Source organism: Selaginella moellendorffii, unplaced genomic scaffold, assembly GCF_000143415.4.
Source record: "Selaginella moellendorffii unplaced genomic scaffold, v1.0 SELMOscaffold_14, whole genome shotgun sequence".
NCBI classification, from domain to species: Eukaryota; Viridiplantae; Streptophyta; class Lycopodiopsida; order Selaginellales; family Selaginellaceae; genus Selaginella; species Selaginella moellendorffii.
Genome location: NW_003314275.1, coordinates 2453894 through 2525982, shown reverse-complemented (window position 1 = coordinate 2525982; position 72089 = coordinate 2453894). Strand labels below are relative to the sequence as shown.

The 72089-nt window shown below is 41.4% G+C and overlaps 6 long non-coding RNA genes across 9 annotated transcripts in view; 5 read left to right on the top strand and 1 right to left on the bottom strand.

Annotated features, from left to right (window-relative positions):
- Positions 1 to 554, top strand: part of LOC112346438 — a 1786-nt gene extending 1232 nt beyond the window's left edge. The window contains exon 2 of the long non-coding RNA XR_002992431.1: positions 1 to 554. This exon is cut by the window's left edge and continues 943 nt beyond it. This is a non-coding gene — a long non-coding RNA (uncharacterized LOC112346438).
- A 17678-nt stretch (positions 555 to 18232) lies between these two features.
- On the bottom strand, positions 18233 to 19860 carry LOC112346437. 2 transcript variants are annotated; one of them, XR_002992429.1, is made up of 2 exons: positions 19766 to 19860; positions 18233 to 19709 (listed from the first exon to the last, which is right to left on the bottom strand). It is a non-coding gene; the product is annotated as an uncharacterized LOC112346437 (long non-coding RNA). The 2 variants fall into 2 exon arrangements; XR_002992430.1 differs by having other exon boundaries at positions 19774 to 19860.
- A 32075-nt stretch (positions 19861 to 51935) lies between these two features.
- LOC9632687 lies at positions 51936 to 52154 on the top strand. The gene is made up of 3 exons (XR_002992425.1): positions 51936 to 51954; positions 52003 to 52052; positions 52112 to 52154. It is a non-coding gene; the product is annotated as an uncharacterized LOC9632687 (long non-coding RNA).
- Positions 52155 to 52859: 705 nt separating this feature from the next.
- On the top strand, positions 52860 to 69970 carry LOC112346431. 3 transcript variants are annotated; one of them, XR_002992420.1, is made up of 3 exons: positions 52861 to 52943; positions 53000 to 54385; positions 69797 to 69970. It is a non-coding gene; the product is annotated as an uncharacterized LOC112346431 (long non-coding RNA). The 3 variants fall into 3 exon arrangements; XR_002992419.1 differs by lacking the exon at positions 69797 to 69970 and having other exon boundaries at positions 52860 to 52935; positions 53000 to 54502; XR_002992418.1 differs by lacking the exon at positions 69797 to 69970 and having other exon boundaries at positions 52860 to 52943; positions 53000 to 54502.
- On the top strand, positions 67755 to 67973 carry LOC112346434. Its single transcript, XR_002992424.1, has 3 exons — positions 67755 to 67773; positions 67822 to 67871; positions 67931 to 67973. It is a non-coding gene; the product is annotated as an uncharacterized LOC112346434 (long non-coding RNA).
- On the top strand, positions 68685 to 69168 carry LOC112346435. Its single transcript, XR_002992426.1, has 2 exons — positions 68685 to 68772; positions 68826 to 69168. It is a non-coding gene; the product is annotated as an uncharacterized LOC112346435 (long non-coding RNA).
- Positions 69971 to 72089: the final 2119 nt, after the last annotated feature.

Genomic DNA, 72089 nt, shown 5'->3' with positions numbered 1-72089 from the left:
GTTGACAGTTGGCCAAGTCGCTTGGTCCTTTCGGCTTGTCAATCGACTGCCTATGACGGGCTGCTTCAAGGATGGATGAGACACGGGAAAATTTGTGTGATGCCTTTCTGTGCTTATTGTCTTTCTTTCATACCATTGCCTCGGAGCTTGAACATCGATGCTACCTCAGAATCTTTGACTTTGGACCTCCAATCACTTGGGATTGAGACTCATTCGCCCCTTGAGAGTTGCACACCATCAACACTGAATCTCTTAGTATCTGCGCACTTGGGACGTGCTTTCCCCAGTGAGTTGCCAAACTGGTGCAATCCGAAAACGTACGGGAGAGTGTTATAAGAGAGAGTTTAGGGTAGACATTCTTTGGATGATGTTAGTGCAGAGGTCATGAAGGGAACTGCCATGGAGATGTGCTCCAGGTCGAGATAGCTTCGTGTTGGCTGGATATGCAGTGGAAGTCGAGATAGCTTTGTGTTGGCTGGATATGCAGTGGAATGACTCTAGCAGTTGAAGCCTGGAGAATCTTTTTGTGGTTGAAGAACTATATTTGTAATGAAGAGCAAGAGCATCATTTACGACAAAAAATCAATTATAATAGAACAAGCAAAATGGTGAGAGGGCTGAAAGAAAATCGAAACTACTACAATGCTACTATATGTAAGTAGACTAGCATATCATCAACCACTTTAGGGCTGATCATTATTTAACCAAAAAAGTTTGTAAATATATTACTCACAATCACTAAGTTATAAATTAAAAATTGATGAACAATTAACCTAGGACAATATATTATTTTTGTATTAAATTTTTCCATTTGTATCAACTTCTAAACTCAAGTTGAATAAACTATAACTTAAAAATAGTTATAAGTTTCCCACCTAATTTCATTTAACTCTAAAATTCATTGAGTTAAATTAAATTTTAGCATTATTGTTTATCTTCTATATTTTATAAAATACATTTAAAATTCAGTAAGTGGTGTAAAATACAGTTTAATATGTAAACACATATTAGGCAATTGCTACAAGGCACAAAACAAAAATCCTCAGTTTATATTAACCAAATAAATAAGTAATATTTAAGTTAACATATAACTTAATAAACTAATAAATAAAAAAATTCTAGTTTTTTAATTAGATATTTGTAAGTTTTAAAACTAAATCTGATCTACATTCCATTCAAATATATCATATCAATAAATATTTTTCTAACACTATTTTGTATTGTTTCAAGTTGAATGAATCTATATTTGTAGACACAAATATTAATCTTTTTGCACCTGATTATTTAGATATTTCATTGAATATCCAAATACTAATTCAAACACTTTTAAAAGGAGCTTTAGGTCACCAAGGGTAGTAATATGCTTTTTGCAAGCTAGGAATAATAAAAATTGTTACCGTCACACTCGAGATCATGAAATGCAAAGATCCTATTTGGAAAAGGATGTCTTTTGAATTCAATAACATGCTTATTAGCCATCCTGAGACTTGATAGCTTGCAAGGATAATATTCTAAATTATTGACAGTAACCGTAATTATGTAGCTTCTTTTGGATGTCAATAGACATGTCTTAGCCTGCCAAAAGATCAATATATAAGTTTGTTAAAATTTTGCTTTCAACTCCACTTTCACTTGCTTTGTCATGTTTGAATGTAGACTTAGATAATTTTTTGTCCAAAAGTAGAACTTTGTTCATGACATCAAAGAACTATAGTTTTTGGTAAAGTTGAGTGAGGATGATATCTGACAATATTATTGTGATGATCTTGCAATACTTATAAACTCAAAATGATGGTATGATCTGGTTCAACAACCCAATCAATTTTATGTTTATGATGTGCTATAAGGTATGTCTTTCCTTCACTTTATAAGGGATTATTTATATTTTTTTTGTTTCTATCCTTTAGTAAAGGTCAAGCAAGATGTATATGAACTTGTGTATATGGAGAAGGGTTGAAAAGAGCTCTTGGCTGAGTTTTTACAAATTGAGTATAAAATTCAATATGTAAAGTCTTTAAAGTTGAAGACACTAGTATGCATTACAAACAATCATAGGCCAAAGGAGCAACTAAAGAGTATAACTAAACTTTATACTCACAAATATAAATTTCTTATTGTGTGCTTCATTTTTCTCAATTACACATATTGCTTTTGTAGTGAACAAAACTTTAAATGATATGATTTACAATATCACAAAATTGATTTCCATATAAATAACAGATAGAGACTCTAAAGTTCCCCAATGTCTACTTGATGAACAAAGAAAAAAGACTGTTAAAAGTATTTGAGAACATGATAAGCAGGGTTATCTATATCATGCAAACTGTGAGCAAGGTCTTGGGATATTTAGTATCAAAGAGTGGGGCTCTTAGGGAGAGTTGCAGTTCTCAACTTCTCACAAAGGTGTGAATTTACAAAGAAGTGTGGTGGATTGTAAGTAATTAAAGAGAATGACTTGAGAGATAATCTATAAAGGTTCAAATATAAAGGGAAAAAACCCATGAATAAAAGTGCACTCTTTTTTCCAATTGATTAAAGGTCTTAGGTTATTTGGAGTTAAATGTCTTTAGGTTTGAATAGTACTGGGCTAAGTGACCTCATGGGAAGTTTAAATTCAATGACGATGCAAGTGACAATGGAGATGAGGATAAGGAAGTTCTAAATCAAACTTATATTCCACCACCTGATAACCAGGATCAAGTTCTAATTTCACTACCAAATGATTATATGATAGTAAGATTTCTTATTCATATAACTCTTCTATAGCCGATAACATATCGAGGCATTGTGGGTGTCTTTATTGGCTCCTACAGTAAATTGTTGATATCTTTCACAAAAGACGACATGAATATGGAAATACAACACCAGTTTGACCATTAGTGCTAAAAGATATAAAAGCCCTTGCAAACTTTATTCTCTTCAACTTTCCAAATAGTTTTCAAATATTGATGGGAAAGTTGAGGACTAGAAACTTTCTCACATCTAACCACTTGTGTGATATATTCTTCTTGTCATAAACATTTCTATACGAAGTTGGCTATATCATTTTTATCTTATTAAATGACCCCAACTGAATGTATGAGCTTATGATATGTGTAGCAGAAGTTTATTTCAAGTCATTCTCCTCTGAATGCATCATGGATCCTATTAACATCAATATTAGGGGCATTCAAAGTAAGTCTGAAAAGGTGAGTAGATATTTCATATTTTTATTTAATTTCTAAACTTTCTCATTTTCCAAGTTATGATGTGAACTGTTGCAAATGTGACTTTAGGTATCGAAAGTTACCTGTTAGTTAATCCTTGTGGATATTCTTTCCTTACTACCATAATAGCAAGAGGTCAATATTGTTGGACCCTTTTTTTCAATCTCCGCCTAAGCTAGTTAAGAAATTAGTCTTTGCGTATGCACTTGACTAAATGAGCATCAAGACAGAATTCCTAAGTGCTATTAGTAAAATATATTTGACTTAGTTAAAGAAACTCATTCATTGACTTGCACTTACTAGTGTTGGGAAACCCCTATGATATTAAGCTTGGTCCCTCAATATTTGTCAGATGATAACTTACCGTGTTTGCCAAACACCCTTGCTATCATACACTTTCTGTTAATACCATTCAATGAAACATGTATGTACATTCCCCAATGTCCCGTAAGGATTAATACAAAAACCAGGCATGCTACCCAAAGGTCACACTATCTAGTGGAGATCTCCCTCATCTAAAGTGAGACTAAGCCTACAGTACAAGCGGCTGCTATTGCCTTCATCGTATCGCATCCAGATCTAAGTCCCCCCTTTGTGCTGACTACAAGATTGACTCCAAGGGGCGCCATTTCCAATGAACCTTATTGTGGTCTCCTTCACCGAAACATGGTAGCCATGCTTTCTGCCACTCCTCGAGCCTCTCAAGCTTCCTCCTGTCTTGGAGGATAGCATGGTGAAGTTGTACTGCCCCCAGTGTAAGTCTCCACCATTCTGCCAGTACCTGTGATACTTTGACCTATGTCCCGTCGAAGTGCGCCCGGTTACATGCTTCCCAAAGGGCTTGGACTCTCATTGCACGCCATACCACCCATCAAGCATGGCCAAGTGCCTCCTACACAGGGACTCCTATCTCCACTCTAGTCACATCTTAGTGGACCTGAATCCCCCAACCATGTCGTCCTTTGCACCTGATGTGTCGCAGGGCTGGGCCCTAAGCAGGACCCCTCGCTCCCTCGAACCAGTGGAGCACATCCCCACTGTGGGCCTCAAAATCCTGTGTAACTGTCGCGAATGTGACTTCGGGTATCGAAAGTTACCTGTCGACTAGTCCTTGCGGACACTCTTACCTTACTGCCACGATGGCAGGAGGTCGGTATTGCTAGACCCTTTATTAGTCCCTCTTGTACTAGTGGAGTTAACTGGGAATTTTGAGTGTACTTAGACCGGATGAGCATAAGGATGGAATTCCTATGTGTTATTAGCTAAGCATACTTAGCCCGGTAAGGAGTTCCCGTCTCGTTTTCTTTTGCACTTGCTAGTGATAAGAACCCTCGCGTATTGAGATTAGTCCCTCAATATCGCTACATGATAGTTTACCATGTCTGCCAAACACCCTTGCTATCTGCACTATTTCGGCATACCAATGGCTTAACGCGAGGATATGGGTACTCCACCAGCTAGCATGGAATGGAACTTGGGCTTAGACCCAAGTCAGACACAGAACAAGGACAAGCACGCAAGTAGGAGCTAAACTATGCCTCAGGTTAGTCGGCCATGCCCAACCCACCCACTATCCCTACTATACATTTGGAACCCCCCCCCGCCCTTGAGGAACACATGCTTTGGGCTTTCACCCCAAGCCTCCCTTAGTATCAAGAGTTAGTTTCTAGGACAAGCTCGAAACTTACTAAATATGGAATGTCCCTAGATTGCGAATTTGGACATGGGATGAATACCATTGTATTTAGGACAATCTCTACATTCTGTAGATATGCCAAATGAGCAAATCTGGACACTTTCCATAAATAGCATTTGGGACCGAAATGAGATTAACACAAAGGGTCTCTCTCAGGGGTTTTGTCTTGCCTCGATCTATGCTGTAGAGTTTCAACTCTTTGCCTTGGACACTCAGTGGGATGAGCGGGCCCTGATTGATCAATTTCGTTTCAGCCTTAACAATGGTGTCAAGGATTTTTTGCTCACCATGGAGGATCCCACGGACCTATCAAATGCCATCAACAAAGCTGTTCAATGTGACAATCGTCTCTTTGAACATCATTAGGAAAGTCGCCGCACCGCCGTTTTTCCGTCCCAGACTTAGGAATCCCAGCTTGAGTCTTCGGGGCATACTCCCAAACTTACTACTCCGGTCCCGATGGATATTTCTAGTACTCCCCGACTCATCAGAGGGAAGTTGAGTCCTACTAAGAAGCAACGTCGAATATCTCATAATCTTTGCCTCTACTATGTTGATCCTAATCACAAAGCAGCTGTGTGTCCCAAGAAGCCTCCCCGACTGCTCGAGTTCACTCTACCTCAAGGTCCACCTCTGTTGTAGTCGGGAAACGACCCTGTCCAAACAGAATAGGAGCTGTCTATTTGGACTCCCCGAATAAAAATCACTTTTCTTCTTTATCAAGCTCCTCACCACCTTTCATCAAAGCCACCACCAATTCCCACAACTTCCTCATTCTATGTCTCGTTTCTTTCACCGGACAATCAAGACTCAAGGCTCTGGTGCTATTGGACTCGGGTGCAACTTCCTACTTCATGGACACAGACTTTGTTGCCCGATATCATGTTCCTCTTTCTCCTACCATACGGGATTTAAGGGTTGAAGGCATCGGCGGACATTTTGTGTCTCCATCTTCTGGCCTTAGGAAACGTTGCCTATTCGAGTACACATTAGGTCCACCGTCACCGATATCACCTTCAACATCATCAATAGCAAGTCCTCCTTTGTGGTGCTCGGCCTTCCTTGGTTCCAACTACACCAGCCTCACATATGTTGGAAGGAATTACAGCACATCTCTCCCACGTCACCATCTCCCATAGCTTCCCCTACTGTTCATCGAGTCCAACTCAAGAAAAGTTCCCTCAACTCAAATTGGGGTTTTGTTCTTGACTCTACGAAGTTTTCACCCTCTTCTTTTCCCTCTCTTCCATCTTACACTGGACAATATCCTCGTCTCATCATTCCATTTAGTCGTGCCTCCTCCTATCTCCACACAATCACTATGAAAGAACTTCTTCATGAAGAACCTATTTTCCTTTTTGCTTTGCATGTTTCTCTTGTCAGTCTTCCTGAGAAGTATCATGATTTTGGGGATGTGTTTGACAAGAAAAAAAGCTAATGCACTACTTGTTCATTAGCCTTATGATTGTCTTATTGATTTACAGGAAAGAGCGTCACTTCCGTGGGGGCTTATCTAAGGGTTATCTCCGTCCAAGCTTAAGGCCCTCAAAGGGTATGTGGATGAGAATCTTGCCTCAGGGTACATTCAGCATTCACAATCCCCGACTGGAGCGCTTGTCTTCTTTGTCAAGAAGAAGGATGGGAGTTTGCAGCTAGTCATCAACTCCTGAGGTTTGAACATGCTGACTATTTGGAACCGTTATCTGCTGCCCCTGATCTTGGACCTATTGGAACGCCTCGGTGGTGCCCACTTCTTCACCAAGATCGACCTTCGTGGAGCATACAACCTGATCCGGATCCGGCCTGGTGACGAATGGAAGACTACGTTTCGAACCCGCTATGGCCACTTCAAGTACACTATCATGCCATTTAGCTTGACAAATGCTCCAGCAGTTTTTCAACACATGGCGAACGACATCTTTCAGGAGTTTCTTGATCAAATGGTGATCGTCTACCTCGACGACATCCTCATCTACTCAAAAACTCAAGAGGAGCACGACAAGTATGTGCGCAAGGTGCTGGTGAAGCTGTGGGAACATGGCCTATACGCGAAACTTAAGAAATGTTCCTTCGATTAGGAGTCTGTGGAGTTCCTTGGGTACATTGTCACTTCTAAGGGCATCATGATGGATCTTACCAAAGTCAAGACTATTCTTGAATAGGAGCCTCCACAATCAATGTCGGACGTTCAGGTTTTCCTTGGCTTCGCCAACTTCTACCGCAAATTCATTGATCACAACTCTAACATTGTCCTTCCTCTCATGCATCTCACTTGCAAGGATGTTCCCTTCTCTTGGTCTGCTGCTGCCTAGCAAGCCTTCGACACACTCAAGGCAGCCTTTAATTCTGCTCCCATCTTGATCCACGCTGATCCCTCACAACCTTTCTTCATCGAGGCTGACACCTCCAATTTTGCCATCAGTGCTGTGTTGTCTCAATTCAGAGCGGATCAGTAATTTCATCCGGTCGCTTTCTATTCTCATAAATTCTAGCCTGCGGAGATCAATTACGAAATCCACAACAAGGAGCTCCTTGCCATCGTGGATTCCTTTGGAGAGTGGCATCATTTCTTGGAGGGGGCAAGCCATCAAACAACGGTCTGGACGGATCACAAAAATCTCGAATGCTTTGCCACTTCCCGAGTTTTGAGCCATCGTCAGGCAAGGTGGGCACAATTCCTGAGTCAATTTGACTTTGTTATCAAGTACAGACCTGGAAAGCTTCAAGGCTTTCCTGATGCTCTTTTAAGGTGCTCCTATCTCAGTCTCAGGCCTTGTAATCCTGCCTTCGATCAACAGGATCAGGTTATCCTTGGTCCTGATCGGCTTCAAGTTATGGCAATTTCCCTGGTCCCTCAGGACTCCTCCTTGATGGATGCGATCAGAAACGATCTTCAATCCGACGACCTTGCCAGCGACATTTTCCCCCATCTTCAAGCTAGACACCTAGTGACTCCCGACTACCAGCGATTTGATGAGTTCGAGTTCTTAGATGGCTTGTTGTACCATGGGGAGCAACTTTACGTTCCTAAAGGTGATGCTCGAAGGTTGGCCCTGATGGCGTGCCACAATAGCCTGACTGCTGGTCACTTCGGCATTGTGAAAACCTATGAGCTGGTTGCACAAGACTTTTGGTGGCCTCACATGGATGACTACATCAAAGCTTTTGTTACCTCCTATGACACTTGCGCCCGGAATAAAGTACCTCGCCACTTTCCTTCAGGTTTGCTTCGTTCCCTCCTGGTCCCTTCAGGTCCTTGGGAATCCATCTCCATGGATTTCTTGAGTGATCTTCCGAGTTTTGGAGGCTTCAAAGGCATTTTAGTCATAGTCGATCTCTTCACAAAGATGGCACACTTCTTGCCATGTACCAAGGAGTTTTCGGGCAAGGACATGGCAAAACTGGTATTCAGGGAAATTTTCCGACTTCATGGGATTCCTGTAGATGTGGTTTCGGATCGGGGACATCAATTCATCTTTCATTTCTGGCAACGGTTCTTGTAGCTGCTTGGAGTGAAGGCCAACCTCTCTTTGGCGTATCATCCTCAAACTGATGGACAGTCCAAGCGAATGATTCAGATGTTGAAACAATTCCTGAGATGCTTTATCAACTATCATCAGGATGATTGGTTCAATATCCTTCCCCTTGTTGAGTTCTCCTATAACAATTCTGTTCACTCCTCCCTTCGAGTTTCCCCCTTCTTTGCGAACTCTGGCCGAAATCCCCGATTCAATCTCTCACTTCCTTCTTCATCCGAATCCTCTCGTTTAAATCCCCGCTCTGAGGCATTTGTCTCCAACCTCCAGGAAATCCACAACTCCATCTCCTTCCACCTCCATCATGCTTAGGAATCTCACAAAACATTTGCCAATGTCCATCGTCAGGATTGTCCCCCTTATAATATCGGGGATAAAGTTTGGCTCTTCAGGCAAAATATCTCCACCACCAGGCCATGTCCCAAACTTAATTTCAAATGCCTCGGTCCTTTCCCTATCACTGCCATCATTAATCCTGTCACTTATCGCCTTGCACTTCCTTCCTCATATCAAATTCACCCCGTTTTTTGCACCTCTCTCCTTGAGCCTTATATTCCCAGTCCTATTCCAAATTGGGTCATTTCTCCGCCTCCACCAATGCAGCTCGAGGATGGGTGTGAGTACGAGGTTCAGGACATCCTTGATTCCAAGATCTCACAGTCTAAACTCTACTATCTGGTAGATTGGAAGGGTTACGGACCTGAGAAACGCACTTGGGAACCTGCATACAACCTAATTCATTCTCTTGACCTTGTTTGGGACTTCCACTGCCGCTATCCTTTTCGTCCCAATCCTCATTCTTTTTCTCCATCTTCTGTCCTTCACTGCCCATCTCATCCTCCTCTTTGTTCTCATTCACATCCTCGTTCCATTCGTTCTTGAGGAGGAGGTGTTGTTAGGAATCCCCCAATTCCTGCCACATTCTTGACTCTCGCTGGATTCCTGACCTATAGACCATATTCTTGACTCTCAAGACACTTCCCTATTCCTGACTCTCTGATTTCCCGTACAATTCCTAAATCTCGAGCCACATTCTTGATGATGACATGGCACCTCCTCGACCTTAGCTATATTTAGGCCGTCTTCGATCCAAAAGTGGTGGAGCTTCATCAACCTATAATATATATAGGTTAGCCTTGTTCCATTTCTCCACAATCTAAATTAACGCCAGTCTAAGGCATTTTCTTCGTTTCCACTAGCTTTTCTCTTTGTTTTCTGCATTTTCGAGTCTTGATCTTGTTGGGGGTCTTGACAGAGTGAGGATGATATCTAACAATATTATTGTGATGATCTTGCAACACTTGTTCAACACTTATAGACTCGAAATGATGGTATGATCTGGTTCAACAACCCAATCAATTTTATGCTTATGGTGTGCTATAAGATATATCTTTCCTTCACTTTATTTTTATTTTTCTAGTTTCTATTCTTTAGTAAAGGTTAAGCAAGATGTATATGAACTTGTGTATCTAGAGAAGAGTCAAGAAGAGCTCTTGGCTAAGTTTTTACAAATTAAGTATAAAATTCAATATGTAAAGTCTTCAAAGTTGAAGAAACTAGTATGTATTACAGACAATCACAAGTTGGAGTGGCTAGAGAGTATAGCTAAACTTTATACTCACAAATATAAATTTCTTATTGCATGCTTCATTTTTCTCAATTACACATATTACTTTTGTAGTGAATAAAACTCTAGATGATATGATTTACAATATCGCAAAATTAATTTCTATACAAAAAACAAATAGAGACTCTAGAGTTCCTCAATATCTACTTGATGAACAGAGAGAAAAAACTGTCAAAAGTATTTGAAAACATGATAAAGAGGGTTATCTATATCACGCAATTTGTGAGTAGTGTATTGGGATATTTAATATCAAAAAGTGGGGCTCTTGAGGAGAGTTGCAGTTCTCAACTTTTCAGGAGGGCGTGAATTTGCAAGGAAGTGTGGTACATTGTAAACTAATTTGAGAAATAATTTATAAAGGTTCAAATATAAAGGGCACCATTTTTTCCCAATTAGTAGGTTATTTGGGGTTAAATTTCTTTGGGTTTAAATAGTATTGGGTTTGGTGACCTTATGAGAAGTTCAAATTCAATGATATGATGTAGTGACAATGGAGATGAGGATAAAGAAGCTTTGAATCAAACTCATATTCCACCATTTGATAACCAAGATCAAGCTCTAATTTCACTATCAAACAATCATAAGATGGTAGCTTTTTTATTCATATGACTCTTCTATAGGTTTGTCTTGTTTTCCCAATAACACATCAAGGCATTGTGGGTGTCTTCATTGGCTTCTATAGTAGATTACTGACATCTTTCACAAAAGAAGACATGAACATGGAAATACAACATTAGTTCGACCATTAGTGTTAAAAGATATTATAAAAGCCCTTGCAAACTTCATTCTCTTCAACTTTCTAAATAGTCTTCAATAATTGATGGGAAAGTCAAGGACTAGAAACTTTCTCACACTCGACCACCTGTGTGATATATTCTTTTTGTTATAAACATTTTTACTCGAAGTTAACTATGTCATTTTTATCTTACTAAACAACCCCAACTGGATGTATGAGCTTATGATGTATGTAGCAAAAGTTTATTTCAAGTCATTTTCCTTCGAATGCATCATGGATCCTATTGTCATCGATATTAAGGGCATTCAAAGTAAGCCTAAAAAGATGAGTAGGTATTTCATATTTTATCTAATTTCTAAACTTTCTCATTTTCCAAGTTATGATGTGGACTATCGTGAAAGTGACTTCAAGTATTAAAAGTTATTTATTGGCTAGTTCTTTTGGATATTCTTTCTTTATTGCCACGACGGCAAGCAGTATTGCTAAACCTTTTTTTTCAGTCTTCGCCTAAGCTAATTAAGAAACTGGTCTTTACGTATGAACTTGACCAGATGAGCATCAGGATGGAATTCCTAAGTGCTATTAGTCAAACATACTTGACTTGGTTAGAGAAACTCATTCATTGACTTGCACTTACTAATGTTGGGAACCCTCGTAAAATTTTTGCTTAGTCCCTCAATATTTGCCAAATGATAGTTTACCGTGTCTGCCAAACACCCTCACTATCATATGCCTTCTGTTAGTACCATTCGGTTCCAAATGCTATTTATAGAAAGTGTCTAAATCTACTTATTTGGCATATCTACAGAATGTAGAGATTATTCTGACCATAATAGTATTGGTCTCGTATTCATATTTGCAATCTAAAGACATTCCATATTTAATAAATTTCAAGTTAGTTCTAGAGACTAACTCTTGGTACTAAGGGTAGTTAAAGTTGAAAGCCCAAAGTATATGTTCCTCAAGAAGGGGGGGCTATCAAAGGTTCCAAATATATAGTAGGGATAGTGGGTAAGTTAGGCATGGCCGACTAACTTAAGGCATAATTTAACTTTTATTTGCATGCGTATCTTTGTTCTGCATCCAACTTGGGTTTAAGTCCAAATTCCATACCATGCTAATTAGTGAAATACCCATATCTTTACGTTAGGCCACTGGTATATTGAAATAGTGTCAAACTTTATTTGGGTCCGTTTTCCATATTAGTCTTGATATTAGAATGTTAAATGCTCTAAAACTGTTCCTACATCACTCCATGCTCCTGTCTCTTCACTTTTTGGGCTGAATGCTTAAAAATCACACCATACTCCAATTCTTTCACTCATTGGCTGCAAGTTTGGGAGTTTAGCTCCGTATCTTCATTCAGTGGCCCAATGAGTGGCTTTAAAACTTGAGTTCCACTTTGTTGTCCATTGGATACATGTGGTATATGGAAGGTTTAAATTCCACTTTGTGGTTATCCTATGGTAAATCACCATAAAATAAAGGGTGAAAACCACGTGCCATATCATGCCTTTTACAAAAACATGCATAATGAATTTCGTGATAGTGAGTATGTAGTATGCGCATTTTGCCTAGGTATGATAGTTCTATTGACATCATAAGGAATATCACAAATGATTTTTTATGTGTGCAAAAGCATTGTCTTTCAAGTGTGAATTTAATGTATAAGTTTGCAAAAAAAAAAAACTTTTGGAACTTGACAATAGGATGTAGTAGGGGGATGCTAGTAGTGGTTAAAGTTTGTGGGAGTTACTTTATAATAGACATAATATTGATTCTGGGATCAAGTGTAATGTGTTTAATTTAAAATCAAATATATGACTAATGCTCTCTAAATGTATATGCATTGGTAAGTTATTCATTAGAGAGGGGTTGTTTTTTTCAAGAGATCTTAAACGAGCTCCCTTTGTAACCTTCAACATTGATTGTTATCGGAGATTTTAATTTTATCAAAGACAAATAAAACATTTTTATTTGTCACCAAATTTATGTCATAATAATGAGAAACTAAATATTGCTATAGAGTATAAAGACTTCTTGGATCACTGTTTTGTTAACAATATTAATCCTTAAAGATGTGGAATCAAGAAGCCTACATTATCACAAAAACACTTTGAAAACACATACACTAATTATTGTATAAAAGAAAGCTAGGAAGTTAAAAAATTCATGGTTAAAATAACCAGTGAGCTCCATGAAAAAAACATAGACTAAGTGAAGGAGAAGATCTAATAAAATATAAGTCATTAAAAGGGATATAAAAGCTATCAAAATATTGATCAAGCAACAACAAAAAAGTTCTACATTTTAAACCTAACTATCAAAAATAAAGGAGTAATTGTTTACTTTAGAAGCAGAAAAAATGGAGGCATTAATTAAATTTAGATATTTAAAATGGTTTATTAGTGAAAACTTGTTCTATAAGGAATTTTACAAGTCAATACATCTCTTTTATGGATGATTATGATATGATGCACATAAGCCCCCAAAAAATGCACAAGATAATGAAATATTATTAATAGCTATTTAAAACAAACACTTGAATTAAAAACATTAGGATTGGATTGGGCCAGAGTTATTACACATATGGAATAATATGATAGCAATTGGAAGATGGCCACATTGAGCAATTGTTAAGATTATATCACTTATACACAAACATGGTGATACAACTCTTATCAGGAGGCTAGTCTTCCTTGGGCATTGGCTAGTACCACAAGGTTCCTATCTTGTCCATGCAGGGTTATCACAAACCGATTAAACCAATCCATCCCGAAGATTACGTCAAATCCCACCATGTCCAACACGGTGAAATCCATGTCTACTTTCCATGTCCCTACTTCGACTCTCGCTTGTCGAAGTACCTCATCAGTGCTTTGGCTGCCTTGAACAAACTTTATAGTTCTTGGTTCGCCTAGCCGTTGCACCGTTAGTCCAGCTTGCCAAACTATGTCTGCAGCCACAAAATTATCCGAAGTACCCGTGTCAATAAGGATCTTAACAAAGCTACCTCCGAGCTTCCCTCGGAGGGCTAGTAGATGTCGCGAACGACTCTCTACCAAAGTTGCTCATATAATGAGTAACTTTGAGCTAGGGACTGAATCACATACCTCAGTTTGGATTTCACCTGACTTAATAGCCATATTGGCTTTGGCCTTCTTCAAGTAGGGACATTCCCTCGAGAAGTGTCTCACTTCACCGCAGTTGTAGCATACATTGTTTCCCATGCTACTAATCGACTTGCCCTTTTTATCCGTGGGTTTGTCTCTTTTTGCTTGACTCCCCCACGTACTCGCTCGCTGGCCACCAGATCTGCTTTTCCGGAACCCCGAGGACTCCTTCTTAGAGAAACTCTTCTTGAATTTCCCTTTGCTATATATTCCCCTTGGTTTGGCCCCTTTGCTAAACATGGACCCCGACCCCGTCATGTTCCTCTTTTGCAGGTTATCGTTGAAATGCACCTTGATAGCCGCATCCAATGCTTCTTTGTAATTGGTCGAGTTCCAATGCATCACCTCGCCGCGAGCCTAGGTTTGCAAGCCTAATATGAAGGCATGGAATGTGTCCATATCACCCATATCCGTGACTAGTATCCTCTTTGTCATAAATCCATTTACATACTCTTGAATGGTTCTGGTTTGCTTCAGCCTACTTAGCTTATCCCTTAGGTATAGAGTAGCATTCAGAGGAACATATGTCACGCAGATCCTTGCCTTTATCATTTCCCAAGTGGCCACCAGTCCTTCGTTGGCCTCCGTTGTTCTCTACCAAGACTTGGCATTATCTGCCAAGTATGGTTTTGCACATGGGACCTTCTCCGAGCTCGGTAACTGCAACACTCGGAAGTAGTCTTTTATATCATAAAACCATTCCTCCACCACCTTATAGTCATTCACTCCCTTCAAGACCGGTGGGGGCTTTGGTTTGTACTTGGGAACTGCCTAAGGGACTGATTCCACTTCAGTCTGTTCAACCTTGTTTGATTCTGCCTCAGTCCTTACCGAAGGGTCCACACCTTCTGCGCTGCTAGCATCTGCAGTCTTTCGCTTTTTCTTCTGCTTCTCGTCATGCTTTAGCTTGCGTACGAGAGTCTCTAGCAGGGCATTGGTTTGTGCCAATTGTCCTTCTAGAACGTCCAATCGAGCCTTGGACGACCGAACCTCGCACCGGACTCTTGTTTGGAAGTTCCCTCACTAGAGTCCTCCTCATGCAAGGATCCCTCATCCATAGCCTCTTGTTCTTTCTTTACTACCTGTAAGCCACAAATTTTTTCTTTCCAATTTGCCAACTTACCTCGTCTATCCGACCAACACTACCTTGGCTTTTACTAAGTTCCCTCGCCAAAGTTTCCGCCTATTGTACCAGCTCCTATTTAGCCCTACTTGGTTTCAGCTACTCACTGCACGAGCAACAGAGCGTTACCCATCCATCTATGGATTCCTAAATCTCTCCCAATCCCCCTCCCCGGGTTAAATTAGACTTAAGGTTCGGCTACACTCCCCGCAGGCACAAGTAGCCAAGCACACCAAGCTTCTAGGTTCTTAACATCCCTTGGTACAACAAAACTTGATCATGGGACCCTTTACATCCCAAGCCTTGGGTGCAACACTTGCTTCGGGACACTGAGGCGAAACACCGTGGCCTAATGGCCCAATATAGGTACCTCTACCCCCCCACTTCTATCCCAAAAGGAAGGCCCAAGCCCCTAGGAAGGGTGAAGACCAATGAGCCACAAGGTACTCAAGTGGGGCACCAATCCACATGAGCCAAGAGCACTTCAGTTGGTTTCCCTTTCGGGAGTGGGAGCTGCTCTTGAGCACTTCCTTGGGTGGCCCCTCCGGCACCACCCGAGTCCATGCTCACTCCCACCCAAGGCCCCTCGGCCCCAGTCTTAACCTCAAGTCAGTTTGGAAGCACCATTGGAGAGTTCCTTCAAGACTGGTTCCTAGACCTCACTATCCCTACTATACTTTTGGAACCCTCTGCAACCCCCACCCCCGGGAAATGCACGCTTTGGGCTTTCACCCCTTGACCTGTATTAGTACTCGGACTCGGTCTCGAACTCGATCTCGGACTCGATCTTGGACCCGATCTCGGACCCGACTTCAGACTCGGTCTTGGACTCGATTTCGGACTCAATCTTGGACCCGATCTCAGACTCGACTTCGGACTTGACCTCAGACTCGATCTCGGATCTCGGACTCTGTCTCAAACTCGGTCTCAAATTCGGTCTCCGAGTTAGCCTCGAACTCGATCCCGGACTCTATCTCGGACTCGGTCTTAGAGTCGGTCTTGGACTCGATCTCAGACTCAGTCCTATCCGATGAACTCTTTGTCATTTCAGTCATGCTCTCGGGGATCCTTTAGCCTACGACACCTTAGGGAGTTGGTTCCTTACACTACCATGACGACAAGAGGTATTTCTAAGTGCTATTAATCAAGCATACTTGATCTGGTTAGAGAAACTCATTCATTGACTTGCACTTGCTAGTGTTGGGAACCCTCGTGATATTGAGCTTGGTCCTTTAATATTTGCTAGATGATAGTTTACTATGTCTACCAAACACCCTTGCTATTATACACCTTATGTTAGTATTATTCGATTCCAAATGCTATTTATGAAAGTGTCTAAATTTGCTCATTTGGCATATTTACAAAATATAGAGGTTGTCTTGACCACAATGGTGTTGGTCCCATGTCCAAATTTGCAATCTAGAGATATTCCATATTTAGTAAGTTTCAAGTTAGTTCCAAAGACTAACTCTTGGTACTAAGGGTGGCTAAGGGTGAAAGCCCAAAGTGTGTGTTCCTCAAGGAAGGGGGGTTATCAAGGGTTCTAAATGTATAGTAAAAATAGTGGGTAGGTCAGGTATGGCCAACCAATTTGAGGCATAGTCTAGCTCCTATTTGCATCCAGTTTGAGTCTAAGCCTAAGTTCCATACTATAATAATTGGTGAAATACCCATATCCTCGCATTAAGCCACCGGTATTTTGAAATAACTTCAAACTCCGTTTAGCTTTATTTTGGATGCTAGTCTTGGCATTAGGATGTTAGATACTCTAAAATTGTTCTTACATCGCTCAATGCTTCTATCCCTTCACTCTTTAAGCCGAATGCTCAAAAGTCACACCATACTCCAGTTCTTTTGTTCCTTGGCTGCAAGTTTGGGAGTTTGGCTCCGTATGTTCATTCAGTGGCCCAAGGCCTTGAAACTCAAGCTCCACTCTATTGTCCATTGGACATGTGGCATGTGGCATGTGGCACATGGAGAGTTTAGGTTTCACTTCGTGATTATCTTATAGTAAATCATTATAGAATAAAGAGTGAAAACCATGTATGCTACATGGACTTATTATGCATTTTATAAAAACATATATAACAAATTTCATGATAGTGAGTATGTAGTATGCATTTTGCCTAGGTATGATAGTTCTATTGACATCATAAGGTATATCACAAATGATTTTTTTTGTGTGCAAAAGCATTGTTTTGCAAGTGTGAATTTGGTGTATAAGTTCGCAAAAAAAAAAGAAAAAACTTGGATAATTTGGAATATTATCCCTACAAGCTATCAAATCTCATGATGGTTAATAAATATGTTATTAAATTCAAAGGACTTCTTCCTCTAAATAGAATCCTTGCATTTCATGATCTCAAAGTGTGACAATACAATCTCTATTATTCCTAGCTTGCAAAAAGCATATTACTACCCTTGGTGACTTGAAGCTCCTTTTTAAAGTGTTTGAATTAGTATTTGGATATTTAATGAAATGTCTAAATAATCAGGTGCTAAAAAACTAATATTTGTATCTACGAATATAGATGCATTCAACTTAAGACAATACAAAATAGTGTTACGAAAATATTTATTGATATGATATATTTGAATGGAATGTAGATCAGATTTAGTTATAAAATTTACAAATATCTTATTAAAAAACTTAAAAAAATATTTATAAATTTTATTTATTAGTTTATTAAGTTATATGTTAACTATTTATAAATGACCTATTTATTTGGTTAATATAAACTGAGGATTTTTGTTTTGTGCCTTGTAGCAATTGCCTAGTATGTGTTTACATATTAAATTGTATTTTACACCACTTCTGAGTTTTAAATGTATTTTATAAAATATAGAAGATAAAAAATAATGCTAAAATTTAATTTAACTCAATGAATTTTAGAGTTAAATGAATTAGATGGGAAACTTAATAAAAGGAAAGTTTATTTATAAGTATTTTTAAGTTATAGTTTATACAACTTGAGTTTATACAAATGAAAAAATTTAATACAAAAATAATATATTGTCTTGTCCATCAATATCCATAAATTCGGGTTAATCGTTCATCAGTTTTTAATTTAGTTAGGACTTCTATTCTTTTTCTTCCTCACCATTTTGCTTGTAATCAAATTCTATTATAATTGATTTTTTGTCATAAATGATGCAGATTTGGACTCTTGCTCTTCATTACAAATATATTCTTCAACCACAAAAAGATTCTCCAGGCTTGTTGCAAAACCAACTGCTGGAGTCATTCCACTGCATATCCAGCCGACACGAAGCTATCTCGACCTGGAGCACATCTCCATGGCGGTTCCCTTCATGACCTATGCACTAACATCATCCAAAGAATGTCTACCCTCTTATAACACTCTCCTGTACGTTTCGTATTTGGCGACTCACTGGGGAAAGCACGTCCCAAGTGCGCAGATACTAAGAGATTCAGTGTTGATGGTGTGCAACTCTCAAGGGGCGAATGAGTCTCAATCCCAAGTGATTGGAGGTCCAAAGTCAAAGATTCTGAGGTAGCATCGATGTTCAAGCTCCGAGGCAATGGTATGAAAGAAAGACAATAAGCACAGAAAGGCATCACACATGAATTTCTCGTGTCTCATCCATCCTTGAAGCAGCCCGTCGTAGGCAGTCGATTGACAAGCCGAAAGGACCAAGCGACTTGGCCAACTGTCAACGAGAACCAACCGCCATGAAACTTTCCAACGCCAGAGAGACCAAGCGCTGTGGCCATCCCCAGTGAAAGATTGTTATCGACAGGCCACAACTAGACGAACGAGACCACGGAACAAGAAAACATAGAAAGCAGTTCAAATGTAACAGTTATGACAGAAAGCAAGGAAATGCAGACTAACATTCTCAGCGATTTGAGACAAAGAATGCACCTCAGAACTGTGACGATCGGAAACCTCAAGAGACAGGGGAGAGAGAAGCATTACGTACCACAGGATCGTGCCCCTCAACAAGCTGTCTCCGCATCGCGAATGGGACAGAACTTATCCCAGGAGACAGTGTCCTGCTCCCGAATCAGGTTCGGGCCTGTGAGTAACAAAATAGTTCTCGCAAAGACACTCACAGCATTAAAAGAATAGAAACGAAACGTGAACTGTACCAGTCAAAAGAAATACCGTTTGAGATGAACTCCATTGATTGGCTTCAGTGGTTTCCTGCCCCTCAACTCTGCTAGCCAATACGAATTAGTGCCAGCACGAGAAAGTACCTGATAAGGACCAATCCAAGAAGGCTGGAACTTGGCAAAGTGATGCACAGCCGTATCAAGTCGCCACACAGGACGAATTTACGAATATAAGACTTAAACTGCCGCAGCGGTTCTGGTGGTTGTTGTCCAATGAGATCAAGCTCGTCCTTGCTCTCCAGAACTTCAAACCTCGTCACAAAAAGTTTGGTCAGTGAGTCGAGAAGTCAAGAAAGAAAGACCTAACACTTTCCTTTCATCAATGTGTCCAGGGATGATAGCCACATCCAAAGCTCTCAAATTCTGCCCAAGCACTGCTGTCCCAGCCATCGTTTTGGGTTTTCTCAGTCCAGGACATCACACCCTCCCCCCAGGGACATCCTGGATGCATGCGAAGCAGAATTTCCTCTCTTCCTACCAAGAAGGACACGACCCCAAATCACGAACGATCCCCACATCATGACCCATACCTCCCAACCTTGAGCTCGTTCCCGGCGGTAGCAGAAAAGCGACCAGGTGATGCGCCAAATGCCTCATTTCTTGAAAATGGGGTACAAAAAGAATGCCTACCCTAAACTCTTTCTCTCTCTAGTACAGATCACCCGTACACGTTCTAGAAAGCCAACCAGTCCATAGTTGTGGGAACACTGCTGTTTAGCTGGTACCTCCGTTTGCTGATGGTAGCAACTGCCATTTCCCTGTTCTTGGGAGAAAAGCGCGATACACTATTAGTACCACTCAATGGAGTGAACATGATGATAGCTGATAGGAAAATCTGCATCGGTTCGAATTATAGTTAGCGAAGAGATAGGGGACTATTTGTATGCCAGTGTTGGGATCAACCAGTGGAACCTGTTCTTGACAATGATAATGAAGGGAAAAGATAGACCAAAAGGTTACCTGTGTTGAACCCGAGATTACTTGAGCTTGGAGCAATTAAGTGACCCTTTGCCCGTGTTCCAGAGGATGTAAGGAAGTTCCAGCTCGCACAGGGCTTCTCTTACGAGCCTTGCAAACTACCAAAAACTTTTAGAATTCTTTGAAAACAAAGCGCTTTACATGGTTGTTCGAGTAGAGCTCAAGTAGCTTCTGTGGAGGATTTGGCAATGCTCCATTCCACAGTGACATGCCTCCCCCTGCTCGTATTATTGTCGGCACCCAGCCAGTGACTAAATTGCTGGAACACACTATGATGAAATACCGAAGAGTTTACACTTCAATAAAACTTCTTACCTTTCTAAAATCCCGAATGTTGGCTTGCTTCTCTCACCATATTCCTGGAACAAGTAGTTGACAATATCGGCTGCCAGAGGCATTCATGCAAGCTGATTGTGATGGAAAGAAAACGAGAAAGTTACTCACAGCTCTCGTACATTGACACGCCGGTGTTTGGATCCAAGAGAAATGGAAACCTGTCATATTCGATGAGAATTTTTTACAGACAAGAGTGTATCACTTACTGCTCTTTGCCTCCAGACGATTTCACAAACGCACGATGGACTCGAGATCCTTTGGGGCACGGATTCAACTACACAAAAATTGAAAAAGTTTCCATCTGCAACTTCCGCGAGACACTACCTCGGCAGAAAGATCGTGCTTCTCTCACTCGTCTACAGAAATGCAGGCCTCTATATACAAACAAGAAAAATCAACAAACAACTGCAATACGAGAGTTTAAGCTTACCGAATTCGTAGAGCTTGAAGAGCTCAAGTTGAAGATACGATCTGTGTCTTGACGTTCTCTCCCAAGGCGGCCTTGCCAAGCTTGCAATTCCCCAAGACAGAAGATGTTTGATGGCAGAAAAAAAGGATAATTACATACCCATATGAGCTTGAGTAGCTGGAAAAGGAAGCCCATTCCACATTCGATCACATAGATGAAGACTCTCCAGCGATTGCATCTCAACTATAACAATATATCAGGTAGCATTCGAAGAGGATTTAGTCAGCTGGATCGTCTAGAGATATTTGACTTGAGTGACAACAAACTCAGCAATGAAGTTCCTCCACTGGATAAGTGCACAAACCTTGGTTATCTCAACCTCCATGGAAACTCGATACAGAGCAAGGTGCCAACTTTTGGTGCACCTGCCTTACGTGGATCTCTGTGAACAAGTTCCACAGAGAGATCAGCTCAAGGCTAGCGAACTGCTTATACCTCAAAGTGGTCAACTTTGCACAAAACAATCTCACAGGCCTGCTTGAGCTGATGAAGTTGACAAGTTTGTTCTCCTTTGTCATATCCAACAAGTTGAGTGGCAACATTCCAGTAAAAAAGCTTGAATTCCACATACCTCAGATATAGTGGGAACCAATTCACAAGGTGTGATTCCCCAAGAAATTTGCAGCTGGATTATGATCCTGTCTTTTGCATACAACCCAGATTGAAAATTCTTCATGATCAGTCTCTTAACTCAACAAGCTCCATGGCTTAATGTTTGATTAATTGATTTATTTGTTTATTTAATACTTGTTTTTTTATTTTCCTTTAATGTTTGGAATGGTTCCAACCACTTATTTGGTTTTCCATTGGGATTCCAAGGCAAATGAAACCTTTCCATTGCCTCCTTGTGGATATGGGACCAAAGATCACTTTGAGCACTTTGCAAGTCATATCAAAAGCTAGGAATTTGCATTTGGCTGTTTGTGGCAGCAATCAAGGTGTGTGTGGTATTGATTACATTTCAGGAATCATGTTTTGATCAGTAAAACACAAATCCCTAAGCACCAAAATTGAAAGTGTGTCATGTGACAATGGATAAAGTGGAAGTTCAACTAATGTAATACATTTGAATTAAAAGTTCTAACTTAGAAAGTTGAGAGTGGGAGTGGAATTCCCAAAAAAGTGTTCATGGAACAAACACAAAGTGATCGATGAAACAAATCTTTAAAACAAGATACAAAAATAAGTAACACATGGCAAATGTCATAAAATATAAAAGTGTCAAAACCAAGTTTGAGACCTAGTCTGAGATTGAGTTTAGGATTGATTTCAAGTTTGATATTGAGTCTAAAATCAAGTCCAAGATCAAGTCTGAGAGATGGAGGTTGAGACTAGGTCTGAGAGGGAGTCTGAGTTCAAATTCAAATCCAAGATCGAGACCAAAATTGAGACCAAGACTGAGGCCAAGACCAAGACTGAGACTAAGACCGAGATTAAATCCAAGGGTGAAAGCCTAAAGCAATTGTCTCCAGAAGTTATTACGTGTATTTACAAGATTGTGTATTTTATATCAAAACTGATTAAAAAGTATATATATTTTTAAAAAGGATGCAAACAAGAATTATATTACAAAATTTAGAAAATATTGTTGTTCTTCATGTGACCATCATTTTATATTAAACTAAAAATTTAACTTATAATTTTTAAAATAAATTAAAAATTAAAGTATTTTATTACTTTTGTGAGGGCCAAGTGTATGGCTACAATGCCGTATATGAATATTAGCTTAGTGGGATTTTGGTAGCCGTCGGATTGGTTTCAATCCAGACCATTCGCTCCTATATATAAGCTAGGGTTTTTGGGCTAATTAATATGCACATTTCTATATTCTTTTTCCATATTCCAAGCACTCACATTGGTGGAGGTGAAGGGTGTCAGGAATCCCCCAATTCTTGCCACATTCCTGACTTTTGTCGGATTCCTGACTTGCATCCTGATTCTCGAGACACTTCCCTATTCCTGACTTTCTGATTTCCTATACGATTCCTGAGTCTCGAGCCACATTCTTGATATTGATGTGGCGCCTCCTCAACCTCAGTTATATTTAGGCCGTCCTCGATCCAAGAGTGGTGGAGCTTCATCAACCTATAGTATATATAGGTTAGCCTTGTTCCATTTCTCCACAATCTGAATCAATGCTAATCTAAGGCTTTTTTTTTGTTTCCACTAGCTTTTCTCTTTGTCTTTTGCATTTTCTAGTCTTGATCTTGTTGGGGGTCTTGACAGTTTGATTCAGATTGTGCTTTTTGCTTTTGCTTTAGCTCGTTTCGATTGTTTGATTGCCTTTGTCTTTTTTCCCTTTTTTTTCTTTCTTCTTGCCGATGGAGTCTCCAAGCCATCCTGATTTCTTTGCCGAAGTCCTTGCAAAAATCCAGTATGAGAATACCGAGCTGAAGGCGACCCTTCTTTGCATGCAACAGGAGCTTGCTTCACTTTCGGCTCAAGGATCCAACAAAGTTCCTGAACTAAAGGTGAGTTTCCTGGCAAAATTTTCAGGCAAGCGTTCGGAGCTTCACGGATTTCTGAACCAAATGGAGCTGATCTTTGCACTTCAACATCGGTGGTACCCCACTCCCGAGTCTCAAATCGGCGCGATTGGGACGTTGCTCGAAGGTGCAACTTTGTCATGGTTTTCTCCTCTTCTGGAGAAGAGCATGAAAGGGGTCATGGTTCCGGAGCTAATGGATCTTCAATTGTTCAAAGAGAAGCTCGAAGCATGTTTTGGCGAGACGGATCAGGTTCGGGCTGCTACCACAAAGATGAGACGTCTCTCTCAGGGGTCTCGTCCTACCTCGATCTACGCTGCAGAGTTCCAACTCCTTGCCTTGGACACTCAGTGGGATGAGCGAGCTCTAATTGACCAATTTCATTTCGGCCTTAACAACGGTGTCAAGGATTTGTTATTCACCATGGAGGATCCCAAGGACCTGTCGGACGCCATCAACAAAGCTGTTCGATGTGACAATCGTCTCTTTGAACGTTGTCAGGAAAGTCGCTGCGCCGTTGTTTTTCCGTCCCAGACTCAGGAATCCCATCTTGAGTCTTCGGGGCATACTCCTGAACCTACTGCTCCGGTCCCGATGGATATTTCTGGTACTCCCGACTCATTAGAGGGAAGTTGAGTCCTACTAAGAAGCAACGTCGAATATCTCATAATCTTTGCCTCTACTATGCTGATCCTAATCACAAAGCAGTTGTGTGTCCCAAGAAGCCTCCCCGACTGCTCAAGTTCACTCTGCCTCAAAGTCCACCTCTGTTGTAGTCGGGAAACGACCCTGTCCAAACAAAGTAAGAGCTGTCTGTTTGGACTCCCCGAATAAAAATCACTTTTCTTCTTTATCAAGCTCCTCACCACCTTTCATCAAAGCCACCACCAATTCCTGCAACTTCCACGTCCCATGCCTCCTTTCTTTCACCGGACAATCAGGACTCAAGGCTCTGGTGCTACTGGACTCGAGTGCAACTTCCTGCTTCATGGACATAGACTTTGTTGCCCGACATCATGTTCCTCTTTCTCCTACCATACGGGATCTGAGGGTTGAAGGCATCGGTGGGCATTTTGTGTCTCCATCTTCTGGACTTAAGGAAACGTTGCCTGTTCGAGTACACATCGGGTCCACCATCATCGATATCGCCTTCAACATCATCAACAGCAAGTCCTCCTCTGTGGTGCTTGGTCTTCCTTGGTTCCAATTACATCAGTCTCAGATTTGTTGGAAGGAATTACAGCTCATCTCTCCCACATCACCATCTCCCATGGCTTCCCCTGTTGTTCATCGAGTCCGAATCAGGAAAAGTTCCCTAAACTCAAATCGGGGTTTTGTTCCTGACTTTACGAAGTTTTCACCCTCTTCTTTTTCCTCTCTTCCATCTTACACTGGACAGTATCCTCGTCTCATCATTCCATTTAGTCATACACCTCCTTCTATCTCCAAATCACTATGAAAGAACTCCTTCATGAAGAACCTATTTTCCTTTTTGCTTTGCATGTTTTTCCTATCAGTCTTCCTGAGAAGTATCATGATTTTGGGGATGTGTTTGACAAGAAAAAAGCTAGTGTACTGCCTGTTCATCGGCCTTATGACTGTCCCATTGATTTACAGGAAGGAGCATCACCTCTGTGGGGGCCTATCTACAGGTTATCCCTGTCCGAGCTTAAGGCCCTCAAAGAGTACGTGGATGAGAACCTTGCCTCGGGGTACATTTAGCATTCGTAGTCCCCAGCTGGAGCACCTATCTTCTTTGTCAAGAAGAAGGATGGGAGTTTGCGGCTAATCATCGATTACCGAGGTTTGAATAAGGTGATTGTTCGGAACTGTTATCCGCTGCCCCTGATCTCGGACCTGTTGGAACACCTCGGCGGTGCCCGCTTCTTCACCATTGGTAATTTTGCCTTCGATCAACAGGATCAATTTATCTTCAGTCCTGATTGACTTCAAGTTATGGCAATCTCCCTGGCCCCTCAGGACTCCTCCTTGATGGATGCAATCAGAAACAATCTTCAATCCGATGATCTCGCTAGCGACATTTTCCCCCATCTTCAGGCTGGACACCCAGTGACTCCCGACTGCCGGCGATTTGACGAGTTCGAGTTCTTAGATGGCTTATTATACCGTGAGGAGCAGCTTTACGTTCCTGAAGGTGATGCTCGAAGGTTGGTCCTGATGGCGTGCCACGATAGCCCGACTGCTAGTCACTTCGGCATTGCGAGAACCTATGAGCTAGTTGCACAGGACTTTTGGTGGCCTCACATGGACGACTACATCAAAGCTTTTGTTACCTCCTGTGACACTTGTGCCCAAAATAAGGTACCTCACCACCTTCCTTCAGGTTTGCTTCATTCCCTTCCAGTCCCTTCAGGTCCTTGGGAATCCATCTCTATGGATTTCTTGAATGATCTTCTGAGTTTTGGAGGCTTCAACAACATTTTAGTTGTGGTGGATCTCTTCACAAAGATGGCGCACTTCTTGCCATGTACCAAGGAGTTTTCGTGCGAGGACATGGCAAAACTGGTATTCAGGGAAATTTTCCAACTTCATGGGATTCCTACAAATGTGGTTTCGGATCGGGGGCCTCAGTTCATCTCTCATTTCTGGCAACGGTTTTTGCAGCTGCTTGGAGTGAAGGCCAACCTCTCTTCGGCATATCATCCTCAAACTGATGGGCAGTCCGAGCGAACGATTCAAACGTTGGAACAATTCTTGAGGTGCTTCATCAACTATCATCAGGATAACTGGTTCGATATCTTTCCTCTTGCTGAGTTCTCCTATAACAACTCTGTTCACTCCTCTCTTCGAATTTCCCCCTTCTTTGCAAACTCTGGCCGAAATCCCCGATTCAATCTCTCACTTCCTTCTCCATCCGAATCCTCTCGTTCAAATCCCCGCTCTGAGGCATTTATCTCCAACCTCCAGGAAATTCACAACTCCATCTCCTTCCACCTCCATCGTGCTCAGGAATCTCATAAAACATTTGCCAATGTCCATCGTCAGGATTGTCCCCCTTACAATATCGGGGATAAAGTCTGGCTCCTTAGGCGAAATATCTTCACCACCAGGCCCTGTCCAAAACTTGATTTCAAATGCCTCGGTCCTTTCCCTATCACTGCCATCATTAATCCTATCACTTATCGCCTTGCACTTCCCTCCTCATATCAAATTCACCCCATTTTTCACTCCTCCCTCCTTAAGCCTTATATTCCTAGTCCTATTCCCAATCAGGTCATTCCTCCACCTCCACTAGTGCAACTCGAGGATGGGTCTGAGTACGAGGTTCAGGACATCCTTGATTCCAAGATTTCACAGTCTAAACTCTACTATCTGGTCGATTGGAAGGGTTACGGACCTGAAGAACGCACTTGGGAACTTGCGGACAACCTGATTCATTCTCCTGACCTTGTTCAGGACTTCCACCGCTGTTATCCTTCTCGTCCCAGTCCTCATTCTTTTTTTCCATCTCCCATCCCTCGCCGCTTATCTCATCCTCCTCGTCGTTCTCATTCACATCCTCGTTCCACTCGTTCTTGAGGAGGGGGTGCTGTCAGGAATCCCCCAATTCTTGCCACATTCCTGACTCTTGCCGGATTCCTAACCTGCAGACCACATTCTTGATTCTTGAGACACTTCCCTATTCTTGACTCTCTAATTTCCTGTACGATTCCTGAGTCTCGAGCCACAATCCTGATATTGATGTGGTGCCTCCTCGACCTCAGCTATATTTAGGCCGTCCTTGATCCAAGAGTGGTGGAGCTTCATCAACCTATAGTATATATAGGTTAGCTTTGTTCCATTTCTCCACAATCTGAATCAACGCTAGTTTAAGGCTTTTTCTTTGTTTCCACTAGCTTTTCTCTTTGTCTTTTGCATTTTCCAGTCTTGATCTTGTTGGGGGTCTTGACAAAGGGCACCTTTGATTGTCCCTGAGGAATGCTTGAATTTGGGATTTTGGTTTAGATTTAGCTTTTGCATCGTCTAGATCTAGCTTTTTTCATTTCCTTTCTTTTGTTCTTCTCTTTCAGGATTTTGGTTTAGATCTAGCTTTTTGCATTGTCTAAATCTCCCATTTCCTTCTCATTTTTTGTCGTTTCCCTTCTTTTGCTCTTTCTTCGTCCGTCTTCATAGCAAATCAGCAATCTCCTCCTTTGACTCTAGAGTAATAGTTGGTCCAATTGCTTGATGCTATGTGCTTGCAATTGAACAACCAAACTCAATTGATGGCGGTATTCATGGCACATGGTCCAACTCCTCCTGCTCTTGGTGCCAATCCTTGCATTCGGCCGGAGTTCTTTTGTGGGAATCCTGAGGATGATGTGTACCATTGGTTCGATCACTTCACGATGATTGCCATATATCATTTTTGGGATGATGCTCGACGTTTGCATGAGTTTCCCACGTGTCTCCAAGGGACGGCGTTGCAGTGGTACAATGGATTGAGTGCGGCCACTCGTGGGGATTGGAGTGTTCTTCCGGACGTCTTCAAACGTGCCTTTGGACATGCTGACGATTGTGATGATGCCTTCCAACAATTGCATCGTCTTTGCCAAGGGCCATCTGAGTCGGTGATGCAATTTGGCGTTCGTTTCCGAAGTCTTTTGTTTCGTGCAGAGCCCAATATGTCAGAGCGGATCAGGCTAGGAATGTTGTGGCCAGCACTTCGTCAAAATCTTGTCGGCCTTGTGCATGCACTTGCTCCTGCCACCCTTCACGATGCTCTTCGCTTGGCACAACGTTATGAGACGTCGCCTTTTCCACTTCTCGCTGCATGTCCTTCCGCTCCACTTCCTATGAGTGATGGTCCCGTTCCAATGGAGGTTGATGTTGCTGTTACTCGAGTCCAAGGACAAGGGCGCGGACGTGGTCGTGGCCGTGATGTTTGTTGCTAGGCGTGTGATGAAGTTTGTCATACTTATCGGCGTTGTCGACGCTTTCTGGATTGGTGACCTCCATTTCCTGGGTGGAAATCTTGGCGTCAGCAATATCTCGTTGGTGCTGCTGCGGTGGAAGGTTTGGACACCGAGGTGCATCCGGGAAACGAGGAGTCACGCGAGTAACGGAGGGACCTTGCGCGAATAAGTTAGTGACCCCTCCATCTTTCTTTCAGAAGTATCATCAAGGGGTTCACTCGGCACCGGTTCATCCAGTGTTTACTTTCCAAGCTCATTTTTATAACAAGAGGTCTCCTATTATTCTCTTTGTGTTGGTTGATACAGGTTCAAGTTTATCTTCTATTGCTCGACCTGTTGCCACACGTTTTCGTCTACACTTGCGTCGTGCGGCAGATCCAATTTTCATTCTTTATGGCAACGGCCGTACACATGCATGTGCACGAGATGAGGTGGATTGGTTGTGTGTGTGGGCGATCTCGAGCTTGAGTTGCAGTCGTTGCAGGTGGTGCCGAGTCAAGCTTTTGACCTCATTCTTGGTATGGATTGGTTGCAGCACAATCATGCCAAGTGTAACTTTGAGGCTTCTCCCCCTTGTCTCATACTTCCTTATGTTTCATTCATTCCTCTCACTTCTATACTTCTTCATCCCTTTACTTCTATTTTTGCTTCTATTACTTTTGTTCCCCCACTATTTCCTCCTATGTTTCCATCTTGTTTTACTCTTCCCTTTTCCAATCCCTCTGATGATCTTTGTGTTGAGGCTGTTGACCGGCTCATGAAGGAGTATTCTAATCTCTTTGAATTTGACCTATCGTCTGGGGCCAAAATTGCCACACGTCATCCGATTCTAACCAGGGATGCTCGTCCAATCAAGGTTCCTGTTCGTCGTCAGTCACCCAAGGAGATCAAGATTTTACGTGCAAACGTCAAGGAGATGTTGGAGAAGGGTGTTATTCGGAAGTTGCGGAGTCCTTAGGCATGTGAAGCTCAAATGCGCCTTCGGACATGCTGACGATTGTGATGATGCCTTCCAACAATTGCATCGTCTTTGCCAAGGGCCATCTGAGTCGGTGATGCAATTTGGCGTTCGTTTCCGAAGTCTTTTGCTTTGTGCAGAGCCCAATATGTCAGAGCGGATCAAGCTAGGAATGTTGTGGCCAGCACTTCGTCAAAATCTTGTCGGCCTTGTGCATGCACTTGCTCCTGCCACCCTTCACGATGCTCTTCGCTTGGCACAACGTTATGAGACGTCGCCTTTTCCACTTCTCGCTACACATCTTTCTGCTCCACTTCCTATGAGTGATGGTCTTGTTCCAATGGAGGTTGATGCTGATGCTACTCGAGTCCAAGGACAAGGGCGCGGACGTGGTCGTGGCCGTGATGTTTGTTGCTAGGCGTGTGATGAAGTTTGTCATACTTATCGGCGTTGTCGACGCTTTCTGGATTGGTGACCTCCATTTCCTGGGTGGAAATCTTGGCGTCAGCAATATCTCGTTGGTGCTGCTGCGGTGGAAGGTTTGGACACCGAGGTGCATCCAGGAATCGTGCGAGTAACGGAGGGACCTTGCGCGAATAAGTTAGTGACCCCTCCATCTTTCTTTCGAGAGTATCATCAAGGGGTTCACTCGGCACCGGTTCATCCAGTGTTTACTTTCCAAGCTCGTTTTTATAACAAGATGTCTCCTATTATTCTCTTTGTGTTGGTTGATACAGGTTCAAGTTTATCTTTTATTGCTCGACCTGTTGCCACACGTTGTCGTCTACACTTGCATCGTGCGGCGGATCCAGTTTTCATTCTTTATAGCAACGGCCGTACGCATGCATGTGCACGAGATGAGGTGGATTGGTTGTGCGTGTGGGCGATCTCGAGCTTGAGTTGCAGTTGTTGTGGGTGGTGTCGAGTCAAGCTTTTGACCTCATTCTTGGTATGGATTGGTTGCAGCACAATCATGCTGAGGCTTCTCCCCTTTATCTCATACTTCTTTATGTTTCATCTATTGCTCTCACCTCTGCACCTCTTCATCCCTTTACTTCTATTTTTGCTTCTATTACTTTTGTTCCCCCACTATTTCCTCCTATGTTTCCATCTTGTTCTACTCTTCCCTTTTCCGATCCCTCCGATGATCTTTGTGTTGCAGCTGTTGACCGGCTCATGAAAGAGTATTCTAATCTCTTTGAATTTGACCTATCGTCTGGGGCCAAGATTACCACACGTCATTCGATTCTAACCCGGGATTCTCGTCCAATCAAGGTTCCTGTTCGTTGTCGGTCACCCAAGGAGATCAAGATTTTACATGCAAACGTCAAGGAGATGTTGGAGAAGGGTGTTATTCGGAAGTTGCGGAGTTTTTAGGCATGTGAAGCTCATCTTGTGACGAAGCCTAATGGGAGTATTCGTTTTTGCATCGACTATCGTCTGTTAAATGAAGTAACGATCCCGGACGTGTACCCTCTTCCTCACACTGCTAATCTCTTGGATCGTCTAAAGCGAAGTCGTTGGTTCACTAAGCTAGATCTTGCTTCTGGGTACTGGCAAGTACTGATGGCCGAAGAAGATATTCCTAAGATTGCGTTTTGTACACCGTTTGGTTTGTACGAGTTCTTGGTGATGCCATTTGGTTTAAACAATGCTCCAACAACTTTCCAGCGGATGATGGACGAGGTTCTTTGCGATATGCCGGAGGTGACTGCTGACTTCATTGATGATGTCTTGATTCACTTGGAGGGGACGTGGGAGGAGCATGTTCGTGGTGTTTGTAAAGTGTTGGATAAGCTACGCAACATTGGGTTAAAGCTGAAGTGGTTGAAGTGTGTGTTTGGGTCTAAAGATACAACTTATCTTGAGTACCGTATTTCTCGTGAGGGTTTGTAAGTTGATCCTGACAAACTTGTGGCTGTTCTAAAGTTCCCTACTCCGAAGTGTGTGAATGATGTGCAGTGCTTCTTGGGCAAGGTGCAGTATCTCGGTCGTTTTGTGGATCATCTTTCTGATCGCACTGCACCGTTGCGAACGTTGCTAAAGTCATCAACATCATCTTTCATCTGATCTCCGGATTGTGAGTGGGCGTTCGGGGATCTCAAAGAGTTATTGACGACTCCTCCAGTTTTGGCATATCCTGACTATACTCGACCTTTTATTTTGCGCGTGGATGTTTCTAACATTGGTCTTGGATGTGTGTTGATGCAAGAGAGCTCGAGAGTGCCTGGTCAGCGCCATCCTATTGCATATATAAGCCATACATTACAACTAGTGGAAATGAACTACTCCACGACAGAAAAGGAGTGTTTAGCAATAGTTTGGGGTTTCGAGAAACTTCATGCATATCTACATGGTTCTCGGACGTTACTTAAAGGTGATCATGCTGTTGTTACTTCATTATTGAAACGGAAGAACCTGGTTGGTCGTACTGCTCGATGGGTTTTGAAGCTTCAGATATATGATTTTGATGTTGTTCATCGCCCAGAGAGTTTTATGGCTGATGCTGATGCCCTTTCTCGAGCTCCTCTTCCTTCTCCATTCTCTTCTCATGTTTCTGATGAGCCTGTTATTCCAGCATCTGTGGATTTTCTAGAGAAGGATTCTATGCCGTCAGCAGTTGCTGTACTTGACATTCAATATCCACAAGGTGCAGAGCAAGATTTACCTTCTCTTGATGAGGTTCGCGAGGCTCAAAAGATTGAGCTGTGAATTTGAAGGCTTCGAGATGGGTTTGAGATTCCTGCATCACTTGCTGATGACTTGCCTTTCCGGCACTTACATTCTCAATATCACCTTGAAGACGGCCTTTTTTATTTTATGGGGACAGATCCTGATGATCATTTACGGCTGGTGGTGCCTTCTATCTTTATTTCGCGGTTTCTCCATGCCTACCATGATTCTCCTGTTCTAAGTGGGCATATGGGACATCGTCGTGTAACCAAGAAGTTGCGCAGATCTTTCTATTGGCCAGAGATGTGACGTGATATTATCCGGTATGTGCGTAGCTACGTTTGGTGCCAAGCTCGTAATACTCCCCCTCGAGCTGTAGAAGGACGGTTGGAGTCAATTGCAGTTTCCCGTCCGTTTGAGTTGGTGGTGTTTGATCTTATGGGACCTTTTCCACGGTCAACTGCTGGCAATGAGTATGTTATTATTGCTTCTGACTACTTGACTCGTTGGGTGGAAGTTGGTGCTTTTGCTAGCGCCTCTTTGCTAGCGCCATTGGATACTTCCTCCTCAATCGAGTGGTGTTCCAGCATTCTTGTCCAAAGCGGACTCTTTCGGATAATGGTCCCGCATTTATGGCTGAGGTATTTCATATTTTGACGTATCGGTTAAGGATACGCCACACTTTCACGAGTGCTTATCATCCACAATTAGACGGTTTGGTGGAACGGCTCGTTCGGACATTCAAGGGGATGATTGCGAAGTATGTGAACTTTCAGCATTCGAATTGGGATGGTTATTTGCCGTCTCTTCGGTATGCATATGTCACAGGGGTGCAAAGTTTTATTGGTGCTTCACCATATAAACTCCTATATAGTCATGATCCAATATTACCAATAGAGCTAGGTTTACCTTCGCGATTGCCACAAGTTGCAGATGCTAGGTCATGGGATCAATATTTGATAAGCATTCTTCCACTTGTCTGAGCGGAGTCTGCCGAACACTTAGGCTGTGTACAAGTGGGACAACAACGGCAGTACAACTCCCATCATCATGCACCTGTGGAGTACAAAGTGGATGATTTGGTGTTAGTCCATTTTCCCCATCTTATGGTACGTGGTTTATCTAAGGGGCTCCTTGCACAGTGGAAAGGACCGTATCGGGTGTTGCGGCGAGTTGGACCACAAGTTTATGAGGTTCGGCATGACATCCAGCAGGCCGATCCTTCAGAGATTGTGCATGTGCAACGGTTGAAACACTTCATACAAAGGGATCAAGAGCAGTTAATACCATCGATGCCTCCTCCTGACATTCCTCCAGATCCCAGCCTGTTTACAAGAGAACCCTGACGGCCTTCCATTATTCCGAGAGGAGGGGATGATGTGAGGGCCAAGTGTACAGCTACGATGTTGTATACTAATATTAGTGTAGTGGGATTTTGGTAGCTATTGGATTGGTTTCAATCTGGACCACTTGCTCCTGTATATAAACTAGGGTTTTTTGGCTAATTGATATGCACATTTCTGTATTTCTTTTCTATATTCCAAGCACTCACATGGTTCTCTAGTTCTTCTATTTTGACTTCCAAGAGTTTGTCTTTATTAAATGGTGTCTTTTATTTACTAGCAAAACACAAAAAAAAAACTTGTATAATTTTATTGAGTACAAAACTAATAAAGAGCTTTTCAAGAGGGAGGACTAACTTTAAAAGTACTAATGGAGAGAGATGTTGCTTGTGAATTACATGCTAAGGCTGTTTTGATTGTATCAATTGAAACCATTTGTTTAATGGTGTTCACTTCCATTCACAAATATTTACCTTACCTCATTACCATAAAAAAATGTTAAAACTATATTTCATTTTGCACTTTCTTTAGCTGATTTCTCTTTTCCCTTTTCTCTAGTTAGAGCATTTGGGCTGTTGTTGCAATGATCATTTGCACCTATACCCATATAACCATCACCTTTAATTCTCTCATCTTTATTATTGTAAAATTTGTTGCATTGAGCTTTCAAGTTTTCAAACACCTCCATTTGTATTTGAACATATTATTGAGAAATATTGATTAACAATATAATTTGTACTGATTTGAAAATTTCTATTTTTTCTAACTTCCATGCAATATTAATTTATATTAATTCTTCTATCTTGTTTTAATTTTATAATAAAGTTCTATTTTACCTTGGCTATACCTTAAGTTACAGCCACTCTAAACATATGTTTGTATAAACTTATTTATATCTTTAAGTGTCTTTCAATCCAAATTTCATGATGCAATCAAGAACAATATCCTAAGCATTATTTGTTCACAACCACACACATGAAAAAAAAAGACAATTTATATGATGTCTAAAACTTTAATTATTCTTTGAGCTTTTTCATTGCCTTTTGATTATGTAGGAGTGGATCATTTATAAAACCTATTAGAATTCAATATATTTTGTAATGTCATTCCTTTTAACCCACTTGAAATCTTATTTAAACCCCCATGTAAATGGATTTAATTCTAGAAGCCAAATGTCAACTAATTTATAGTTAATCTTAGTTCTAACAACTTTATTAAACTCTATTTAGATTTTTTAGGGTCCCTCTTGTAACTACTTATATGTTATCCACAAAAGCATTAGACTTGAGTTCAACCTCAACAACCAGTGCTATATCTTAGAGCAAATTAAGTAACATCAATCTTTGAGGACCATTTTGCCTTACTAAGTAATATGATAGAATATTGCCTACAAAAAGAAAAAATAAGGGACACCCTTGCCATATTAAATACTACTATATATAATGTTTTCAATTGTCCATCAATTGTGAGTTTGCTAACTACATCTTAGTATAGAGCAGCTGTTTATCTTATAAATTTATTTGGTATACCAATACTCCTCATAATTGCCTATTAAAATATCAACTCTATAATCAACTTTTTCATAGTTTAATAAAATAAAGGCTTTCAACAATTTTTGATCATTGATTTGTAATTGTTAAAAGTACCTTGTGTACATTATCCACCAACTATCTCCCTTCCACAAAACTCTTTTATGTATAATGTAGTCTCTGATAATATTGATCTTAATATCTTAGTAAATACCTTCACAATTACCTTGTATAGCATATTGAGCATTAATATCAATCTTCAATTCTTGATAAGAGCTGCATCATCATATTTTTATATAAATGTTATAATCTTAACAATTGCTCATTCTAGCCATTTTCCAATTGCTATCACATTGTTCTATATATATAATAACTCTCGTCCAATCCAATCTAAGTATGGTGCTTCCTTTTTTAATAATCTAAGCATTTCATATGATACTTAGTGTCTTTACTCCAAAGGTTTGCTTTAAATAGCTAATAATAATATTCTTTCACTATCTTGTGCAGTTTTTTTAGGCTTATGTGCATCATACCATAATCATCCTTAAAGGGGATGATACCTTAAACTTTATATTGACTTAAAAAATTCTTTATTTAATGAGTTTTCACTAATAATCCATCTTAAATATCTAGATTTAATGAATACTTTCATTTTTCAACATTTGTTGGTTTGAACCTCCACCTAGTTTCATCCAAGCTTCATCTTGGTTATGGATAGATCACCCAGGTTCGGGTCCATAAAATGACTAATGGATTGATTGATTCATCTATAATGAATGAAGATCAGAGAATCTCTATTGAAAATGTGGAGCATTTTTTCACTTCTAAAATGAACAATTACTACTTTATTTTTTATAATTAGGTTTAAAATATAACATCTTTTAGATGTTTCTTGATCAGTCTTTTGAGAGCTTTTACATTCATTTTAATCACTTGTATTTTATTAAATGTTCTCTTTCACTTGTTCAATGTTTTTTTTGGAGCTCATTGGCTATTTTAGCCATGAACTTGTTGACTTTCTAACTCTTTTTTATACAATAATTAGTGAATACATTTTAAAACTGTTTTTTATACTAATATAGGCCTCTTAATTCCACATTTTTAAGGATCAATATTATTAACAAAACAGTGATCTAAGAAATCCTTATACTTTGTGGCAATATCTGGTTTTTCATTATTATGAAGTAAATTTGGTGACAAATAAAAATGGTCTATTTATCTTTGATAAAATTAAGGAAGCTCCTTTAAGATCTCTTAAAAAAATAATCCTTCTCTAATTAATGACTTACCAACAAGCTTTAGTCATATCTTTGATTTTAAATTAAACACATTACACTTGACCCCAGAACTAATATTATGTCTGTGAGGGCCAAGTGTACGGTTACGATGCCATATACTAATATTAGCGTAGTGGATTTTGGTAGCCGTCGGATTGGTTTCAATCCGGACCACTCGCTCCTGTATATAAGCTAGGGTTTTTGGGCTAATTGATATACACATTTCTGTATTCCCTTTCCATATTCCATGCACTCACATTGGTGGAGTTGAGGGGCACCTTTGATTGTCCCTGGGGAATGCTTGGATTTGAGATTTCGGTTTAGATCTAGCTTTTATATCGTCTAGATCTAGCTTTTTCCATTTCCTTTCTTTTGTTCTTTCCTTTCAGGATTTTGGTTTCGATCTAGCTTTTTGTATTGTCTAGATCTACCATTTCTTTCCAACTTTTTTGTCATTTCTCTTCTTTTGCTCTTTCTTTTTCGTTCATCTTCATGGCCGATCCGCAATCTCCTCCTTTGACTCTAGAGCAGCAGTTGGTTCAATTGTTTGATGCTATGCGCTTGCAATTAAACAACCAAACTCAGTTGATGGCGGCATTCACGGCATGTGGTACAACTCCTCCTGCTCTTGGTGCCAATCCTCGCGTTCGGCCGGAGTTCTTTCGCGAGAATCCTGGGGATAATGTGTACCATTGGTTCGATCACTTTACGGTGATTGCCACATATCATTCTTAGAATGATGCTCGACGGTTGCGTGAGTTTCCCACGTGTCTCCAAGGGACGGCGTTGCAGTGGTACAATGGTTTGAGCGCAGCTACTCGTGGGGATTGGAGTGTTCTCCCGGACGTCTTCAAACGCGCCTTCGGACATGCCGATGATTGTGATGATGCTTTCCAACAATTGCATCGTCTTCGCCAAGGGCCATCGGAGTCGGTGATGCAATTTGGCGTTCGTTTCCGAAGTCTTTTGCTTCGTGCGGAGCCAAATATGTCGGAGCGGATCAAGCTAGGAATGTTGTGGCCAGCACTTCGTCAAGATCTTGTCGGACTTGTGCATGCACTTGCTCCTGCCACCCTTGACGATGCTCTTCGCTTGGCACAACGTTATGAGACGTCGCCTCTTCCACTTCTCGTTGCACGTCCTTCCGCTCCACTTCCTATGAGTGATAGTCCTATTCCAATAGAGGTTGATGCTGCTGCTACTCGAGTCCAAGGACAAGCGCGAGGACATGATCGTGGCCGTGATGTTCGCTGCTGGGCGTGTGATGAAGTTGGTCACACTTATCGGCGTTGCCGTCGTTTTTCGGATTGGCGACCTCCATTTCCTGGGTGGAGACCTTGGCGTCAGCAACGTCCCCTGGGTGCTGCTGCAGTGGAAGGTCTGGACACCGAGATGCATCAAGGAAACGAGGAGTCGTGCGAGTAACAGAGGGACCTTGCGCGAATAAATCAGTGATCCCTCCATCTTTCTTTCAGGAGTATCATCAAGGGGTTCACTCGGCACCAGTTCATCCAGTGTTTATTTTCCAAGCTCGTTTTTATAACAAGAAGTCCCCTATTATTCTCTCCGTGTTGGTTGATATAGGTTCGAGTTTATCTTCTATTGCTCGACCTGTTGCCACACGTTGTCGTCTACACTTGCGTCGTGCGGTAGAACCAGTTTTCATTCTTTATGGCAACGGCCGTACACATGCATGTGCACGGGATGAGGTGGACCTGGTTGTGCGTGTGGGCGATCTTGAGCTTGAGTTGCAGTCATTGCGGGTGGTGCCAAGTCAAGCTTTTGACCTCATTCTTGGTATGGATTGGTTGCAGCGCAATCATGCCAAGTGTGACTTTGAGGCTTCTCCCCCTTGTCTCATACTTCCTTATGTTTCATCCATTCCTCTCATTTCCATACCTCTTCGTCCCTCTACTTCTACCTCTGCTTCCATTACTTTTGTTTCCCCACTCTTTCCTTCTGTGTTTCCATCTTGTTCTACTTTTCCCTTTTCCGATCCCTTCGACGATCTTTGTGTTGTAGCAATTGACCGGCTCATGAAGGAGTATTCTGATCTCTTTGAATTTGACCTATCGTCTGGGGCCAAGATTGCCACACGTCATCCAATTCCCACCGGGGATGCTCGTCCAATCAAGGTTCTTGTTCGTCGTCGGTCACCTAAGGAGATCAAAATTTTACAAGCAAACGTCAAGGAAATGCTGGAAAAGGGTGTTATTCGAAAGTCGCGGAGTCCTTGGGCATGTGAACCTTATCTTGTGACGAAGCCTGATGGGAGTATTCGTTTCTGCATCGACTATCGTCCGTTAAACAAAGTGACGATCTCAGATGTGTATCCTCTTCCTCACACTGCTGATCTCTTGGATCGTCTGGGGCGAAGTCGTTGGTTCACCAAGTTAGATCTTACTTCTGGGTATTGGCAAGTACCAATGGCCGAAGAAGATATTCCTAAGACTGTTTTTCGTACACCATTTGGTTTGTACGAGTTCTTGGTGATGCCGTTTGGTTTGAACAATGCTCCAGCAACTTTCCAGCGGATGATGGACGAGGTTCTTTGCAATATGCCGGAGGTGACTGCTGACTTCATTGATGATATCTTGATCCACTCGGAGGGGACGTGGGAGGAGCACGTTCGTGATGTTTGTAAAGTGTTGGATCGGCTACGCGACGTTGGTTTAAAGCTGAAGTGGTCGAAGTGCGTGTTTGGGTCCAAGGACACAACTTATCTTGGGTACCGTATTTCTCGTGAGGGTTTGCAAGTTGATCCTGACAAACTTGTGGCTGTTCTAAAGTTCCCTACTCTGAAGTGTGTGAATGATGTGCAGCGCTTTTTGGGTAAGGTGCAGTATCTTGGTCGTTTTGTGGATCATCTTTCTGATCGCACTACACCATTGCGAGCGTTGCTGAAGTCATCAACGTCATCTTTCATCTGGTCTCCGGATTGTGAGCGGGCATTCGTGGATCTCAAAGAGCTATTAACAACTCCTCCGGTTTTGGCATATCCTGACTACACTCGACCTTTTATTTTGCGCGTGAATGCTTCTGACATTGGTCTTGGAGGTGTGTTGATGCAAGAGAGCTCGAGTGTGCCTGGTCAGCGCCATCCCATTGCATACATAAGCCGTACATTACAACTAGCGGAGATGAACTACTCCACGACGGAGAAGGAGTGTTTAGCAGCAGTCTGGGGTTTCAAGAAACTTCATGCATATTTACATGGTTCTCGGACGTTACTTGAAGGTGACCATGCTGCTGTTACTTCATTATTGAAGCGGAAAAACCTGGTTGGTCGTACGGCACGATGGGCTTTGAAGCTTCAGATATATGATTTCAATGTTGTTCATCGCCCAGGGAGTTCTATGGCTGATGCTAATGCCCTTTCTCGAACTCCTCTTCCTTCTTCACTCACTTCTCATCATTTTGACGAACCTGTTGTTCCAGCATCTGTGGATTTTCTAGATGAGGATTCTGTGCCGTCGGCGGTTGCTATCCTTGACGTTCAGTGTCCACAGGGTGCAGAGCAAGATTTGCCTTCTCTTGAGGAGGTTCGCGAAGCTCAGAAGATTGAGCCGTGGATTCGAAGGCTTCGAGATGGGTTTGAGAATCCTGCATCACTTGCTGATGACTTGCCTTTCCGGCATTTACATTCTCAATATCGCCTTGAAGATGGCCTTCTTTATTTTGTGGGGACGGATCCTGATGATCATTTATGATTGCTGGTACCTTCGGTGTTTATTCCGCGGTTTCTCCATGCCTACCATGATTCTCCTGTTCTAGGTGGGCATATGGGACACCGTTGTGTCACCGAGAAGCTGCGCAGGTCTTTCTATTGGCCGGAGATGCGACGTGATATTATCCGGTATGTGCGTAGCTGCATTTGGTGCCAAGCTCGTAATACTCCCCCTTGTGCTGCGGAAGGACGGTTGGAGTCAATTGCAGTTTCCCGTCCGTTTGAGTTGGTGGCGTTTGATCTTATGGGACCTTTTCCACAATCGACTGCTAGCAATGAGTATGTTATTATTGCCTCTGACTACTTGACTCGTTGGGTGGAAGTTGGTGCTCTTGCTAGTGCCTCTGCAACTACTGTTGGATACTTCCTCCTCAATCGAGTGGTGTTCCAGCATTCTTGTCCAGAGCGGATTCTTTCGGATAATGGTCCTGCATTTATGGCTGAGGTATTTCATGTTTTGACATCTCGGTTGGGGATACGCCACACTTTTACGAGTGCTTATCATCCACAATCAGACGGTCTGGTGGAACGGCTCGTTCGGACATTCAAAGGGATGATTTCGAAGTATGTGAACTTTCAGCATTCGGATTGGGATGGTTATTTGCCGTCTCTTCGGTAAGCCTATGTCACAAGGGTGCAGAGTTCTGTTGGTGCTTCACCATATAAACTTCTATATGGTCATGATCCAATATTACCAACAGAGTTGGGTTTACCTTCGCGATTGCCACGAGCTCCTGATGCTAGGTCATGGGATAAGTATTTGACAAGTATTCTTCCACTTGTCCGAGCAGAGTCTGCCGAACACTTAGGCCGCGTACAAGTGGGACAACAACGGCGCTACAACTCCCATCATCGTCCACCTGCGGAGTACAAAGTGGATGATTTGGTGTTAGTCCGTTTTCCCCATCTTACGGTACGTGGTTTATCTAAGGGGCTCCTTGCGCAGTGGAAAGGACCGTATCAGGTGTTGCGGCAAGTTGGACCGCAAGTTTATGAGGTTCGGCATGACGTTCAGCAGGCCAATCCTCCGGAGATTGTGTATGTGTAGCAGTTAAAATGCTTCATACAAAGGGATCAGGAGCAGTTAATACCACCTACAGATCCGCCGATGCCTCCTCCTGACGTTCCTCCAGATCCCGGCCCATCTATAAGAGAACCCTGACGGCCTTCCATTATTCCGAGAGGAGGGGATGATGTGAGGGCCAAGTGTACGGTTACGATGCCATATACTAATATTAGCGTAGTGGATTTTGGTAGCCGTCGGATTGGTTTCAATCCGGACCACTCGCTCCTGTATATAAGCTAGGGTTTTTGGGCTAATTGATATGCACATTTCTGTATTCCCTTTCCATATTCCATGCACTCACATTCGTCTAGATCTAGCTTTTTCCATTTCCTTTCTATTATATTATTATAAAATAATTCACACAAACCTTTAACCACTACTAGCATCCCCCCACTACATCCTATTGTTAGGTTCCAAAAGGTTTCGTTTTTTTTGCAAATTTATATACCAAATTCACACTTGAAAGACAATGCTTTTGCACACAAAAAAAATAAATTTTAATGTTCCTTTTACTTATCTTAGTGATATTCACTTATTGTTTATAGTTGATCTTACTTTTCATATACTACCCACATTCACATACACATATTAATGTTAACCATTTTAGTATTCTTGGGTGTTGTCAAAATGCTATCTCTCCACCCAATAATAAAGGCTTATTTGTGAAGTCCTTTAAGATTTGAATGAATTTAATTATTACTCTATAAAGTTGTCCTCAAAAATTAAAAACCTTTGTGGGTTTTAATTGAAATTATACACTATCAAAGCTTTTAAATTTTTACATATGAGTTGATAGAGCATATCTAACCTTGTTCTTGATCTATTTCCCCAAAAACTTTAATGGTTTTATCACTAACATAAAGGTCCATTTCACATATTATAAGATTGGATAGTGTAAAATATAAAGATAATTCACCCTTACAAAGCCATTTGTCCTTTGTAATATTAATTGAAATTGGCCTTGACATAATATGTAGTACTTGTTTTAGGGATAATCTCTTGTTATTCAATTGCCACTACTTTTGGAGGTGGTTTACAATAATCTTCTCTTTTATTTTTTTTAAAAACATTTTTATTATCAACCTCTATTCCTTTATTCCTAACTATCATCAATCATACTATAATATCCTTTACTCTCTGGAAGGCCTCTTTCGTCTTAAAGACGATGGTGTAACATCTTGTATTTTAGGGGAGTTAGCTCTTAATAGTCATCCCCATTCTCACTATAAGGGCATCTACTTTGATTCACAAAGAATTAAATTATCCTTTCTCCTACTATTAGTTACTCTTTTAATCCTTTGTTCTTCTTGGCCTGGCTTATTACTCTTTCCATTTGAAGTTTACCTTTCCCTCTTTATAGCACACTACCCTCTATGCCAACTGAAAAAAGGGTAATTATTTAATAAAAGATCCTTTAATGGCTTTTTTATCCCCAAAGTTCAATAATATATAGTGATAGTAGTCCAAGATAGAGTTTGAGAAGGAGCCCAGATCACATGCACTACACTCAATATTTCAAGAAGAAACTCAAAAATGTCTTTATATCCATTTTTTTTATGTAAGTGATTTTTATTTTACTTTAGTCATTCAACCATACCTTTAATCACTTCGAATAATTTCACTTATAATCTCCATAAATTTTCATCCCATCTTGGGGAATTTAAAGGTCTCCTTCAAGGCATATAGCTTTTGCACTTGATCTAAATGCTCCATATATTTAAATTCTACTCTAAAAACCCAAAGATACCATTGATATATTAATCTATTATACTAAAGTTATGTCTATTTGCCTTTGGTAGTCCAAGAGTATTTGTACCATAGTTCTACCTTTCTAAAATTGAGTTATTTGTCCAACAATGATCATCCTATAATTACAGTTTAACATCTTTAGGATGGGGAACACCATTCTTCAATATCCTTTTTTCAATCTCTATTAAATCCCTCACTATTGCGAACGTGACTGTGGGTATCGAAAGTTACCTGTCAACTATTCATTTCAGATATTCTTTCCTTAATCACATAATAGTAAGAGGTTAGTATTGCTGGACCCTTTATTAGTTCCTTTTATGCTAGTAGAGTTAACTGGGCATTTCATGTGTACTTAGACTGGACGAGGATAAGAATAGAATTTCTATGTGCTATTAATTAAGCATACTTAGCTTAGTAGCATATTTGGTCTCAGAGGATAAGTTTCAGTAAGTATTATTTAATAAGATTGGGCACTTAGTCTTGCTGCATATGCAGAAATGAAAGCGATGATTCGAGTGGGTATATGTTTAGCTACTATAACTTTGCATTCGTTCTTTAGGTATGAATTTTGGTTACCTTTTATACCATATTATGTGAGTTTGCACTTGGATTCATAAGGTGGAAGTGAGATGTTCTATTTGCACTCTATTGCATTCTATTTTCATTTGGGCTCATGAGTAAAGCACATTAGCAACTCAAAGTTACACTTTGAGTTGGCAGGATAAATGTTAGCCTATTGGTGGTTCTATGAGTTGTTCTATGTTACCGTGGGTAAAATAAACATTCCTTGGGTTTGCTATGAGTGGCAAATAGACTGGTCCATAGCTATTTAACACGGCACTAATGGATCTTTCCTAGGCATGATTATAAGTGGATCAATTAAAATTGTATAGATTAGTCTATTAATTCAAATAGTCATTACCGTGCTCTCTCATAAACTCTTCTTGGATTAGACTGAAGGTAGTGTGAACACAAGTTTGAGATTTAGTTAAGATGAGACCGAAAAAAAGGGTTATCAGGAACAAAAGATCAAACATATAAATCATTTTTTCTTTGGAAAGATGATTTGGCAACAATGTGTAATTTCATTGCTCGTGTTCATATTATGCAATCAAGAGTTCTTACTTTGATGCATGTTAGTTATGATAGTTTTACAAGTGGTGAGTTGTGGGATAAATAGTGGTGGAGCGCTAAACCATTTTGTTTAGGCTTGCTATTGAAGACTAAGGTTACAATGCTCAATTATTTTTTGAGGAACTTTACTATTGCTCTTTAAATAGTTTGGTGTAAGATTAGTTTTGAGTTTTGTTAGAAAAAGAGTGGCATGAGCTTATCTATGTTATAAAAAAAAGTTAATAGTGTTAGGTGTTGTAGATCTCTATTGGTGGGTGTGGTATTTATATTGCATTTTATTGAGTCAAGATAGCATTCAATACTCACATAAATCTTTGTCGTAATGACATGGGCATTGTTTGTGGTGTTGCTCGATTAGTGATCAAGTTATTGTGATTGTTATATAATATCTATGTGATAGTGAGCAATATATTTACAAAGTTACTTGGTCAAATGATGATCAACCCCAAAGTGGTTGATAATGAAGTTAGTCCACTTGCATATAGTAGCATTATAGCAGCTTTGACTAAATTCTCGATGGTGATTCAGTATGCTAAACTTAAGTTGGTACTTTGTTTTTTTAAGGGTTTGCCCATTAAGGTGTTGGAAAAAGTTATAGCACTTACTTGCTATGGCTTATTAATTTATTTGTTAACACTTGGAGTAAATTGTTGGATGGAGAAGGTGTGAAGTTGAGGCATTGATATTGCTAACATTTGTGTTAGTGGAAGTGACATTGTTATTTCAAGTGATGAGAAATTTTCTTTAGAGCTTGATTTTCCATATTATTTTTTTTATTAGTATTTTAGCTTCATACTAGATCTTGAAGATGATTGAAGAAGAGTGTTAGTGCAATATGAATATATAAAAATATGGTTTTTATGATTGAGTCTTGGGTATTCACTTGCATTTTGCGGAAGTCGATGTTGGATATCAGAAATATAGGTATGATGTTTGATGCTGTAGTGCACCTTATCTTCTCTTATCACGGTGACAGTATATCCAAATCTCATCCCATGATCACATGCGCTACACTCACCCCCCCTGATCACATGCGTTACACTCACCCCCCCTTCTGTAGTGCACTTTATCTTCTTTTATCACGGTGACAGTATATCCAAATTTCATCCCATGATCATATGGGCTACACTCACCCCCCCTTCAGAGATGTCAATGTCCTCATTGACTATTGACTAGCAACCCCTACTGAGCCAAGGGGAACCAACACCTCCATTTCCGCACTCAATCATCAATCCTTCCATTATGTAGATCAGTTATTCCATGTGAGGCAACTAATCATCCACCCGTACCGCAATCCCACGATGGATACACCACACAAAAAGAAAGACGTACACATGGATGTTCAATACGTACGATTTCAAATTTAGGGGTAGGAATATATCTTGCTCAAGGGTATATTATACTTTTTAAGTAGCCACTAATCAATGGGAATCGAACCCGTGCCATTTGCTCTGATACCAACTATAGCGCACCTTATCTCTCTCCCCTTAAGCTAACTGGAAAAGGGGCAATTGCTTGATGAGAGAGCCCTTAGTGGCTATTTTATCCCCATTTATCCCCCAAGGTTCCAAGGATTCACGGTGACAGTATATCCAAATCTCATCCCATATGCGCTACAGATGCTTAAGCATACTATTGGGTCATGAGAATTAGTGTTGAGGTGAACCTATATAAAGTTGTAGGTGGGAGGAAGTTGGTTGAGTCTTGAGAATTTGTATTCTTAGACTGAGAGTTATTTTTTCTCTGGGATGGAAAATTTTACATAAGTTTTCTTAAACTTTTCCAATGGTTGATTTATTGATCATTTTGCTAAAAACCATTCCATTTTCATAAGCTAATACAAATTAGTGAAAAGGTTAGAGTTGACTTTGGTTGGTTTAAACTTTGGTAGATAATTTGTATAATGCAGCCTAAAAAGGATGTTAACTTTTGGGGTTAAGGCAATTGAGTTGGATAGTGTCTGGAGTTAATGTAGAAAAATGGATGATGCACTTTTTTCGAAAAGCGACTTTTGTGCCTTTATTCTATAGGATTGTGTTTGGTGACATGTTGCATCTTGCATTTTATTAAACTCTATAAGAGTAGTGAGCTCTCACTAATCTTGATTTGGTCTTAATAGCCCTACATCTTGGCTAAGGATGGTGATGTTCAACTTAATTGTTTGAATTTGAGATGTTAGTACCCATATTATAATTTGTCTATGAAGAAGTTGTGTACCAATATGAATCCATCTTATGGTATTCATTTTAGTTACGACTAAATATTACTCATGCATAGTTAGTCTCTTCAAGGTATGCTCAAAATTGTTGGCTAAATATATTGTGAGTTTATTTCAGTTTGATTGGATTTGAATAGTTATTTAGTTTGTGCTTGTTTATGTTTTTATATATGTACCTTTCCATTTGACAAATGTATGACTTGATGACATGAATTTAGTATCTGGGTCTTTTGAAAGCAAGTTGAATAGTGATTGTTGGCTTTACGATTAATAATTACTTATACATTTCATTAAGAACTGTTAACACTTGCTTTTTTCGATGATGATTTAGCAGTGATATACTTGCTCTACTAGATGGTGTTACGAAGGATCGTGTCGTTAACTTACATGGTTTTTCTATGTTGGCATGACAATTCCATCTTTGTCGATATTATTTGGTTGTGTTTAGTCCATGATGTTGGATTACATTGAGTCTTGGATGTGGTGATTCACTTATTAATGATATGTTATCTGTAACTGAGTATTGTCGAAAGATTGGTCTCAAATACTAAATATTGTATCTTTGTCCTTAGTTAGCTTAGTTGCTAAAAAGCTTTGAGTGGTGATTTATTCTTTCTTTCTTTTATCTTTATTCTAGTGTTAATGGCATTAAAATGATGTCTTGTCATTAGCATTGTTGATGTTGTAACTCAAATGAAATAAGATGTCTCTCTAGAAATTGATATTGAGTTTCATTAATCTCAATGTTAATAGTGTTGATGATTTGGCTATAGCTTTGTGGTTTTGGCATTCGTGCAATTATTAGCTAGCAATTATATTAGCATTCAAACAAATTAAATGGTAAGTTTGAGTTAGTTATCTTCTAGACTAGATTATTTAGTAGGGGTTGAACTTTGGCTTTTCCTTGAAATGTGATTTAGTTGTGGACTATACTAACTTTATAAAAGGAAGAGTTAATGATCGATATTGAAGTGATTGAATCTTTATTAGATTTGGGTTAAGAATATATCAATCATTGATGATTCTTCTTATGCTTGTTATAAAGTGAATTATGTTTTGCTATGTAAGATGGATTTATGGACGATCATTTGGTGATCACTTGTTGAGTATAACTTCATTTTACTTGACTTTCAAATTAATGTAGACATACTCCTTCATTAACTTTTGCGTTATGAAATTTGGCTTTTAGATGTGTTAAGAAGAATATTGTGGGTTATATCATGATTTTTTCTTTGGCATTGAAGTTAGTTTATGCAAAACTCATAATCATTATTCGGCAAGACTTAGCTATTAATAGGCTTCTTCAAGTTTTTGGTTTTTTGAGTTTTATGCTCCTTGTTTCATTTATTAGAAGTTGTTGAGGAAGGCATTTTTGCTTATTAACTTCGATATTGGAGTTAATATTTACATCTAGCAATCATTGGTGATGATTGACTATCATCTAGGATAGTCTATTATTCTTGTCAAAGGTTTTGTTTAATTGATGTTGATATAGAATGATTTGCCTTTCTTTGGGATGATGGAATCTTTCTTTGACAATAATTATGTATTTCTCTATTAATGGGATGATTGATGATCTTTTATGATAGTTAGATATTCTCTTTGATAGTTTATAACTTTTCGCATTACTATATGTTCTTTATGGTTTGTTCTGGATTGGTTTTTTGGGTTTGAAATATTGAGAGAATATTATTGACGCTTACTTGAGAAACTCTAGTTTTTTAGTATTGTTGACTGAGATCTATATAGATTAGCTAGTGTGATAGTTGGCATAAACAAATGTTTGTTTACTTTGCAACATTATTACTATGGTTGGTTTTGATAGGTTGGATATTATTTTCATTAGATGATACATTCATAAGCATTTTGCTTGCCAATCGATGATATTTTGTGTTCTTTTAGTTATTTTTGTAAGTTTTTTGGTATATTATCTATAATCTTTGATAATTAAATTTTATCATTGAGTGCTTTTTATGGTACACTTGCTATTGAATTTTATTAGATAGTGAATCTTATGTTTTCCAAATATGATAATCTTGGTGGTTCTTGTACTCTAATATTAGTTTATCAAATGATAATTTACTTGGAATACTTTTGTGTTTTAATCTAAGATTTATTCCTTAATAATTAAGTCTCTAAGATATCATTGGCTCTAACTTTGATATTGTCCATTTCTTGATCTTTCCATTTGGGCTAGTATAGGTAAATTGCTTTCGGCACTTTGTGTGCATGGTGAAATTTTAGTCATGGGGTAACTATTATTGACTTATCACATCAACTGCTTCTTTCTTGATGTTCCTTATTTCGTTAAAACAGGTGACTATGTAAAGAGCATTAAAATGCCTAACCGTTAAAAAGGCATGACCATGCCTGTTTACAGTAGTTTATCTAAACCTTACTAACAGGTTTGGTTTTTTTACTCATGAGGGCTGGGGCCTCTAGCTTCTCTCTCTATACCACATGTAGGTAAGGGTATATCATTTTTTGTAAGTTGGGGGACACCCAAAGTAGTAAAGGTGGCTAACTCCATTGATCATTTCCTTGTTGGCAACGGCCAGAAGGGGTTTGAGTTGTAGTGCATTTGAGAGATTTAAGTCAGTGCATTTCTCATAAAATGTAAACACCATAAAAAAAATTGGAGTTGTTTCCTTGGTGATGATCTAGATTAGAATATGCATCGACGAGGACGTCGATCTTCCCTAAGAGGGGGAGAGTATTACAATTATGACTACGGGCATCAAAAGGTATTTATTGGCTAGTTCTTTTGGATATTGTTTCCTTACTATCACAATGGTAGAAGGTTTGTATTGTTAGACCCTTTATCAGTCCCTCTTATTCAAGTGTTAGTAAATTGGGTTTAGCAATTATATTTAATCAAATGAACATAAGGTAAGAACTCCTATGTGTTTCTTGCTGAGCATACTCGGTTTGGCTTTTAATTCTCTTTTGCTCTGTCTTGCACTAGCTTGACAAGAACCTTTGCATATTAATATTAGTCCCTCAATATTGCTAGGTGATATCTTACTATGTCTGTCAAACACCCTCGTTATCATGCCCTTTGTGTGGTCTTAATTACTATTTATGGAAAGTGTTTAGATTTGCGGCATATCTACGAAATGTAGAGATTGTCCTGAACACAGTGGTGTTGGTTCTATGTCTAAATTCATGACCTAGCACCATACCATATTTAGTAAACTTTACACTTGTCCCAGAGATTAACTTCTGGTACTAAAGGTGGTTAAGGGTGAAATCCCAAAGCGTGTGTTCCTCAAGAGGGGGGGCGGGGGGGGTGGGGGGTGTTGTTCGAAATGGCAAACTAATTTAAGGCATAGTTTAATTCCCACTTGCATGTTTGTCCTTGTTCTACATGCGACTTGGGTCTAAGTCTAAAGTCATTCTTTGCTCTAGTTCTTTCACTCTTTAGCTGCAAGTTTGGGAATTGGGCTTTATCCCTTCCTTTAGTGGCCCAAGGCCCTAAAACTCAAGTTCCAGTCCATTATCCCCAAACATGTGGCATGTGGCATATAAAGGGATAGGTTCTACTTTATGGTTATCTTATGGTAAATCACTATAGAATAAAGGGTGAAAACTATATATACTATACTCACTATTCATAGTAATGCTCACCACCACCAGTATTAATTTAGGGCTTGAATGCATATCCACTAAATTTTATTAACCTTTGATACTTCTTCACTATGTAACCATACCCTTGGTCACTAAACAAAAGGATTATTCCTTTTACTTTTCATAGTTTAAAACTTTGGGATGATAGTTCAAAACATTGCAACTCAATGTGAGTCTCATAGGTACTCCCCCCACCTTCTACCACTAGAATGCCCTAACCATGTGGCTAGAGCAAGGTTCTGATGATCCATGCAAGCATGCAAGGTAGTGCCACTCATAGTTGAATTGGGAACATTAATCATTCGATCTCTCATAGCTATTAAATACTTCATCAAATAACCCTATTTATCTAGCATTGGATTCTTTAGTAATTATATCATCTTCCACCCCATAAGTGTAGTCTTCCTTGATCATACTAACCTTTTTTAGCCCCACTAATTCCACTTTGTAGGGATTTACTAAACCCCTTAGGGTCTGGAGACAATTTCTTTAAGCTTTCACCCTTGGATTTAGTCTTGGTCTCAATCTCGGTTTTGGTCTTAGCCTCAATCTTGGTCTCAATTTCAGTCTCAGTCTCGAATTTGAATTTGAACTCGGACTCCCTCTCAGACCTAGTCTCAACCTCCATTTCTCAGACTTGATTTTGGACTCGATCTCAGACTTGGTATCGAACTTGAAATCAATTCTAGACTCAATCTCAGACTAGGTCTCAAATTTGGTTTTGACACTTTTGTGTCTTATGACATTTGCCATGTGTTAGTTCTTTTTGTATCTTGTTTTAAAGACTTGCTTCCGATCACTTTGTATTTGTTCCTCAAGCACTTCTTTAGGAGTTCCACTCCCATTCTCAACTTTCTAAGTTATAATTTTTAATTCAAATATATTACATTAGTTGAACTTCCGCTTTATCCATTGTCACATGACACACTTTCAACTCCATTTTGGTGCTTAGGGATTTGTGTCTTACTGATCAAAACATGATTCCTGAAATGTAACCAATACCACACACACCTTGATTGCTGCCACAAATAGCCAAATGCAAATTCTTAGCTTTTGATATGACTTGCAAAGTGCTCAAAGTGATCTTTGGTCCCATATCCACAAGGAGGTAATGGAAAGGTTCCATTTGCCTTGGAATCCCAATGGAAAACCAAATAAGTGGTTGGAACCATTCCAAACATTAAAGGAAAATAAAAAAACAAGTATTAAATAAATAAATCAATCAATTAATTAAACATTAAAGGATCCTGCCATGGAGCTTGTTGAGTTAAGAGACTGATCATAAAGAATTTTCAATCTGGAGAGAATGAGCCTCTTGTATGCAAAAGACAGGATCATAATCCAGCTGCAAATTTCTTGGGGAATCACACCTTGTGAATTGGTTCCCACTATATCTGAGGTATGTGGAATTCAAGCTTTTTTACTGGAACGTTGCCACTCAACTTGTTGGATATGACAAAGGAGAACAAACTTGTCAACTTCATCAGCTCAAGCAGGCCTGTGAGATTGTTTTGTGCAAAGTTGACCACTTTGAGGTATAAGCAGTTCGCTAGCCTTGAGCTGATCTCTCTGTGGAACTTGTTCACAGAGATCCACGTAAGGCAGGTGCACCAAAAGTTGGCACCTTGCTCTGTATCGAGTTTCCATGGAGGTTGAGATAACCAAGGTTTGTGCACTTATCCAGTGGAGGAACTTCATTGCTGAGTTTGTTGTCACTCAAGTCAAATATCTCTAGACGATCCAGCTGACTAAATCCTCTTCGAATGCTACCTGATATATTGTTATAGTTGAGATGCAATCGCTGGAGAGTCTTCATCTATGTGATCGAATGTGGAATGGGCTTCCTTTTCCAGCTACTCAAGCTCATATGGGTATGTAATTATCCTTTTTTTCTGCCATCAAACATCTTCTGTCTTGGGGAATTGCAAGCTTGGCAAGGCCGCCTTGGGAGAGAACGTCAAGACACAGATCGTATCTTCAACTTGAGCTCTTCAAGCTCTACGAATTCGGTAAGCTTAAACTCTCGTATTGCAGTTGTTTGTTGATTTTTCTTGTTTGTATATAGAGGCCTGCATTTCTGTAGACGAGTGAGAGAAGCACGATCTTTCTGCCGAGGTAGTGTCTCGCGGAAGTTGCAGATGGAAACTTTTTCAATTTTTGTGTAGTTGTATCCGTGCCCCAAAGGATCTCGAGTCCATCGTGCGTTTGTGAAATCGTCTGGAGGCAAAGAGCAGTAAGTGATACACTCTTGTCTGTAAAAAATTCTCATCGAATATGACAGGTTTCCATTTCTCTTGGATCCAAACACCGGCATGTCAATGTACGAGAGCTGTGAGTAACTTTCTCGTTTTCTTTCCATCACAATCAGCTTGCATGAATGCCTCTGGCAGCCGATATTGTCAACTACTTGTTCCAGGAATATGGTGAGAGAAGCAAGCCAACATTCGGGATTTTAGAAAGGTAAGAAGTTTTATTGAAGTGTGAACTCTTCGGTATTTCATCATAGTGTGTTCCAGCACTTTAGTCACTGGCTGGGTGCCGACAATAATACGAGCAGGGGGAGGCATGTCACTGTGGAATGGAGCATTGCCAAATCCTCCACAGAAGCTACTTGAGCTCTACTCGAACAGCCATGTAAAGCGCTTTGTTTTCAAAGAATTCTAAAAGTTTTTGGTAGTTTGTAAGGCTCGTAAGAGAAGCCCTGTGCGAGCTGGAACTTCCTTACATCCTCTGGAACACGGGCAAAGGGTCACTTAATTGCTCCAAGCTCAAGCAAATCTCGGGTTCAACACAGGTAACCTTTTGGTCTATCTTTTCCCTTCATTATCATTGTCAAGAACAGGTTCCACTGGTTGATCCCAACACTGGCATACAAATAGTCCCCTATCTCTTCGCTAACTATAATTCGAACCGATGTTGATGCAGATTTTCCTATCAGCTATCATCATGTTCACTCCATTGAGTGGTACTAATAGTGTATCGCGCTTTTCTCCCAAGAACAGGGAAATGGCAGTTGCTACCATCAGCAAACGGAGGTACCAGCTAAACAGCAGTGTTCCCACAACTATGGACTGGTTGGCTTTCTAGAACGTGTACTGTACTAGAGAGAGAAAGAGTTTAGGGTAGGCATTCCTTTTGTACCCCATTTTCAAGAAATGAGGCATTTGGCGCATTACCTGGTCGCTTTTCTGCTACCGCCGGGAACGAGCTCAAGGTTGGGAGGTATGGGTCATGATGTGGAGATCGTTCGTGATTTGGGGTCGTGTCCTTCTTGGTAGGAAGAGAGGAAATTCTGCTTCGCATGCATCCAGGATGTCCCTGGGGGGAGGGTGTGATGTCCTGGACTGAGAAAACCCAAAACGATGGCTGGGACAGCAGTGCTTGGGCAGAATTTGAGAGCTTTGGATGCGCACACAGTGGCTATCATCCCTGGACACATCGATGAAGGTCCCAGGCTGCATGTGGAAAGTGTTAAGTCTTTCTTTCTTGACTTCTCGACTCACTGACCAAACTTTTTGTGACGAGGTTTGAAGTTCTGGAGAGCAAGGACGAGCCTGATCTCATTGGACAACAACCACCAGAACCGCTGCGGCAGTTTAACCAGCGCTTTCAGTCTTATATTCGTGAATTCGTCCTGTGTGGCGACTTGATACGGCTGTGCATCACTTTGCCAAGTTCCAGCCTTCTTGGATTGGTCGTTATCAGGTACTTTCTCGTGCTGGCACTAATTCGTATTGGCTAGCAGAGTTGAGCGGCAGGAAACCACCGAAGCCAATCAATGGAGTTCATCTCAAACGGTATTTCTTTTGACTGGTACAGTTCACGTTTCGTTTCTATTCTTTTAATGCTGTGAGTGTCTTTGCGAGAACTATTTTGTTACTAACAGGCCCGAACCTGATTCGGGAGCAGGACACTGTCTCCTGGGATAAGTTCTGTCCCATTCGCGATGCGGAGACAGCTTGTTGAGGGGCACGATCCTGTGGTACGTAATGCTTCTCTCTCCCCTGTCTCTTGAGGTTTCCGATCGTCACAGTTCTGAGGTGCATTCTTTGTCTCAAATCGCTGAGAATGTTAATCTGCATTTCCTTGCTTTCTGTCATAACTGTTACATTTGAACTGCTTTCTATGTTTTCTTGTTCCGTGGTCTCGTTCGTCTAGTTGTGGCCTGTCGTTAACAATCTTTCACTGGGGATGGCCAAAGCGCTTGGTCTCTCTGGCGTTGGAAAGTTTCATGGCGGTTGGTTCTCGTCGACAGTTGGCCAAGTCGCTTGGTCCTTTCGGCTTGTCAATCGACTGCCTACGACGGGCTGCTTCAAGGATGGATGAGACACGAGAAATTCATGTGTGATGCCTTTCTGTGCTTATTGTCTTTCTTTCATACCATTGCCTCGGAGCTTGAACATCGATGCTACCTCAGAATCTTTGACTTTGGACCTCCAATCACTTGGGATTGAGACTCATTCGCCCCTTGAGAGTTGCACACCATCAACACTGAATCTCTTAGTATCTGCGCACTTGGGACGTGCTTTCCCCAGTGAGTTGCCAAACTGGTACAATCCGAAAACGTACGGGAGAGTGTTATAAGAGAGAGTTTAGGGTAGACATTCTTTGGATGATGTTAGTGCAGAGGTCATGAAGGGAACCGCCATGGAGATGTGCTCCAGGTCGAGATAGCCGGCTGGATATGCAGTGGAATGACTCCAGCAGTTGAAGCCTGGAGAATCTTTCTGTGGTTGAGGAACTATATTTGTAATGAAGAGCAAGAGTCCAAATCTGCATCATTTATGACAAAAAATCAATTATAATAGAATTTGATTACAAGAAAAATGGTGAGAGGGCTGAAAGAAAATCGAATGCTACTATATGCAAGTAGACTAGCATATCATCAACCATTTTAGGGTTGATCATTATTTAACCAAAAAAGTTTGTAAATATATTACTCACAATCACTAAGTTATAAATTAAAAATTGATGAACAATTAACCTGAATATTTATTGATGCTAAAGATTGGACAAAACGAGATCAGGACAATATATTATTTTTGTATTAAATTTTTCCATTTGTATCAACTTCTAAACTCAAGTTGTATAAACTATAACTTAAAAATAGTTATAAGTTTCCCACCTAATTTCATTTAACTCTAAAATTCATTGAGTTAAATTAAATTTTAGCATTATTGTTTATCTTCTATATTTTATAAAATACATTTAAAATTCAGTAAGTGGTGTAAAATACAGTTTAATATGTAAACACATATTAGGCAATTCTACAAGGCACAAAACAAAAATCCTCAGTTTATATTAACCAAATAAATAAGTAATTTATATTTAAGTTAACATATAACTTAATAAACTAATAAATAAAAAAATTTAGTTTTTGAATTAGATATTTGTAAGTTTTAAAACTAAATCTGATCTACATTCCATTCAAATATATCATATCAATAAATATTTTTCTAACACTATTTTGTATTGTTTCAAGTTGAATGTAGACACAAATATTAATCTTTTAGCACCTGATTATTTAGATATTTCATTGAATATCCAAATACTAATTCAAACACTTTTAAAAGGAGCTTTAGGTTACCAAGGGTAGTAATATGCTTTTTGCAAGCTAGGAATAATAGAAATTGTTACCGTCACACTCGAGATCATGAAATGCAAAGATCCTATTTGGAAAAAGATGTCTTTTGAATTCAATAACATGTTTATTAGCCATCCTGAGACTTGATAGCTTGCAGGGATAATATTCCAAATTATTGACAGTAACCGTAATTGTGTAGCTTCTTTTGGATGTCAATAGACATGTCTTAACCTGCCAAAAGATCAATATATAAGTTTGTTAAAATTTTGCCTTCAACTCCACTTTCACTTGCTTTGTCATGTTTGAATGTAGACTTAAATAATTTTTTGTCCAAAAGTAGAACTTTGTTCATGACATCAAAGAACTATAGTTTTTGGTAAAGTTGAGTGAGGATGATATCTAACAATATTATTGTGATGATCTTGCAATACTTATAGACTCAAAATGATGGTATAATCTAGTTCAACAACCCAATCAATTTTATGTTTATGATGTGCTATAAGGTATGTCTTTCCTTCACTTTATAAGGGATTATTTATATATTTTTTGTTTCTATCCTTTAGTAAAGGTCAAGCAAGATGTATATGAACTTGTGTATATGGAGAAGAGTTGGGAAGAGCTCTTGGCTGAGTTTTTACAAATTGAGTATAAAATTCAATATGTAAAGTCTTCAAAGTTGAAGACACTAGTATGCATTACAAACAATCATAGACCAAAGGAGCAGCTAAAGAGTATAGCTAAACTTTATACTCATAAATATAAATTTCTTATTGTGTGCTTCATTTTTCTCAATTACACATATTGCTTTTGTAGTGAACAAAACTTTAGATGATATGATTTACAATATCACAAAATTGATTTCCATACAAATAATAGATAGAGACTTTAAAGTTCCCCAATGTCTACTTGATGAACAGAGAAAAAAGGCTGTCATAAATATTTGAGAACATGATAAGCAGGGTTATCTATATCATGCAAACTGTGAGTAGGGTCTTGGGATATTTAGTATCAAAGAGTGGGGCTCTTGGGGAGAGTTGTAGTTCTCAATTTTTCACGAAAGTGTGAATTTACAAGGAAGTGTGGTGGATTGTAAGTAATTAAAGAGAATGACTTGAGAAATAATCTATAAAGGTTCAAATATAAAAGGAAAAAACCCATGAATAAAAGTGCACCCTTTTTTCCAATTGATTAAAGGTCTTGGGTTATTTGGAGTTAAATGTCTTTAGGTTTAAATAGTACTGGGTTAAGTGACCTCATGGGAAGTTCAAATTCAATGACGATGCAAGTGACAATGGAGATGAGGATAAGGAAGATCTAAATCAAACTCATATTCCACCACTTGATAACCAGGATCAAGCTCTAATTTCACTACCAAATGAATATATGATAGTAGGGTTTCTTATTCATATAACTCTTCTATAACCGATAACATATCGAGGCATTGTGGGTGTCTTCATTGGCTCCTATAGTAAATTGCTGATATCTTTCACAAAAGACGACATGAATATGGAAATACAACACTAGTTTGACCATTAGTGCTAAAAGGTATAAAAACCATTGCAAACTTCATTCTCTTCAACTTTCCAAATAGTTTTCAAATATTGATAGGAAAGTTGAGGACTAGAAACTTTCTCACACCTAACCACTTGTGTGATATATTCTTTTTGTCATAAACATTTCTATATGAAGTTGGCTATATAAGTTTTATCTTACTAAATGACCCCAACTGGATGTATAAGCTTATGATGTGTGTAGCAGAAGTTTATTTCAAGTCATTCTCCTCCGAATGCATCATGGATCCTATTAACATCAATATTAAGGGCATTCAAAGTAAGTCTAAAAAGGTGAGTAAGTATTTTATATTTTTATTTAATTTCTAAACTTTCTCATTTTCCAAGTTATTGTGAGACACAAAATCCCTAGGCCCCAAAGTGGAGCCGGAAAGGCACCACATGGTAGTGGCCGAAGCGAGAGCCAAACGAGCGTAACACGTTTGGACCAAAAGCTCCGACTTGAAAAGTCAAGAGCGGGAGTGGAACTCCCAAAGAAGTGCTCGAGGAATGAGCACGAAGCGAGCCATAGGCAAGGCTCCAAAAAGGGACGCAAAAAGGACCAACACATGACACGTGGAAGTGTCCGAGATGAAGTCCGAGATGGACCCGAGATGGAGTCCGAGATGGAGTCCGAGATGGACCCGAGATGGAGTCTGAGATGGAGTCCGAGATGGACCCGAGATGGAGTCCGAGATGGACCCGAGATGGAGTCCGAGATGGACCCGAGATGGAGTCTGAGATGGAGTCCGAGATGGACCCGAGATGGAGTCCGAGATGGACCCGAGATGGAGTCCGAGATGGACCTGAGATGGAGTCCGAGATGGAACCGGGACTAAGACCGAGACCGAGACTGAGACCGAGACCGAGATCGGGACCGAGACCGAGACCAAGGCCTAGGCCGAGCCCGAGTCCGAGTCCAAGTCCGAGTCCGAGTCCGAGTCCGAGTCCGAGTCCGAGTTCGAGTCTGAGAGGGTGAAAGCCCAAAGTGTTCGTCTCCCAGACCCTGGGGGGTTTGGTGAGCTCCAAAAGTATAGTAGGGGGGAGGACTGTAGTGGAGCCAATTTGGCCAGGAAAGGCCAGTTTGGCCCAGGAAGGCCAGACCCAGTGTTGGGTGATGAGCTGCCCACTAGGAAGTCCAAGACTAGAGTGAACACGGACCGACAAGCGGGGTAGCTTGGTGAAGTGTTCAAGAGCCGGCTCTAGTTCCCCCGGGAGATCGACTGGCCGATACTCCCAGTCCAAGTGTGGGTGGCACGACCTACTTGGATACCTGTTGTGGCTCAACGGAACCTCGCTCTAAGCCCATGGCTAGAGCACCTAAAGGCGAAAGGCGGGGAGAGTACCCATGAGGCTTGCATAAGGCCACGGTGTTCCGAAATGTTGTCCCAAAGTCCCAAACGGTGAAAGGGAAGAGGAGTAGGCCTCTAATGTAGTGACCAAGGATACGGTCACATGGTGAGGAAGTCCTAGAGGATAGTGGGACTTAGTGGTCGGGCCGGTGGGCCTTGATCCAGTGGCAGTGTTGGCGAACACAACCAAGGACAGAAAGGGACTTGGTGGGGACCGGAACAGAGATATTGGGGAAGGCTATTCCCCATGTCTATAGGCATCCTAAGGATGTTAAGGAGTGGATCTGGGATGATCACTCATGGACGGATGACCCAGTCTTGGAGAGACGGGATTGGAATACAGGTGGTGTTGGACCACCAGTGTGACCAAGGTAAATGGGCATGGCCTTAGCGTAACGGGCCGATACGTCGGTGGTACCTTGGGGTGTCGATCAAGGGATTGGACACGTGGAGCACTTGGACCACGTGCTAAGGTTGAGTGGCACGGATGCCATTCTCGGGGCTAGCAAGCCCCAAGTCCTGAGTTGGACTTATGGAGGTTGTGAATGAGACTCCTCCAAGTGGTCGGAGGTGTGGTTAAGTGACTAAAGTAGAATGGAAAAATTAGTCGCCTACAATTTGGTATCAGAGCTGTTCCTTAGTCCGACTTTTATTGGTGCTCAAGTATATCACCACTGGTGTTGGCATCAGAAGGTCCGAGGAGTGGGCCTATCCTTGAGGAGTAGCAGGTCGGGAAGACATGGCTCTCCATCATAGTTCATGTGGGAACTTGTAGACAAGGTGGTGGATAGAAAAGGGCCAATAATGGAACGACTTTGAGATCTTGGGAACAGTGCAAGATTCTCCTCATTGAGTTGAGGATGTGATCCGGATGAGCATTTGTCTCAGCAAATTGGCTAAGGTAGTTGTGGTAAACAACTATAGTTGGGATCACGGGAAAAATAGAGACTCCAAAACAATAAAGGAGTCACAAGATTATCCTCACATAGTTGAGGCTGGTGCTCATGAAGGTGAGACCGGAATGGATGACCGTGAGAGGTCAAGCATGGGTGAGGACACGAGTCCTTGAAGTGGTAGCTGGGGCTACCTTTAATAAATGCTGGAACAACCCAAAGAGTTGGGGGTGCACTCAGAGGATGAGTTGGTATTCTCATCACATGGACACATGGCCCTAACGGGCAAAAGGTTGCCCCAAGAGAACAAATCAAGTGTCGGAGTAACACTTGCAAAGATGGTCCTTGTGAGTAGGACCTGAATACAAGAAGTTGTATTCCAGCGAGTTGACACCTCGAAGACTAAGACCTCGCAGGTCATTGGATTAGCAAAGTCTAAAATGCTGAATGACTCAAGTGGAGTCAGGGAATGGTCCTAAGAGATTGGTTGAAGCATTTGGACGGAGGTGTATAGTGCCCCATGAGGTATGGGGAGGATCACAAGATCCAAATATGAGAACAGTGAGTATCTCATTGATGACAGAATGTGCCATATTAAAATCGTGGGAAAGATGTTCCCAGAAGAAAGCAACTTTCGCCCAGAGTTGGGTGCAAACACTATGGTGCGGTGCTAACGGATAGTTAACATGAGGAACAACTATATTGGTCTTGGCAAAGACCTAAACACTAATAAGTAGTGTGGTAAGGATAGGCTCGTGGAGCCAATGGTGTGGAAACACTGAAGGTGCCAAGGCGTGCTGCCTTGAGGTCAAGTTGGCGGGTTCATGAGAACCCTGTCCAAAGGAATCCCAATGGAAATGGGAAAGGCATAGCCTAAGCTGGAAGGCATGCGGTTAGGGTGTGGTGACCCAGATAATGATAGAGGTGTGGAAGCACCAAGCAATGAGTTGTAGGACTTGACAATTATAGGGCAACTAAGCAAGAGGTGCAAAATAATTGGTTAAACGGGTAGAAGGTAGCTACCCAAGCCTTCTTAATGGCATAGGGAAGTTGGATATACCCTTACGAGGGATAAGTTACTTATGTTGCGATATAGTAAGTCAATGTCATAAAAGGAAATACTCATTGTCAAGGAAGCCGTCATTGGGACACCTGAACACTCCAGAACACCAGGAGGTGGTGTTTGATGTTGCGAGGGCAGTAGATAAGGCCCAAGGGACTAAGTCCCTAGCGAATGATGGATAGTAGGTGCTATCCAAATGTCCAAGTTGGCAGAGACAGGAGAAGACTGTCTACTCGAATTGGACAAAGCCAAAAATGGAATTTTGGCAAGGCTAGCAATGGGCATGCAAAGGCCCGTAAGCAACAACATAATCCCGGTGTGTGGGATTATAGGGTGAGCATACCTGGATTGAGGAACCACTCCCTAGGCTATCGGGTAGGTTCATCCCTAAGAATACTTGCTAAGGCATGATAGAAAGTGCAAAGCATGATAGAAAGTGCAAAGCTATCCTCCTGATCTGGAGGAGAATGACCGAAGGAAAGGTGTGAAGCCAAAAGCAAGAAGTAAGGGGATAGAACCGAACCATAGGAATCGAAGGGCAAAACCAAGGTTGGTTATGCCAGCTGGGAGTGGAGAATCAAGTGGGGGCTCGAGGGTGTTGCCGCTAGCAACCGTGATGCCATGGAGAGTCTAAAATATGGAATTGTCCATGTTAGACTATATGGTAATTGGAAAGCTTGCAAAAAGGGAGGCCTTAGCAAGCTAAGGGACAGAGATCCTTCAAGGTTCCCAAAGAGGATTCTAGGTAGCTTAGTACCTAGAAAGGCCAAGTGTAAATGGTTCAAGGAACGCGTGAAATCAGAGTGGCGCAGCAGAAGCGTGGTCTTGAAGCTTGCCATGAGGCAAGGCTATCAAGGTTAGGGAAGTAGTTCCCGAGTGTTCAAAGAGAGGGCTTTGAATGAAAGTCGATGATCAAGGACTTTCACGCTTATGCAAGAACCATGTTACAGTGGTCGGAGGACTTGCCAAGTGAGGTTGGCAAGTCGGGGGAACGAATACCCTAGTTGAAGGTGATAACTTCAAAAAAGGTGGGCTGTGGGGCCAAGCATGGAGGAGTCCATGCGTGATCACAGACTTGTCAAGTGAGAGGACTTGGCAGTGTGGAGAAACTAAGTTCCTAAGCTGTGATCTATAGCGCGCTTTAAAAATAGGTTGGTGCACCGGCGTGGGGAGTCACGCCAGGCATCTTGTGTGATGCCATCCGTAGATGCATATACGGAGGTTGGGTTCGAGTCCCGACCCTCTAGTGCTTGGGTTCGAGTCCCAAATCACTAGGGCGTGGTGATGGTTTGGAATATGAGGACACTCATATTTCGGTGGTCATGGACTCTCAGTGGGGAGACTGGTTTGGGCACACCGCCAAGTGAGGGATGCCTCGGAGTCGTGATGCACGGTTAAATTGCTTAGTGTGAAAGCTCGGCATATCTAACTTGAACGCTTTGGTGCAAGTGGCACCAAGGACGTGGTGAATGAGATGGGGACACCCAGTCTCAATTGCTATGGACCCTTGGTCGGAAGGGCTGGCTTAGGCGCACCGCCAAGTGTGGGGGATGCCCCCGGAGTCGTAGTTAACAAGTTAAAGGTTTGGAAGACCTAGTACCTATTGGCAAACCTGTTAAAGTGCCGAGGCGAGATCACTAGGTGATCTTGTGGCTAAATAAGGACAAGGTTCTTGTTTGGGTTAAGGAATAAGGTTCCTAGTTCAAAGTGTTGATTTGAACTATTGATGATGGTGTGGCTTGGTCAAGGTGACCAAGTGGGAAAAGCACCTTAGGGAAATGAGCTATGTCATTGCGATGGCATAGTGTGTCCAAGGAAAGTAGTCTTTAAAGAGACCTATGGGAGGGTCACAAAGTTGGGCTGTGGATAGAGCCCACAACAGAAGATGCTAAAGAGACTTACTAGGGGTGAACACCCTAGTTTTGGCAAAGCAGAGCCTTTGCTATAGAATCAAAAAAATACCTCAAGGAGGGAGGTAGAGATTCGGTGTTGCTTGGTGCAACAATCAACGGATAGGAGCAAAAGATGAGTGGCCAAGATAGGGCCGTAGAATCCCTTGGAAAGAATCCAAGTGGCAAAGTTAGGCGAGGAACACTAAGGTGTTGGACGCTAACAAATTGCGGGAAAGGAATTGTGTTTCCAAGGATGGATTCCGAATTGCTCCGATTTGGCGAAAGTAGAAGCTCCAAGGGGGAGTAAGGTAGCCAAATAATAGGGCTGTGGACTGCCCTAGCACAAATTATAATAACTGGAACTTAGTGCCAAAGATGGCGTGATATCGAAGAGAGGATGATGGTGCCCTCAAGTAAAGAACTTCCCAGGATGGGGAAGTGGAGTTGCACCATGTGCAATGGAAGGTGTCGGAGACACTTAGGAAATTGACTCTGAGAAGTCAAAATTAAAAGTTCTAAAGTGCAAAGGTTATGTCGATGGAATCTGAGATTACTCGAGAATGAGTAGTGGAATTAAGTTAGAGAAGGTGTCTCTAACAGGTTTAGTGAGAACTAAACCAATAAAAGGAAAGAACCACCACAAGTGGTCAAATGAGTCTCTATGTTGGAGGGACTATGCTCCTTGGAGGATGGATAAGGCATGGTGAGCCTTCAATGTCCAACCATAGACAAATATTGGCTGAGTGCCAAGGATGGAAATGGTAACACATGCGAGTGTTACTTTACAAAATGGTTTACCATTCGATGAGGACATTGAACTTTGTCTATGGGTGGTGGAGTTGTGAGACACAAAATCCCTAGGCCCCAAAGTGGAGCCGGAAGGGCGCCACATGGTAGTGGCCGAAGCGAGAGCCAAACGAGCGTAATACGTTTGGACCAAAAGCTCCGACTTGAAAAGTCAAGAGCGGGAGTGGAACTCCCAAAGAAGTGCTCGAGGAATGAGCACGAAGCGAGCCATAGGCAAGGCTCCAAAAAGGGACCCAAAAAGGACCAACACATGACACGTGGAAGTGTCCGAGAAGAAGTCCGAGATGGACCCGAGATGGAGTCCGAGATGGAGTCCGAGATGGACCCGAGATGGAGTCCGAGATGGAGTCCGAGATGGACCCGAGATGGAGTCCGAGATGGAGTCCGAGATGGACCCGAGATGGAGTCCGAGATGGAACCGGGACTGAGACCGAGACCGAGACTGAGACCGAGACCGAGATCGGGACCGAGACCGAGACCAAGGCCGAGGCCGAGACCGAGCCCGAGCCCGAGTCCGAGTCTGAGTCTGAGTCCGAGTCCGAGTCCGAGTCCGAGTTCGAGTCTGAGAGGGTGAAAGCCCAAAGCGTTCGTCTCCCAGACCCTGGGGGGTTTGGTGAGCTCCAAAAGTATAGTAGGGGGGAGGACTGCAGTGGAGCCAATTTGGCCAGGAAAGGCCAGTTTGGCCCAAGAAGGCCAGACCCAATGTTGGGTGATGAGCTGCCCACTGGGAAGTCCAAGACTAGAGTGAACACAGACCGACAAGCGGGGTAGCTTGGTGAAGTGTTCAAGAGCCGGCTCTAGTTCCCCCGGGAGATCGACTGGCCGATGCTCCCAGTCCAAGTGTGGGTGGCACTACCTACTTGGATACCTGTCGTGGCTCAACGGAACCTCGCTCTAAGCCCATGGCTAGAGCACCTAAAGGCGAAAGGCGGGGAGAGTACCCATGAGGCTTGCGTAAGGCCACGGTGTTCCGAAATGTTGTCCCAAAGTCCCAAACGGTGAAAGGGAAGAGGAGTAGGCCTCTAATGTAGTGACCAAGGATACGGTCACATGGTGAGGAAGTCCTAGAGGATAGTGGGACTTAGTGGTTGGGCCGGTGGGCCTTGATCCAGTGGCAGTGTTGGCGAACACAACCAAGGACAGAAAGGGACTTGGTGGGGACCGGAATAGAGATATTGGGGAAGGCTATTCCCCATGTCTGTAGGCATCCTAAGGATGTTAAGGAGTGGATCTGGGATGATCACTCATGGACGGATGACCCAGTCTTGGAGAGACGGGATTGGAATGCAGGTGGTGTTGGACCACCAGTGTGACCAAGGTAAATGGGCATGGCCTTAGCATAACAGGCCGATACGTCGGTGGTACCTTGGGGTGTTGATCAAGGGATCAGACACGTGGAGCACTTGGACCACGTGCTAAGGTTGAGTGGCACGGATGCCATTCTTGGGGCTAGCAAGCCCCAAGTCCTGAGTTGGACTTATGGAGGTTGTGAATGAGACTCCTCCAAGTGGTCGGAGGTGTGGTTAAGTGACTAAAGTAGAATGGAAAAATTAGTCGCCTACAGTTATGATGTGAACTGTTGCAAATATGACTTTAGGTATCAAAAGTTACCTGTTAGTTAATCCTTGTGGATATTCTTTCCTTACTACCATGATAGCAAGAGGTCAAAAAATATCTTTTTTTTAATCTCCGCCTAAGCTAGTTAGGAAATTGGTCTTTGCGTATGCACTTGACTAGATGAGCATCAAGACAGAATTCCTAAATGCTATTAGTAAAATATATTTGACTTAGTTAAAGAAACTCATTCATTGACTTGCACTTACTAGTGTTGCCCTATGATATTAAGCTTGGTCCCTCAATATTTGTCAGATGATAGCTTACCGTGTTTGCCAAACACCCTTGCTATCATACACTTTGTGTTAATACCATTCAGTGAAACATGTATATACATTCCCCAATGCCCTATAGGGATTAATACAAAAACCAGGCATGCTGCCCAAAGGTCACGTTATCTAGTGGAGATCTCCTTCATCTAAAGTGAGACTAAGCCTACAATACAAGTGGCTACTGTTGCCTTCATTGTGTCGCATCCAGATCCAAGTCCCCCCTTTGTGCTAACTGCAAGATTGACTCTAGGGGGTGCCATCTCCAATGAACCTTATTGTGGTCTCCTTCACCGAAACATGGTAGCCATGCTTTCTGCCACTCCTCGAGCCTCTCGAGCCTCCCCCTGTCTTGGAGGATAGCATGGTGAAGTCGTACTGCCCCCAATGTAAGTCTCCACCATTCTGCTAGTACCTGTGATACTTTGACCTATATCCCGTCGAAGTGCACCCGGTTACGTGCTTCCCAAAGGGCTTGGACTCTCATCACACGCCATACCACCCATCAAGCATGGCCAAGTGCCTCCCACACGGGGACTCCTATCTCCACCCCAGTCATGTCCTAGTGGACCTGAATCCCCCAACTGTGTCGTCCTTTGCACCTGATGTGTTGCAGGGCTAGGCCCTAAGCAAGACCCCTCGCTCCCTCAAACCAGTGGAGCACATCCCCACTGTGGGCCTCAAAATCCTGTGTAACGCCTAGCTCTTTCCCTACCTTAATGATCTGGCGCCACACCTCCTTTGTAGTGTCGCACTCCCACAATGCATGCTTGATTGTCTCGATTTCACCACACTCCCTGCATATGTGACTCGCGTCATCCTGGAATTGCTGTCCAACCGGGAGACCGTTGTTCGCTACCAACCAGGAGGTGACTTTCACTTTTTCCTGCACGGGCAGCTTCTAGAAGTGAATCGTGTTGTCCACCACTTGCTCCGTGTCAACCCCCTATGCTATCCACTTTTGCCATAGCTTTGAAATCTCCTCTCTTGCCTCCTCCCACGATGTCAGTAGTCCATTCCGCGCTTCCTTGACTGCACATGAGAAAAAGCTTCCCATCCCTCGTCACCATGTGGCAGGGTCCCAGTCCAGATCTTCAAGCAGCTGCTGTCACCACCATATCAGTGGTCCATCGCCCTCTAGCAGGTCTTCTGATTCCACCACGTCTAGCCTCTTGGGTGACTGCCTAAGCACACGAATCCTCCCACATACCTCATCGTCCATGACGTCCAGCATCACTTGTCTCTCACCCATTGGGAGGAGCATATCTCCTCTTGTGACGCAAAAAGGCCATCCTATGTTGTGCTCTGGTGCAGCGACGAACCACGCCTCAACATCCCCTTCTTCCCATGCTGGTGTAGGTGTAGTGAATGATCGAGTCCACTTCCCCAACAGATGTCGCACTGCATCGTGCTCCTCCCACTCTGTTTGCTACTAAATTGCCACAAAGTCCCCTGCTTTAAGGCATCTTCTCGGCCACTTTGTCCCTGCTTTCGTGTCGTTCACCACCCGGAGGAGTCGCAGAACGTCTAGCAGGATGTTGCATCACTTCCAAGGTCCAAAAACTTGAGTCCTTCTTGCTGTTCACCACCAATCCCTGTCAATCATTCCCGCCAGTTGTTTCATGGTCCAGAAGCCGTTTGCATGCATTTTTCTCCAGATTGTGTGGTGAGTCTCTCGTCCTAGTGTCACACCTCCCACTTTGAACAATGTATTGAAAAACAGAGACTGGTTAAGCCACTCCTCGGCCCTGGTCGGTGGTACTTGCTCCAGCGGAAAGGCTTTCCACAGTCGGTGAAGGCTCTGGATGAAGTTGCCCCCTTTCACTACTTGAGTTGGTCCTTTTACGAAGAGCCACCGTGGGTCCTCCTCCCAGGGTTTGGCTGCATTGTGTTTGGGGTGTATCACTAGGAGGCTCTGCCAAAACATGAGTTGCCACGGCTGTCTCCCCTGTTGCAGTCCCATAAGAAAAATCTTGTACCTCAACACCACCATGTCACTGGGGTCAATGATCCCAAGCTCTCCTAGGATGCACGGCCTCGCTGTAGACTGCCATGCCACCTTGGCCATGGTTCGCCCTGTAACCAATGCTCCATGCTATACGTAGGTTCGCACCATCTATCACACCTTCTACAATGTAGTTTCCAACACCGGCCAAATCGAGAGGTGGTACCAGATGTTAGGGAGGATCATGCCCTTGACTACTACGATCCAAGCTGGGAGCCCGAGTTTCCTCAGTGTTCATTTCTAAACTGCAGTCCAGATCCTCCTGAGTAGTGTATCATCCTGTGTGGCCACACTGTACTGGACCCCAACCTGGATGCTGAGGTACCGAGTGTCTTCGCCACTGATATCCTATCTCTTGTCCCCAAGCCTCGATGCTTGGCTTTCCCCAGTTCACTCCTACTAACTTGTTCCAGTTTATAGCTACTCCCGCTGCCATGCTGAAGATCTTGAGCTTGGACCTTGCTGCGTCCAGGTTCCCTAGGGTGGCGAGCAGGAAAAGTGCAATATCATCTGCAAATGCCCCATCCTACAACTCTTGTGTCACAACTTGAGTTCCCAGAAGTTGTAGTTGTTCAGAGGGCAGCACCAGGCCTTTTATATCCCCTCTATGTGCGAGGAAAGAGCCCAGTGTCTCTGCTACTATCAAAAACAGGTATATGGGTATGTAATTATCTTTTTTTTCTGCCATCAAACATCTTCTGTCTTGGGGAATTGGAAGCTTGGCAAGGCCGCCTTGGGAGAGAACGTCAAGACACAGATCGTACCTTCAACTTGAGCTCTTCAAGCTCTACAAATTCGGTAAGCTTAAACTCTTGTATTGCAGTTGTTTGTTGATTTTTCTTGTTTGTATATAGAGGCCTGTCCCTTCTGTAGACGAGTGAGAGAAGCACGATCTTTCTGCCAAGGTAGTGTCTCGCAGAAGTTGCAGATGGAAACTTTTTTAATTTTTGTGTAGTTGTATCCGTGCCCCAAAGGATCTCGAGTCCATCGTGCGTTTGTGAAATCGTCTGGAGGCAAAGAGCAGTAAGTGATACACTCTTGTCTGTAACAAATTCTCATCGAATATGACAGGTTTCCATTTCTCTTGGATCCAAACACCGGCATGTCAATGTACGAGAGCTGTGAGTAACTTTCTTGTTTTCTTTCCATCACAATCAGCTTGCATGAATGCCTCTGGCAGCCGATATTGTCAACTACTTGTTCCAGGAATATGGTGAGAGAAGCAAGCCAACATTCGGGATTTTAGAAAGGTAAGAAGTTTTATTGAAGTGTAAACTCTTCGGTATTTCATCATAGTGTGTTCCAGCACTTTAGTCACTGGCTGGGTGCTGACAATAATACGAGCAGGGGGAGGCATGTCACTGTGGAATGGAGCATTGCCAAATCCTCCACAGAAGCTACTTGAGCTCTACTCGAACAACCATGTAAAGTGCTTTGTTTTCAAAGAATTCTAAAAGTTTTTGGTAGTTTGCAAGGCTGCTAAGAGAAGCCCTGTGCGACCTGGAACTTCCTTACACGGGCAAAGGGTCACTTAATTGCTCCAAGCTCAAGCAAATCTCGGGTTCAACACAGGTAACCTATTGGTCTATTTTTTTCCCTTCATTATCATTGTCAAGAACAGGTTCCACTGGTTGATCCCAACACTGGCATACAAATAGTCTGCTATCTCTTCGCTAACTATAATTCGAACCGATGTTGATGCAGATTTTCCAATCAGCTATCATCATGTTCACTCCATTGAGTGGTACTAATAGTGTATCGTGCATTTCTCCCAAGAACAGCATAGGAAATGGCAGTTGCTACCATCAGCAAACGGAGGTACCAGCTAAACAGCTGTTCCCACAACTTTGGACTGGTTGGCTTTCTAGAACGTACGGAAAATGTACGGGGTGATCTGGACTAGAGAGAGAAAGAGTTTAGGGTAGGCATTCCTTTTGTACCCCATTTTCCAATAAATGAGGCATTTGGCACATCACCTGGTCGCTTTTCTGCTACCGCCGGGAACGAGCTCAAGGTTGGGAGGTATGGGTCATGATGTGGGGATCGTTCGTGATTTGGGGTCGTGTCCTTGGTAGGAAAAGAGGAAATTCTGCTTCGCATGCATCCAGGATGCCCCTGGGGGGAGGGTGTGATGTCCTGGACTGAGAAAACCCAAAACCATGGCTGGGACAACAGTTCTTGGGCAGAATTTGAGAGCCTTGGATGCGCACACAGTGGCTATCATCCTGTTTAAGTCTTTCTTTCTTGACTTCTCGACTCACTGACCAAACTTTTTGTGACGAGGTTTGAAGTTCTGGAGAGCAAGGACGAGCTTGATCTCATTGGACAACAACCACCAGAATCGCTGCGGCAGTTTAACCAGCGCTTTCAGTCTTATATTCGTAAATTCGTCTTGTGTGGCGACTTGATACGGCTGTGCATCACTTTGCCAAGTTCCAGCCTTCTTGGATTGGTCCTTATCAGGTACTTTCTCGTGCTGGCACTAATTCGTATTGGCTAGCAGAGTTGTTACATTTGAACTGCTTTCTATGTTTTCTTGTTCCGTGGTCTCGTTCGTCTAGTTGTGGCCTGTCGTTAACAATCTTTCACTGGGGATGGCCAAAGCGCTTGGTCTCTCTGGCGTTGGAAAGTTTCATGGCGGTTGGTTCTCGTCGACAGTTGGCCAAGTCGCTTGGTCCTTTCGGCTTGTCAATCGACTGCCTATGACGGGCTGCTTCAAGGATGGATGAGACACGGGGAAATTTGTGTGATGCCTTTCTGTGCTTATTGTCTTTCTTTCATACCATTGCCTCGGAGCTTGAACATCGATGCTACCTCAGAATCTTTGACTTTGGACCTCCAATCACTTGGGATTGAGACTCATTCGCCCCTTGAGAGTGCACTCCATCAACACTGAATCTCTTAGTATCTGCGCACTTGGGACGTGCTTTCCCCAGTCAGTCGCCAAATACGAAACGTACGGGAGAGTGTTATAAGAGGGTAGACATTCTTTGGATGATGTTAGTGCATAGGTCATGAAGGGAACCGCCATGGAGATGTGCTCCAGGTCGAGATAGCTTCGTGTCGGCTGGATATGCAGTGGAATAACTCCAGCACTGCCAAGGAAGAGAACATAGAATTCAGGTGGTTTTACAACAAACCTGGAGAATCGCTCAGGTTTTTTGTGGTTGAAGAACTACATTTGTAATGAAGAGCAAGAGTCCCCAGGAGAGGCATGCAATCCATGACCTAGGTCAATCTGCTGAAATTTAAGTTGAACCTAAGTTGCAAAGATTGCAGGAAATTTCACTAAAGCATAAAATAGTGATAAAGTCATCTCTTATCTGTAAATTGTTTTTTAAGTTTTGCCATCTTGAGCTTAAGTATCAGGTGTTGAGTAGGATTGATGCTAATCTACCGTCAAGCATCCAACCTTTTACATATTTATCTAAATATTTATTTCGAAATATTTCTGATATGTAGATGATAAAAGAAAATTTAAAAATTTTAAATATATTTATTCAAAATGAAAGTAATAAAATACTTTAGTTTTATATTATTTTAAAAAATTATAAGTTAAATTTTTAGTTTCATATAAAATGATGGTAACATGAAGAACAACAATATTTTCTAAATTTTGTAATATACTTCTTGTTTGCATCCTTTTTAAAAATATATATATACTTATTTATCAGTTTTGATATAAAAAACATGATCTTGTAAATCCATGTAATAACTATAATTGAGATAAGGTTATTGCTAATGGCAATCCCCTTATCTCAATCAATCTCAATAGAGTTTGATTACAAGAAAATGATGAAAAGGAAACACAAAAGGAAGTTAAGCAATATAAATTATAACTAAACTTAATTCAATTTATAAATATTGATTATTAAGGTTAAAAATTGTCAATGTTGTGCCATTTCTAGCCTCCTGATAAGAGTTGTATCACCATGTTTGTGTATAAGTGATATAATCTTAACAATTGCTCAATGTGGCCATCTTCCAATTGCTATCATATTATTCCATATGTGTAATAACTCTGGCCCAATCCAATCCTAATGTTTTTAATTCAAGGGTTTGTTTTAAATAGCTATTAATAATATTTCATTATCTTGTGCATTTTTTGGAGGCTTATGTGCATCATATCATAATCATCCATAAAAGAGATGTATTGACTTGTAAAAGTCCTTATAGAACAAGTTTTCACTATAAACCATTTTAAATATCTAAATTTAATTAATGCCTCCATTTTTTCTGCTTCTAAAGTAAACAATTACTCCTTTATTTTTGATAGTTAGGTTTAAAATGTAGAACTTTTTTGTTGTTGCTTGATCAATATTTTGATAGCTTTTATATCCCTTTTAATGACTTATATTTTATTAGATCTTCTCCTTCACTTAGTCTATGTTTTTTTCATGGAGCTCACTGGTTATTTTAACCATGAATTTGTTAACTTCCTAGCTTTCTTTTATACAATAATTAGTGTATGTGTTTTCAAATTGTTTTTTTGATAATGTAGGCTTCTTGATTCCACATCTTTAAGGATTAATGTTGTTAACAAAACAGTGATCCAAGAAGTCTTTATATTCTATAGCAATATTTAGTTTCTCATTATTATGACATAAATTCGGTGACAAATAAAAATGTTTTATTTGTCTTTGATAAAATTAAAATCTCCGGTAACAATCAATGTTGAAGGTTACAAAGGGAGCTCCTTTAAGATCTCTTGAAAAAAACAACCCCTCTCTAATGAATAACTTACCAATGCATATACCTTTAGAGAGCATTAGTCATATATTTGATTTTAAATTAAACACATTACACTTGATCCCAGAACCAATATTATGTCTATTATAAAGTAACTCCCACAAACTTTAACCATTACTAGCATCCCCCTACTACATCCTATTGTCAAGTTCCAAAAGGTTTTTTTTTTTGCAAACTTATACACTAAATTCACACTTGAAAGACAATGGTTTTGCACACATAAAAAATCATTTGTGATATTCCTTATGATGTCAATAGAACTATCATACCTAGGCAAAATGCATATTACATACTCACTATCATGAAACTTGTTATGCATGTTTTTGTAAAAGGCATGATATGTCCATGTAACACACGTGGTTTTCACCCTTTATTTTATGGTGATTTATCATAGAATAACCACAAAGTGGAATCTAAACCCTCTATATGCCATATGCTATATATCACATATCCAATGGACAACAAAGTGGAACTCGAGTTTTAAAGCCACTCATTGGGCCACTGAATGAAGATATGGAGCTAAACTCCCAAACTTGCAGCTAATGAGTGAAAGAATTGGAGTATGGTGTGATTTTTGAGCATTCAGCCCA